A 70,085-nucleotide genomic window follows, 5' to 3' on the forward strand; every position below is an offset into this window, starting at 1 on the left:
TTATCTTTAATTCATTGAACGCAAACTTCTGTTCCGATCCCACCCAATTAAACTGTAGTACAATGTCATGCAGATTAACATTATTGAAGAGTCTTCTGCAACAATCTGTTAGTTTTCTTCCACCGTAAGAGGAAAAATTTCTGATCTGTAAAAGATGAGAACTTTAAAAAAAAAGCAAATATAATAACCATGAAGTTGAGACATACAGCTTGTTTTTTAATATCATCATTTTCTAGAAGCTTTTCCACTATTTTGAGATCCTTTAGAGAGCCAATTGGCAATTTTTAAAAATCATAAATTTCCATTGTTTCTATTAAATTTCCGCCATGATATTCGGTGTTTTTCATTAGAAAGTCCATTTTAGTGTTAAGATCACTTAACATAATCAACACTTAATTTTTACATTTAGCATCACACTGATCTACAAAAAAACAACAATACGTTTTACACAAGAATGCATTTATATTTAGGAAACCATATGCTCACCTACCCCCCTTTAATATGTAATAGCATAGGCAATTTCAAACAGTCAGAGCTAAAAACTATACTATAATAATTAGTCAAACCAAATGCAATCTAGTTTTTAAGCAACCCCCCCCCCTAACTACCACACAAGAAATACAAAAAACCTCCCTCAAAACTAATTCTTAAAAATTGTTTCCTTCAAAATATAACCTACTTTTCTTACATCTAGAAAACTAGCAAGTTTAAATATTTTAAATTTAAGGTTACGTTATATTACAACATTATTTAATAAAAACACTTTCGGGCGTTGGAACATGCTCCAACCATGGCTACGCCACAGCCACTAAAGCTGGGTTTCCACCAGCACGCGTCAAAAAGCGACAATCAACTTGGAAACGTGCAAACGTTTTTACGCGCGACAAAAAATTAACATTATGACGCGCTCTTACGCGGGTTGGTGGAAACCAAGCTTTACATGTCGAAACGGCCCCCAGTAAGCATTTCTAAAAATATTACACAACCCTTAAAGGGCCCTCTAAACCCAACCCCCCCCCCCTCCTCAGAGTAGTATTAAATTAACATTAGCCGAAGTTTCAAATCCCAGACAATCGGTGTACTCTAGCTCCCACAATGATGTTCCAACAACGAGTGAACAAAGTTACGGTCTAGGTTATGGCTTTTATTTTTCAAATAGAAAGTGGTAATAACAGAGAAGGCCTTAGAACGTTGGATTGGACATTTTATATTCCACCATTACTAGCCATCTAACGACCGTTTCCCTATTATATTTAGATGGCTCTAAAAATAAGGCTTTAGAAGTTGTAATGTGACTTGGGCTACCTTTCCTCCCCCTCATTATGTAAATTGAGAAACGTCCCTGACGACTCAGCATCCTCACGCTCATCTCCATGTCATATATTTATTAATATTAAATGAAAATAAGGTGTTCTAATAATCTCTATATCACACTAAATATTTAAATATACATGTAAGGCATATTTCAAGAGTAAATAAGAGATATAGTACCATTTAGATAATCGGATTTCCTATGTAAAGTCCTTGAAATGTTTCTTATGGGACTTTCTGAAAATAAATTTAAGTTAAGTTTGATAAGTATGAATATAAAAATAAGATAGAAATTACCTAAATCTAAATTTCTGGCTGGTTTATCCTTGGTGGCGGAAATATTTCTTTGGTCCCTTAAAGTATCACAGTCTGTTTGTGAAGAAAATCCATCGTCATTTTCGAGCTCCTTAGAAAAGTTCGTTGGAATAACCTTCCGTAAACCTTTTTCTTTTGATGGAATAATATCGTTCAGATTTCGGTTTCTCTGTTTTGCTTGTGAGCATTCTTCCAAATATGTTTTACCACTTGCACAGCCTTTTTCTGTAATTTACAGTTTTTTTCTTTAAGTTCGAAAAATCCGAACGAGCCGCTGTGGTCTTGTTTGAAGAGTTTTTATTTAAGAAATAAAAGGTAGTATCTTCAGATTCACTTGAAGATAAGCAGTCTTCAGATTCTGAAAATATGTTTTCTTTTCCATAATTATCCATCAGAGTTGCATTTTCGCTAATGAACATCTTTAAGGGACCATCTCCGTTAACCTGCTTCGAGGGAGAAACATCTACATTCTTCTCCGTGTTTTGCAATGAATTTGCGACTTGCACTATAAAATATTAAGAAAATTGCATTATAAATCAAGATAAGATGAGCTGAACTTTTCGTAACTTACTAATTATATAAAATCATTTAATTACCTGGATTTAAAGGCATAGGAGGGGCCTATGTAATTGAATAGGCTTCCTGCCTTTCGTGGTTTTTGGTTTATTGGCCAAAATTGGATCATCAGCTGTATATTGGGAAAAGTAGGTGGATAGATATTTCTAGTACTTCAAGATTTTTTGTGAAATTGCACACATACCTTCAGAACTATCTGTGGGTTCAACTGATTGAAAACTCTGAACAGGACGCTACCGCCTTTTGCCTTTAACTGTTTCCCCTTCGCTGGCCAAATCAGAGGTGATCTCTGATTTCTTTAATTTATCTCGGGCTCGACTATAATCAGCTATAAATGGTTAGACATAAGAAAATTAGCCATTTTATTTATCTCTACTTTTTCTGGAGGTAACACATACGGGTTCTATATAAAATTTTCCCGTCATACAAGTTCCAGTTCAAATCGGGTTTCGCAGATTCCTTTACTAGTTTTGTTATTTCATTGTTCAAACGAGCTGGCGGCCCATAACAGGACTTTTCCGACTTGCACCATTCTAGAGGAATTGCTTCTACTGTCCCTTCAGAGAAACTAAATATCAGGAACATCTAAAACAAAAAAAAAGAAAAGCAAAACGCTAACTGGACTAGCTGGGTTTTAATTGTTTCCCTGTATTTGGCCGTGTCAAATGTTTATGTTTTTTATAAAGCTGAATGCAGTTTTATAAATAATTAGTTTTCCCCAGATTAAAATAATATTATTGTATGTTAATGGATATAAATGTTTTTTTAGATATAGCCAATGCTTCATTAAGTGTTTCTACTGAATTTAAAAATACGCAAATTTATTTTCCAAGAATTTAACCCACCATAATTAAAAAATAAGTATTAAAATTATCCAATGTATCTACCGATGTTACTAAGAAATCCGTAGGAAATGTCATTACTTATGTGCCATTGGAAAAAAACTTATAGAAAGCTAAACCCTTCTTATCCCACTACGTAATTTCTGAATTAAAAAAAAACTAAGAGTTGTGAAGAAGCGGAATAACTGTGGCTAGAGAATCTTTCTGGTTTAAGTAAAAGGAACATTTACGCTCAAACGCAGTTACAGGGTACGATTTAACTTTGCTGGAAATTCGGGCAACAAACATACCTAAAACAGATGACTTTAAAGGATACGTAAAAATGTTGTCATAATATTTGCATACATTTCCCACTAACATTATTTCATTTTCTTTTGTCTGGTAGATGTGTTTTACTAAAATTACTTCACCGTTAGTTAATTTCACACAATTATTGGCTAAACGAGTGGTTATAGAATAATGGGAAGTCTCAACTTTTTTTAACGACTGAACACCATTTGTTACTTCCTCACTTTTGCCTGTAAATGGCTTTTTAAGAACTACTCCAAAATTTTTATGTTGTTTAGGGTAAAATCTTTGACCTTCATTAAGGTGTTTACACAGTTGCTGAAGAGGCTTATTTGGAGAACGAAGTTTTTTTTTAAAAGTTGTAAATGATTTTCGAAAGGAAAAGCACTGAATGCATCTAAAGGCCCAAACATACGTACGTCTGCTACTAAATGTGTAAGAGAGTGAACGTTAAGACTGACAAATTTTTCCTCATAAAAATCTGGGAAAGATGAAACGTATAATTCTAAAAGTTGTTCAGCGTAGTCAGCTTGAATGTCGCTAATGGTAGGGGAAGCTAAAATGTATATCGCACATTGTAACAAACTGAAGTGGTATTTTTCGCATAAGATTTGGCTGGGGTGTCCAAAATAAAGGGTCCATCTAAACTACATTTTACAGTTCTTTCCCCATAAGAAAATCCATTTTCACTGAGATCAGAGAACTCTTTAATAAATGGACCAAGAAACTCAGCAGTAGACCCTGACTTACCATCGCCACAAAATACGCCGACGGGGAAAACATAACCAATAATTCCTTTTTTAAATCTGTACACTCCTACTAAAATGGGCCAAAAGTTTTTATTTGAGCTTTCAAATAATGGGATACCATCAATATTTGTCGCAAAGGATATATCGTCTGGATAATCGGAATGTAAATCAAAAAAATTAATTAGTCGACTTTTAAGGCCGATATGCCAGTACTCTCCATTTGAAACTGGGGAAATTGCAGTAGTATGCCTCATAGTTTTCAAGAGTTCGTGAATCTCTTGGTAACTCATCTCTATGACCATGATTTCTAAATATTGTAAGTAAGCTGTTGACTTTAATTGTATCGACATTGTGGTTAGTGATCCAATCTCTTAAATCTTGAGCTAAATCTGTAGATTCATCGTCGGAACTTATATTTTTTAAGTGTGATTTAAAAAACTAACTGAGCTATCAGATTCAGAAAACTCTTGAGTTATCAAAAGGACAACTTATGTCATTATAGCAAGTTACATCACTATTAATGATGCGTTGTTCTACGCAACCATCACCCTCACTAATAATATAATCAGTTTGAGCTGGAACTTCGCCAACAACTTCAATATTATCAAATTCGTGGCAGGCCTCAGAATTTTGTGTTATCCTATCTAATACACTTTTCATATAGTTAGCTCGTTGTCTTCTCATATGTCGTTTACTGAGATTAACTAGATTGTCCATAATGCAACTCTTATTGCTTTACTATATTATTGCATTATTCAGGCGCCCGCTGACTGATACAATGTTGACTATTTAATTATAATTAGTACTTTGATATATAGTTAAATCTTAAGTCACATTACTAATGCACGTATATTATTTTTATGCAAACCTCTACAAAAATAACCTTTAAGACTAAAAAAAATTACTTCACAGCCCCTCCCACCACCCTAATGAGTACCATATATCAGTTTAAACTTAGCACAATTGTTAAAAAAGATTGGTATTTAATTTGTTACCTTTTTCAATTCTTAATTTTTGGATTTATACCAATATAGATTGAGTTCAGCTACCAGTTTTAATCCATAATCCCAGATCGTAATTTGATTAAACGGTTGAGATCGGGAATTTTGTTTTCGCATATTTTCTATTAGGGTACAAATAGTTAAATTAATTTGGTTTAAAATGGAATGTTACATTTAAATTGTTAATAATATATAGCAAAAGTAATAATATTTACCTTTTACACTATGCAGAAAGACTCCAAACTCCAAAAATATCTTGAATAAAAACTTCCAAACAAAATGGCGTCCAGCGACCGTCCGACCGCGTTGGGAAGTGACAAGCTTTTGTCTGCTGAAACCGTCCTGACCACGCGGTCAGAGCTATCTTGCTCCTCTTAAAAAATACAAAGCCTATACGCCTATCTTCCAATTACATGCTGTGCGGCTACCGCGCAGGGGTAAAATACGAAGACTGTCTTTTTAATTATCACTTTACTACATAGATGACAGCAGTGGTTGAAATTCAAATGAATATTTTAAAATTCGTCTGCTACAATTTTTCTAAACAGTAAACTTTGCTTTCTGTCGGTTGTTTTAGGTTGTAGTTTCTAAGATAATTATTGCTATTAATCTTAAGACATTGGTATATAAATTACTGATACGTTTTTATTAAAGTAAGTTTCTGTTGCCATTTTCATATAAAGTTATTAGGGTTCCAATTTACATTTTTTATTTGTCTAGAATTATTTATATCGATAAGCCTTTGTGATGGGGAGTCGATACTGTTGTGTTTTCAAATGTTCCCAGAAAGGTCCAACAGATTTATTAGGAAATAAAGTAAGAGTTATTTACTCATTACCGTTAATTGTAGTATACAACTTAATTAAAACAAATTAATATATAGGTTACTTATCATCGAGTTCCATCCCAAGAACCATTGCGTAAAATATGGATCCAGAAAATCAGAAGACGGGATTACTTGTATAACCCTGTGGCTAATATTTATGTTTGCTCTCTGCATTTTAAAGATGAAGACTTCAAAGTAAGCGTTAGAAAGAAAAGGACCAAACTAATCGATGGCGTAATTCCTTCAAATTTTAATTGGGAACCATATGAAAGTACTGTTGTAAGAAAAACATCTGAAGACAATGCTAGTGTATCTAAAACGGTTGGTGGCACAGTTGCTGTTGGAAGATCGGATGAAGGCATAAGTGCGGGTGGAAAAATGGATGAAGCCACAACTGCGGGTGGAAATTCTAGTTCAGCTTTACAAGATGAGCGTCCTCTACCAAATGTTAATGCTACCTTTTCAACGGAAGTTCCAAACACAAAGGTGCAAGAGTGTGAAGATGTACAAAATAAAAATAAGATATGCAAGAGCATTATAATGAAATTGACCAAAAACCTTAAAGATAATAGAAATATTTTCAATGAAGAAAAAGTGAAGAACCAAAATTTAATTCAAGAGCTTCAAAATAAACTGGCAATTCTGGAAGAAAAGAATAACGTTTTGGCTTTTCATTTGGATAATACGAAAACTTCACTTGAGGAGGAAACGGCCAAAACTAAGCGCTTGGAGGAAGAACTGAAACGAAGAGTACTAAGCATTGATACCATAAAGGATAAAGATGAAGACATTTGTTTTTACACTGGACTTCCCAATTATCAAAAACTTATGGGACTATTTGATTATTTAAATCCGGGATCTAATGGTGAAAATATTGTCTGGTGGAGGGGAAAGGACACTAAAATAGATTCTACGTCCCCTGCTGGCAGACCTAGAAAGCTTTCCGTTATAGATCAATTTTTGGTTGTGATGATGCGACTTAGACTTGGTCTTTTTGTAAAGGACCTTGCTTTCCGCTTCGCAGTATCTGAAAGTGTCATAAGTGTTACATGTATTTCATGGATTAATTTCATGTATTTACAATTAGGACAGATGGATATTTGGTCAACCAGGGAACAAATTGACGAAACCATGCCAGAGATATTTAAACAGAAATATCCAAGTACCCGCTGTATTATAGATGCGTCCAAGTCACTTGTACCGCAATCAGCAACGTATTCTAATTATAAATCCACGAACACTTGGAAAGGTTTAATTGGAATTAACCCCAGAGGTTACGTAACGTTTGTCTCGGCATTATTCTCCGTAAATATTTCGGACAAATGTCTGACAGCGAAGAGCGGCTTTTACGGTATGCAGTTTGATCCACAGGATAGCGTCATGGCGGACAAAGGGTTTTTAATCGAAGAAGCACTAAAAAAATAAACGTGACTCTCAACATTCCACCGTTTCTTAGAGATAAAGACCAGTACACCAAAGAAGAAATCAAGGAAACACAAAAAATAGCTACACTTCGTATACACGTGGAAAGACGTATTAATAGGGTGAAAAGGTATCACATTTTAGATCGACCTGTCCCGATTTCATTAGCACCAGTGATTAACCAGTTATGGACTGTTGTGGTTCTTCTAACCAACTTTCAAAATCCGATAGTTAACTTTGGCACTACTGTTCAGGATGATGAGCTTGACGACATCGAGCCACCTTTAGAAAATTTCAAAGAAATTATCGAATATCAAGAAAGCGACAATGAAAGTGATCTTGAGGATTTTTGCGTTTAAAATAGGAACAATTTATTTTGTACTAAATTTAAAAAAAACGTTAAGATCAATTTCATTAAATCTAGTTTATCACAAATTAATTTTTGATCTCGTTAAAAGCTAAAAAATATCTTAAATAATACATCTTGAGTTAGGATAAGTTGACAATCATTAAATTTACCCTGTATCACTAAAGAGTATCACATGGTTCATGTTTGGCCAATATTGGGAGCATATAATTAAAATAAAATGCATCTAATTTAGAGACCATACTTTCCCATTTATCATAATCAAACCGAATACGTTGAATAATTAACCCCTTTTCAAAATATACCACAAAATCACACCACACGTACCCTGAAAGACCTAATTGACCCATTACTTGCTTCGAGATGAGATTCATTTAATTTTGGATTACCAGCTAATAGTTTTACTTGAAATTTTGGTTGGGTTACCGCAAATGAAGGCATTTAATCTTTTATATCATACGCGCATTTTATTTCCACCAAGCCTATGGCTGGGTCTTCCATTGGATCGTAGACCACACCATCAGGTGAGGTACCGAGCCAGGGTTTTCTTGGATTTACGATAAGTCCTGATTGACATACTTCTACTTTGTGGCCCAATTCATGCATATGAGAGACGTAAGCCTTTAGGGCTGATGACTCCATTTTTTTACCATATTGCACTGCTCTTAAAAAACCAATGTCCGATGGGAAAACTATGTTCTCAATACCTTTTTTGGTCCAAGGACCACGTTTGTTGCAACAAACGAGACCAAAGGTAGAAGAGCATATTCTTTTCTTCCTCATTTTTTTCCACAAATCATCCTCGGATTGCATTATTAATCTCCTTTCAGCTTTAACGCAATCTTCAAGCGACAATTCAACTTTCTAGGGACAAAAAATAGTAGTATTACAAAAATGAACGCTAGCGATATATATATATATATATATATATATATATATATATATATATAACCTTGAAATACCTTAAATACTGAATATTCTTTCAAAGGTAATGGGAAGAAACAACCACTTGCTTCAAAAGTACCCGCAAATGCTGGAAACGTTATTTGAACGAGGGTTGTATTTGTCGGACTAACGAATTGAGGAACGAAAACTGGTAAATTGTGAATGACTTCCAAGCTTGAACCTATATTGGCCAATTGATAAGTATTAGGCAAGCCTCTTGAAGCATTTCCAAGTTTCGTTGGTTCCCAAGTTGGCATTTTTTCAGGGACATTTTCCATAAATTGAAATTGAGGTTTTAGCTTAATTACGATATCTTCCAATTCTTCTTTACTCCTTATATGTTTACGTGCTTCATATAACTTGCAAGTCATTCCTTTAGAGCTGTCATTTTCTTTAGGGGCCTGGAAATTTATATCTATTGTTTTGAGAGGTGTGATTTTTTCTCCGCGTCTCCTGTTCCATTTTTGAGGCATCTCTGTGCACGATACTGGAGAGTTTTCATTGTTAATTGAAAAATTGTTTAATCTCTGTTCCCTCTTTTTCAAGTGCAAAAGCAAACGCAGCATGGCCATTAGATGATTGCAAGTTCCTTGCACACCGTATGCACATTAGCAGTATGAATCAATGACAACTCCTTCGATCAGATGCATTGCTGCTAAAACCGTATATGCGTGCTGTCGGGTTTTTTGACTCCTATAACATTTTCCCTTTATATAGATAACTCGGTCTTTTCTAAAATGTAAATATTGAAATTAGTATAATTTCAAGTAGGTACATGCTGTAGACTTAGTAAAGCAAGTAGACAATTCTTACCTATCAGTAACCGTTAAGAGATGCTTCTTATCTATGTACTCCTCCACAAACAACTTATAACTTTTTTAAAATGATCGTTGGTATCATTCTTCGAGCGATAGTACCATACAATATCGTTTTCGGTAAAATCAGGAACGTTTATAATCGAAGGAACATAACCCGTTATAGGAAAAATAATACCAGCGACTCCGACGACAGCCATCTTTAAAACACTTTTTTATCTGCGATTTCATTGGTTGTCTAAAACTTGGATATGTAGCACCATCTATTGACCAAATTCTGCATTATAATTTCAGTCTAAGGAAAATTGCTCCTTCCATTCCGTCTTTCCCCAATAATATTTGAAGATAGGTGTATTCTAGGCACGCTTATCACAAACCACGTGGGCATGTGGGTGGGAGACCAAAGGGCAAGAAATCGCCTACGCATCGCCAGCTCAGCAAAAGGTTATAAGCAGCTCTTTTTTTGAGGAATTCACTAATTATATAAAAATTCTTAAAATTAATTATTTCTAATAATTCTAAATAATAAACCTGTGTAAAAAAATATTAAAGTTAAATAAGAGGGTTAAATCAAATTTTAATATTAATAAAATTTAATATGTTAATGTAAATTATTTTAATAAGTATTGTTATGAAGTAAATTAATACTTTCGTATACATTAAATTTTGTGACCTTGGTCTCGATGTATAAACTAAAATTAAAATCAACGAAGGATACTTCATGGTTAAAACATTTTTATTTTTAAAAATTTTGCTAGCTTTCGGGTATGACACCCCTTGTCAAGCGTGAGTCTTCAACTAAATTTACAATGCAACATTTTTACCTCTCCTAGGAGGGGTCATACAATCACCGTGTCTGTCTGTGGGTCTGTCTGTTAGGCCTGCGAACGTGTTCGCATTTTTGGTGCAAAGCGAAATCACTGCGTACGCAGTTTCTCGAATGGTTGGCAAAACCACCGTGTGACGGTGAGCGTTAACGGATGGATTTGCGGTTGAGTTTGGTTGGTCTATTTTCGTTAACGCTCACCGGATATTTCGTTATTGTTTTGTTGTAGGTCGTGAATGTTGAGCTCGTGTTGTGATTGTTGTCGGTGTTGAGTTTGTGTTATGATTGTTGTGGATGTTGTGTTTGTGTTACGACGGTTGTGACTGTTGAGTTTGTGTTATCATGGTTGTGGATGTTGAGTCTGTTGTGTTTGTATGGGCGATTTCTCTCCAACTTCTTCTTAAAGACTTTGGGACGGAACGAGTGCTGAGTGTAATGCTACCTCTCAACGTCCAATGGCAGGGTTTCCACCAGTTGTACACGGTATTCGTCTTAGTATCATTTTGCGATTTTTTGGCGCCGGGAATCGAACCCGGGTCTGCCTCGTGCAAGAGATGTACTCTAACCACTCAGCCACCAATGCTTGTTAATATACCGTGTTTTTCTAAAAAACAGCTTCGGCGAATGTCCTTTACAAAGTTATAACGTTAGGTACTATAATTTATTCTACATCATTTTAAATATTTATAAATTAAATCAATCTTATATTTAATTAAATATTTATCAATTATATTAATCTTATATTTAATTAAATATTTAAAGATTATATTAATCTTATATTTAATTAAATATTTTAGTATTTTAATGTAAAATTTGATCGCGATCAGGAATCTAACTCGGGTCGCATTGTTACAATGCGAATAGTTTTATTAATATAAGGCGGGTTTTTTTACTAAACGGATTAATACAATCACTGTATATATTGTTTATTGAATGATAATTATTCAAAACTCCCGCGGAAACTATATCAAAGTAATAATATAGCGCCACCGTGTGGAGAACTATCAATCAAACCGGGTAAAAAATATAATCCGAGATATAATCTCTTCAATTTTTCGAACTTTAGTCAAATCTTGACGGGTCTAAAAAACGACAAATAAACGTATATAAAGCCGTTGCCGTCAAAATGGAAGATTTAGTCTTTCATAGTTCTTGGCTGTCAGACGAACTACTACAGGACGGGGTCCTGGTGTCGGTCAAAAGTTATGAGTTAACTTTGCGGTTTTAATTAGTATTTTCGGTTTTCGGTCAAGGAAAGAGTTAACTTGTGTTTCGCGTTTGGAACGTGAGCGAATGGACTTAAGTGTATGAACAGTGCGTGTTTAAGACTGAAAGTGTTAAAGTAATTGTGAACTAACTCAAGTCAGCTGTAAGATAAAATTGATTGTTTTTATTCTTTGAATTGGAATAACCTAATTATACCCTTGAAATTATCAACTCAACCTGTGAGGCTAATTAAGTAGATTGGAAGTAATTAGTAGCGAACAGCACTCAGCTGTGAATTAAGACAAGATTTTATAGTAAGGTAGTTCGAATTTAGTTAAAATTACTCAGTATAATTTATGATATTTACTTAAGTGTAAGTATGTTTTGGTTTATTTTTCAGTCACGATTAACTAAGACAAATCTAGTCTTAGACACTTGATCACCAGTTCTTTACAATAACGTATGAGGGATATATATTGTTGGGTTATTGATTAAAGTTAAATCTAGAACGTTCCATAGACTGTTCTGAATAAAAATAAACATTTATAATTTTGCATAATTCTTGTTGCCATTTGATTTTCTAATCGCTCGCCCACAACATTAAAGTTCTGGCAATCCCGAATCAACTAAATTGTCGATATAACGGCGACGGGAAATAATTCTCGTAAATTTATCGCGCGGCCTTAGGGAATATTCTTTCAACAAAATTTCGATAAACTATCGTTTAATTAAAATCAGCCCGATTCCGTTAAAATTATAAACCAAAAAGCGAACGGTCGTTATAATACCCTCCTGTAGATATATATTTCATTAATATTTGCTTTGTATTATATTCAACTGACAAACTTGTACCGTAAATAGGGTTAAATTCAATTGTGCATTGTTATAGTATGTCTAACTCACTGTTGTAACTACTTAACTTATGATATTCTGAATAAATTAAAATTGGTCGTTTCGTCATAATTATTTTAATTATAATTAAAATTTTATACCGGGCGGGATAGAACTGGGATAACATTTTTAACAAGTAACTTTAAATTGCGGAGATATATCTTTAAGGGTTATCTCAAGAAATTAATAGCACTAGGGACAATTCTTCCGAGGAGAGGTATATTTTGGCTTGCCAACTTGTTAATTTTTAACATTTTTGAATTTTAAATTACCCCAGTTTTTTATACATATTTTACCCTTATCTAAGTTTAATTGACCTTCGGTTTTTATTGCAACCGCTTCTTTAAAGTCTCTTTTAATTTTTAAAAATAAAAATGTTTTAACCATGAAGTATCCGTCGTTGATTTTAATTTTAGTCTAAATTAATATTTAATTCAATATATCTATCGATAGAGTAAGCACATGTATTTCTGATAATGTAAAATGTATGTATTTAATTATTTCTTCAATTTATATGATGGGGAAGTGTTGGCGCAACTGACAATGTACCAGCACGTATCTGACTGCATACGATATTTACTTGTAATTAATAAAAAAAGCATTTAAATCTTCAAAATATTATTAATATTAATTATAGTATGCCTAGCAGTGGAAAAACCACTCCATTGTTTGAAAAACTGCCAAAAATATATTTGCTGTTCAGATTCTGTCATTGCTCCTGTAGGCAAGATTTTCCTAAGTGATGGGTAGAAGCTGGTTACCACCACTAATACAGCACCATCAGTCTACCAACACCACCGGGGCGTTGCCAACACCAAATCGGAAGCTCTGTGCTACTATGGTAAAAACAAAATAATATAAAAATAAAACAAATGTATTAAAGTATTCAATTAAGGTAGGCTAAAAGAAGGTTTAAATTAACTAAAGTGTGTTTTCATAATTTTTTTTAAAATTACGGTGGTGTTTAAAAGCAAGCCTTGACTCTTTTTTAACTAGCGAGAAATCTATTTTAATAGATGCTTTGACACCATTTCTCGGTGGCAATGGAAAATAACATACAACATATTGAAAGTTTAAAGCATTTTTAAAATTATTTTTGTTGCATTATATTAAGGTATGTACTTGAGCCGATTAGGGTATTTCATATAATTTCATTGATGAAAAAAAAAGCATTTCTTAACACACAGTTAGCAGAATACTCAGTGGTGGAACATATGGGGGCACGTTGTGCACCCCCCTGGACGATGAAGCTTTAAATGTGACTTGATGATTTGTTACTACACCCATAGCTCAAGATGTCTTTTAGCGCCCCCCCCCTTGAGTGTTTTCTGTATCCGCCACTGAGAATAATTGATGTAAAATATATATTAATAAACTATAAATACCATTAGGTTCTTATAAAAATTTCAGACACCCTTAAGGCATGTAAATACAGAGCTTTAATGATTACAGAAAAGCTTTTTCTGTAGTTAGGTAATCAAAAAACCAAAAATACAAAAACCACATTTAACACTGGCTTAATATTTCTAGCTAAAACCCTATGATTAAATGTATTAAACCAGTAGAAGTTGCAGAAAATAAACTGGATCAGTACATAAATCTGAAATTTCTAGCTTAGTTAAGAAGCATCGATTTTAGTGGGACTATTAATATGTAATAATAAAAACATTTTTCTTAAAAATATTAAGAAAATATTTGATCATAAACCACAACTTTGATTGACGAAAAAATATAACGATGATTAAAATACCTTAAATAAAAATCAATTTAGTTAACAACTATGTAAAAGAAAATAAAAATATAAAAAATTTAATTAAATAAAAACTATTAAAATCATCGTCCCGCTATGTAAGCTGATTGAGACCAATAATATTTATAACGAAATGGCAACGTCAGCCCATATTTATGATTATCAGACTATCCTAAAGACCATATACTGTTTAGTGAAACAAACTAAAAATAACTGCGATTTATAAAAGGTGAATTGTTTGGTAAATTTGGCCTCTCTTTCGTTGGTCTAAAACCAAAGACGTGTTCGTTATAGAGTGAGGATGGAGACAGGAATACTGCCAAGGGTGCTGACACACATTTTAACAAGATAAATAAAAGACACAACTCCTATCGGAAATGTGTATTTACGCAACGTATAACCTTAGCGAACACAAAATAAAATAGCAGCACGAAATCATAATCTATATGCTGCAAATGCTACTCAAATCACGTTTGGTATTCTCATAGATGGAATTGAAACACTAGCATTTGGAAATAACCGTATTACATCAACAACGATAATAAAATAAATCTATAGAGTTTTGGTTTAGATTATCAAAGCCAAGGATGGCGCCTTATAAATCTGCTTCTACTGTTTTGTATATCAACAGTCTCCAGACCAGTTTGGAAGTAAAATTGACACGAGTTGTCACAAAAGATCAAATTTCACAAAGATAAAAACTATCAGAATATTTACATTTTTTAAGTTATATTATTATTACTCATCTAATTTTCGCAACTCTTGTAAAGAATTAGAACGGTGTTCATTCTATCTTTCGTTCAATTAAAAGCACAATTTTTGGCACTCCAATGTGTTGCTTAATCTGTTAAAATGTTTTCACAACATGTCTTCGAAGAGTTTTGCAACAGTACACTATGGGTAAGGAATAATAATTCTTTATACTTATAAAATTACAAGTCCTATTATAGTCATGGTTAATTAATAGCGATTTCTAAACCATTTTATTTTAATTTAGATTTATTTTATAAATGTTCTGCTTTACGAATAAATTACCTGATTTTACAAAATATTTTATCGACCGAGGAGGCCGTTTGGAATTATTTTTCACAACGCGGTACAGGCTGGGCGCGGATTTACGACCGTAAATTTATGGTAGTAGTAAAAACTGCGGGCTGTTCGTAGCAATATCGTATTAGCGACTAGTCACGGAATATGTTCTCTTAGTTTAAGAACTATTTGGTCTTGTTTCAAACAGTTATTAAAATGACAAACGTTCTGCAACACATCTGTAATTCGAGTTTTTGGGTAAGATTGCGTATTTAAACTTTTTATTTCAATGTCTTAGAAACAACTTAGAATTATTTCAAATCTTTTTGAAAATTTATTCAGACAACTTTATTTAAACGAAGTCTCTCGTGTAAATAAGGATTTTTTTTTTAAAAATGAATGTTGATATAAACATGTTAGCTTACTTAGATAAAAACTTTAATCTATAGTTGACATTTTACTCCGATATTTTAAATTGAACTCTTAGAAAATATTAAATCATTTCACGACATGACTTAAGCATTCTTAAAGACTGGTATCCGTGTCGTTTAAACATCCCTCAAACTAGACTAACATGTTGTTTCTAAAAACATACATTCATTAAAATGTAAAGAAAATTTGTTCAGATAAAATGTTATTTTTGTTGCCGAGCGCTTCTTAATATTATGTTTGAAATTGGCTCTCATATATAACTTGAACGGGCTCTTCCTCTAAACCATACGATAAAGTTAAAAACAGAAGATTTTAAAAAGTGCATAACTAAACTGCTTATTTTGTTAAACGTGAATCATCGCTTTGTCTGATTTTTCAAAATACGTTTTGTAAGAAATATTTGTGCTAGGTAAAATATATCATAAAATTGTGTGTTATTTTTACCGTGTGGTAATATGGTTTAAATCGTTGCAAACATAACTACGCCGTTTTTCCTCTACAATTTACCCGTACTTCAAAGTAGTAACGGCATTATGACATGTGCACATCCAAGGCTAGGCGGCGTATTCGCTCCCATTGAAACGGGCCCTGTTGATGTCTCAACGGAAACCTAAGCACTAAGATATGTATTTAAAGGAAAAGTCCGGGTTGGGTTAAACTTAGGTCTATTTGAAAGATCATGTTTAAATAAACTCAAAAATATCAGTCGTAAAATTTTATCTTTTTTTATTGACGATAAACTAATTTTTAAACCAGCCAAATTTACCCCCGCCAAGCGATCTGTCATTTTGTTTCGCGGTGACGTTTTAGGACTTTAATCACGCGCTGTTCGCGCTATAACAGCGCTTTGTTCCGCGGTCTGCGGACGGAAGGAGAAAGAAAATGGCAGCTACCTTGGCGGGTAGATTTCAGTCGTTTAAAAATTAATTTCTCGTCATTAAAAAAAGATACAATTTTACGACTGATATTTTTCAGTTTATTTAAACATGATCTTTCAAATAGACCCAAGTTTTACCCAACCTGGACTTTTCCTTTAAATAGAAATAAAAATGAGATGTACCCGTCAATATTATTATTATTAATATACACAGGTTACTTCTATCTATCCGATCGTTATATAATAAAGGTATTTAAATTTTAAAAACAAGATAGGTACTACCGGCATGATTTAATTTAAATTGTTTTGTGTAATTATCATTTCTTGAAACAAAATTTCTAAATTCACCTTCATTATTTTTCTGCCTAAAATCAATAATAATAATAATTCTAATTATCAGCCCGTCTAATACCCAAGGCACCCCCATAGGCCTCAGTCATCAAGCGACTTTGAAACCCCTTATTCAGGTGGCCGGGTTACAATGCCTAGGAGGGTGGTGGCAAGCCTTTCATGATACGCAAGCCAAAAGCTCTTTACACTAACTATTACCTCTTACCTTAACAAGTTTTTATGGAAAGGGAAACCAAAGACCTCGGGGGAAATCCCTTTAAATCAATGGGGAGATAACTTGCAAACTCAACGCAGAAGGAGTTGTTTCAAGTTGCTGGGAGACGAAAGTGCTAACCAACTGACGATAAATTTAAATTTCAGGATTCCAATTTAACATGGTACACCAACAATCCAGATTTCACGCCGTGTTTTCAAAGCACCGTGTTGGCTTGGCCTCCTTGTTTTTTTCTGTGGCTGTTTCTCTTTTTCGAAGTTGTGTCATTCAAGAAGTCATATAGAATGGACATACCTTGGTCCTACCTTAATGTATCCAAAATGGTAAACAAAAACGTATAAATCATTTTAAAATATATATTTAAGAATTTTTAGTATTCCCTCGTGTAAAGTTTCATCATTTTTACCTCTCCCTAGGAGGGGTTATACAATCACCGTGCGTGTGCGTGCGTGCGTGCGTGTGCGTGCGTGCGTGTGCGTGCGTGCGTGTGCGTGCGTGTGCGCGTGCGTGTGTGTACGCGTTCGCAATTTTGGTTCAAAGCGTAATCACTGCGTACGCAGTTTCTTTGATTCTAAAGTGTGGCAAAACTGCCGTGACGGTGAGCGTTAACGGATGTTAGTTGCGTTTTGGGTTTTTTGGTATTTTGTTCGTCAACGTTCACTGCCGCGACAGATGAGACTTAGTAGTCATTTTCGTTATGTTGCTATTGTAATGTTAATGTATATTGTGCATTTGTGATGTTTGTGGTGCGATTATAATGTTCATGTATATAGTGCTTTTGTGATGCTTGTGTTGCGATTGTAATGTTCATGTATATAGTGCATTTGTTAAATGTCGTGTAGTGATGTTGATGTACATTGTGCATTTGTGACGTGTTGTGTTTTTGTGATGTTTGTGTTTCGTATGTATTCTACTTTCCAACGTCTATGTATTGACTTTTCGAACGGACCGAATGCTGAGGGTTACGATAAACGTCTCAACGTCCATAAGGCAGGGTTTCCACCAAATGTTCACGGTATACGTCCTATTATCAATTTGCGATTTATTGTCGCCGGCCGGGATCGAACCCGGGTTTGCTGCGCGAAGAGATTTACTCTAACACCTCAGCCAGCGACGCTTGTTGAGCTTCGGTGTTTTTCAAAAACAGCTTTGGCGAATGTTTTTATGCTGTTATAAAGTTATTACAACATTTTATACATTGTTAAAATATATTAAACTTACAATTAATTAATTATTTTATCTTAATTTTAATCTAAATTATGAACGCGTCAAGGAATCGAAACCGGGTCCTTCGGGTAGGAAACGGACATCCTACCGTTGAGCCATTGACTCTCAAGTGACTATAATTAAAATACAACATGTCACAGGCAAACTTTTGAAGGAAAAATAGCGATTAAAAAAAGGCCGGTAAAAGTTCAAATCTAAATTTGCTTTTTATATTTGGATGTGGATCTAATAAAATGTTAGGCCTGGGAAAGGACTTATTTTACCTCTGTTGACCTTTGTTTAATGATCCAGATAACGATTTGTTTTATTTTCCATTTTTTGATATGATTGGTTTTTTTTCAGCTATTCTATTAAATTGTAAAGCGAATTTATTATTTATTATTTTTTAAACGTATTTAATTTTTCCGCGAAATAACTGATTTTTGCAGAAACATTCTATTTGGCTACTTCGTTATTTTTCCAGTTATCTGATCAACTTAAAATTTGTGATATAATTTTATTTTAGCGGCGAAGCGAATTATTAATGGTAAGATGTTTTTATTGAAGTTGGCTTGATTTTCAAGTATTTGAATTAATGTGCTGCTTGATTGCGGTGAAGAGTCACGCTGCGGCGATGATGGAGGAACTGAGCTATAATATTCTGAATAAATTAAACTCGGTTGTTTCGTCTCAATAATTAAAATTAAAATTAAAACTTTATACCGGACAGGGATTGAACCGAGAATACGTTTGTCGTAAATAACTCTGAATTGCGGAGACATCTTTGGGGGTCGTGTCGAGATATTATTACCACTAGGGACCATTCTTCCGAGGAGAGGTATATTTTGGCTTGCCAACTTGTTTTAAATACTTTTTAAGTTACGTTAGATATGATTTTTGTTTTATATGTAGTGTAGATATTAGAATTGGCAGAAATATTGGTGAACCCTGTAGCTTCGAAAAATTGCCATTTTTAGCGTCTGCGGCAGATCTTAAACCGATCCTACCTTGACCGCTATTAGTCAAATGCTGTCGCCGTATCAAGCGGCTGATCCTTTTACGCAGTAAGTTAACGTGAAGCATTCAGATTACGCCCGAGAAGCGTGTTCGCCGATTGCTCAGTGATCAGCTCTCGTAACCATGTAATATAAAATAAAAGTAACTTAGGTATTAATGGACTTAACTATAAAATTTTACAGTTATTTTCAATAAAATGTTTAAAATTAGCTGAAATTGCATTTTCTGGCCAAACTGACTGTTAATTGGTTTATAATAAAATATCCTTAAGCTACGGGATTTACGATTTAAGTGGCAGAGCTTTAGAGATGATCTTTGTATCGCATTTTTAAAACTTTGAGATTGTTCCGGTGATATATTGGCTTAGGTTCAACAAAAATTCGGATTGAGATGACTGTACTAATATCGTTCGGAAACTTGTTGCATCACATTTATTCTCAATTGCTCTCATTGTACTCCGTGAGAGTAGAGTGAAAATTGTTCTTTAAAACTTCCATTCCTTTTTTTTTGTTATTTTGGGCTCCGTCTTTATAAAAGTTGATGGAACTTTTTGCTACTCTCACATTTTGTAATTATCGTTTTTTCTGTTTTAGGGAATAACAACTGTCCTAATAGCAATAGCTTTAAGTGTTGTAAAAATAGCCTTCAAGACACACCTTGAAAAGATATCAGCGGAAGTTTTGGCGGAATTAGTTAAATGCCCTACATATGTAAGTACAAATTTCAATTTTACATCATTGTAATACTTCCATCTAAAATCTTTAATTTTGCGTCTCGTTTGCCGGAAAAACTCTAAAATAAAATAATGAAATTCATAAACGTTGGCCATGCTTAAACTAACAAGATATTTTAAAAATCCCAAAGATATAGGATAAAATCATTTTGAAAAAGCATTCGAAAAAACTTTTGTGAAAGCAAAATAAACATTTTGCCAAGCATTCGAAAATTTTTTGTGCAACCAAAATAAACATGTTTTAAAATTTCCACTTCGAAAAATGTTCGTTGCATCAGAGATAATTTGTGTTAAATTTTATAAATCTCAGAAAATTGGTGTAATTTTGGTTAAACACAAATACCTATTGACATTTCAATGAAGAGACAAATGAAGCCTGGCCTGGAAAATAAATTGAGAAAATTATAGGAAAACACCAGTCTGTGCACAATTTAGGTTAAGGGACTATCAAGAAAGGTCAACTATTACTTTTATCTTCAACTAGCTGGGAAGCCCGGTCTTTGGCCTGGCCCCAGCTAAAACTAAAATCCCGTGAAGACTGAGTCATAAACAAAACCCTATTTCTCCCCCCCCCCCCCCAGTCTCCATTCTGCAAGTAACGATGACGCCGCCGCGAAATTGACTGAGGCAGAAAAATATTGGTTGTGTAGGTGTATGTAGGTTGCAGGATTCACGGCACCTTTCCAGGGGCCAAAATACATAGATTTCGACTCGCTTTTTAACATTATTTAATTAATTAACTTAAAAAAATGTTGAAATATCTCTACTTTATTTCCCCGGTTTTTTTAAGCACTTTAGCTCTACCAATCAGCGAGCCATAAGCCGGGTTTTCATGGACGCTTGTAGCTTGAAAAAGAAAAGATTGAGATTTTTCCATTTTGTGGGAAGCGTATACTTTATTTTATATTTCGCGCTCAAGCTGCAAGGAAAGCACTTCGCGTTTTCATGATGCAAGATATTTCTAGCGTACCGTTTGAGGTGGGGGCTGCCTGCCGCGTTTATTTTTTTGCCGAAATAAATATGGCGGCTCCGAATCGCAGACGTCTTTTGATTAAGAAAAAAGTTATTACTTAAACTTTTAGTTATTATTAAAGCCAAAAACAATAAAAGAAGGTATAAAACAAAACGATGGTGGGTGCACCCTATTTACATAATTTTGCACAACTCTATAAATGCAACATTCACTGCATCTCTGTCTCGGTGTTCTTTTAATTTTCGGTTCCAAATTATTGGGTTATTTTTTACATGGCTTATAAAATGGTTTTTCACTTCTATTTCCCTTTGTTGTTTTCTCTTCTTTTTCTATTTATTATTGTTGCTTTTTGGTTAATTTGGTTGTGGTTGAACTCTTGGTTATTTGTTTCGAACAGCGTATAATAGTGTGATAGACCTCGGTACCAACACTAGCAAGCACATACTACATAACCATTGGCTGGCTGAAGTCACATGGACCGACGTCACGAGCGAAATTTTCACTTGGGCGTAAAATACCTCGTTGGATTTGATCGGCGCTAAAAGCGTGTTCCAATCTATTTTCACAAGCGCACGCTCCAAGCGCAAAATACAAGCGTTCTTGAAAACAGAAGCGATTGCAGCGTGAGCGCGAACTTAAAACTATTTCTAGCTCAAACCAAATTTTTTCAAGCTAAAAGCGTTCAGTGATTTAAAGAGTGATTTTGTAAGTCTTTAAAAGAAGGCTTACGAAATTTTGCGTCCGTCACGTGACGGCATAACGCTCGCTGATTGGTTGAGCACAACGCCCCTCAAAAAAGGTCCTCCGATTTGTCGTTTACCGGCTGCGCTCGCGGCTGTAAAACCAGGCAAATTATAAATATATAAATATATAAATATTATAAATTATTATATATAAATACAGTCGTTTTCCCTGTGCGCCAGAACGGAGGTAAAACGAGAGAATAGAGAAAACCAAGAAAACAGTGTCCGTGTGAACCAGCCTTTAAGGTAAACAACCGTACCCTCTGTTAGTACCGATTACAAGTCGGTAAACGGATATTTGTAGGGCCACTTAATTAGCTCATTAAATAGTAATTGTGTATGGTTAAAGGTAGCAATATATGATAGGAAACTGTTTAAGATAGTTTACCAATTCTACATGAAAGTGCATGTGGCATTAAGGTATAATACAAATGAATATTGTTTGTAGTCCTAAATAAGGCTTTTGAAACAGCAAGGTAGAGTTGGAATAATATAAAGAAATCTCCATGTTAAAAAAAGCCCTCTCGAAAAGTTCTAAATATAAACGAATGAAAAATCCTTGCAGAAGAAAAATAAAAAAAATATTTTATTTCTAAATAAATTAAAATTAAATTGATGATTTAGAATGAATTTTGAAAAGTTAAAATATATTGGTGCACCTTCAAGTTTTTTAATGAAATAAATAAATTTGGTATTTTAATATTTAAAACTTAATTAATTAATTAATTAATTAATATATTTCATATATAGTTAATTTTTATTTAAAATATAATTAATATATAATAAATACATATTTAATACACATTTAATATATATAATATATTTTTAAATATATAATTAATATTTTGTGTCTTATCATCGCTTAACTGATATTTCACTTTTATCGCGCTTGTTGAAGCTCGACCGAGATATAGTAGGGCTTCATATAACGATCAAATATTAAAAAGGGAAATGTTTGTGCTTTCTTTGGCCATGGCGCTTGAAATTGATTTTTCAACCCTAAATTTAAATGTTCTTATAATTCCTTATGGGATTTTTACCAGGAACTTTAAAGTTTTAATCGAACATACTGGCTAATAAGCTGAGAATTGGCAATGAGGTAGATTTTAGTTTAACACAAATATGATAAAACTCCCCAACTGTCAGATTTTATGTAGAAAATACAAGGAATTGAAAACTTAAAACACGAAATTGAACCAAAATATTTTACACTAGGGTTGCTATTTTGGAAGATGTAATTGAAAAAACTTCAAATATAATTAACAAAATATGCTATAAATTAAACTTATATGAATAGCTTTTGCAAATGAAACATGTCACTTTGTTTACATCGGAATCACGATAATTTATGATTTTATGGAAATATTTTATTTCTAATATTGCTTTATATGGAAACCTTCGCTTTGTACTAGTAATCAATTCGTTGAAAACATGTTTTTTTTTTTAGGTTTTGGTGATGATATTGCATTTTTTGGGAAAGAAATATGGCATTCGACGTTCAGGAATTCAAATTACATTTTGGTGTTTTTCATTAATATCAGTACTCATAACGTTTAGATCTTTCATGATGTCACACGACTACGTGGTAAGTACCGGTACATGTTCATGTAAATAGTTATAAACACATTCAGTATTTGTTATAAATTTTAAAATTGCGTTCCATGGCTATTTTGTAATAATTAAAAGTTTTATAAAAGACAGATACTTCATGGAATTAAAAACATTTTATTTACAATTAGAAGCTTTCGGACCGCGGTCCTTCCTCAGCTAGTCAATAATACATTTTAATTCCATGAAGTATATGTGTTTTATAAAACTTTTAATTATTACATTTAGTATTAGATTAATATTTATTGCAATTCGTTTTATTAAGCCTTGCGCAGCCTTTATTAAAATCTATTAGGCCTTGAACCGTTGTTTAGATTGAAATTGACCACGCTCTTTGCTTACCTGATATCTGTGTGTACGTTCTATTAAGGATTCAGAGGACGATGAAAACCAATACGTTTATAGTCTTCAACAGAATGACCCAATTAAAAAATTTAAATGACAGTTCGGTTCAAAACACATTTAGGCGAGAAGCAGATCACTAGCATGATTATTAGGTCTCCCTCAAATGATTAAATCGGATTTAATCATGATTGAAATGATTAAATCGGATTAAATCGTGATTGAAAGGATTAAATCTCGATTAAAGTGATTAAAATGATTAAATTGTGATTAAAATGATTAAATTGTGATTAAAATGATTAAATTGTGATTAAAATGATTAAATTGTGATTAAAATGATTAAATTGTGATTAAAATGATTAAATTGTGATTAAAATTATTAAAGGGACTTTCAAGTGAGCTCTTAAGTCAATTCATTATTAGCGCTGGCTTCGAGTGAAAAGACACGAGTTTGGTTTTTTTTTCCGCTATACACAATGTGGTGTCAGCCCAAAGCCTTAGTCACCAACACAAACTAAAACAAAGCATTTATGAAGAAAGAGAAGTAAAACACCGTAATATTTTTTTAAAACGCTGAAGTGTATACGCAAAAGCCCAGACGGCCATTTCATATACGCCACACGAGAACAACATTCGGGAAGAACTGAAAATCAAGACACGAGTGTCGAAAACGAAACTAAAACAAAACGGCGACGTAGCCGTACGGGAGAGACGGCAAGACGATCGCCCACTCAGGCGCGCTCTCGTCAGCGGTAGAGAAAAGCTGAAGCACGTGTTTTGATTTTGCCCGCTCCTCTTCGCCAGAAATAACATGTACTTTTATTAATATTTTATTAACAATTTAGTTTTTCTTCGAAATAGTCTTTGGTGATACAATTTTGCTTCTTGAAAGGTACGTACGCTGCTTAACTTTATTGTAATAATACAGAGTTACTCCCGGTTCTTCCTACTAATGAGCCTTAACCAAGTGTAACGTTTTTCGACGTTGGAATATATCTAACCACTCTGCATTGTTTTTTTTCCGTTCGTTGAAAGTTAACTGTTATTTATTTTTATAGCGAATGAAAGTAATAAAATGGGAAATAAATTCTCGGATAAATTTGGTGTCCAAGAAAATGAAATTTGGAATACAGTCGAAACCGCATTAAAGGTTACAATACCTCCATTCATCAAATATGCTATGAAAACCATGGGATTCGACAATAGAATTTCTTTAATGGATCTTAAAGAACGCGACTTTAATGAAATGGAAGAATTTGCAAGGAAGGACGTGTATGAACTATTGGAGGACGATGAAAAACGAAAACTATTTTTCGGAATTTTTTTGAAAAATTCCTCAAAATTAAAATTTTTTTCGGGCCATAGAAATCTTTTATTCAAAGTAAGAGACTTTTTGAGAAAACCGAACGCATTTAATAAAATAACCGAGAAATCTGCCACTACACATCGCCTACGATCCGACGAGACACCTAGTATCATGCCTAACAATACAAATACAATTGCAGACGAACAAAATCGGCAAAGTCCCACTTTCGCGCTTTACCGTGAAATAAAGAGCATAACAGAAAGACGCCCAAATTTAAAAGAACTAATTGTCAAAATATCATTTGATGACGTGTCTTATCGTTTGGAAGCAGACTCAAAGCCAGCTGGTTCAGTTTACTGTCCAGGGTGCAAAAAACAAAAAAGCAATATTTTGATGGAAAGCGATGGGTTGTAACAAATTTTAAAGCGCATTTAGAAACATTACATCTAAACAATCCTCAAAAAGAAGAAGGACAACTCTCTGTGTCATCGTTTTTAAAGAGGTCCGCCAGTTCTAAAGAAGATTCCACCTCTGATCTACCTCGGAAAAAAATCAGTTCCGTAAGCTCGGTGAGTAATAATTTTAGATTTAGGTGGATTTAAGTTAATCACCCTCGCTTGTTTCGTTTAGATTAGTTTTCTATGGACTTTACATGTATGGTTATTTAATTTGCTAACGCTTGGCCGTTTCACTTTAAAGTGAAACAAAAGTGCCATTGGGAAAAGTAGATAACGTAACGCGATTTAGTTAACATGCAGCCTACTAAGGGCGCAGGTCTCTCGGCAGGTCTAAAATGCTAGAAATAGGGGCTACTGTGCCCGAAGTTATAGTATGACGCATAGGCTGGCCAGACTTTCGGTCTCCAGTCTCCAGTATCCGCTGGAAGGGCTGGTTTCCGGTGTCCAGTTCTCCGGCCTCCATTGGAAGATTTGGTCTCCGGTCTCCAGTCCTCCAGCCTCCGCTGACGTCTTCTCCTCGGTCTTCTCCCATTGCCAAACGCCACTTTCGTTGCCCTTTAAGAGTCACCAATCTAAGCTAAGATTATTTTCCTTTTTAGTTCGGTTCCTATCGAACAGTATCTAAGGACGTTATGCCCTCGGTTATTTCTATTGATGATGAAGATCCTTCTGAAAACAATATAACAAATCAAACCCCAACACTAACTGAGACGAAACCTACAGAAAATATGGATAAAGATTTGGGGGAAGTACAAGGGAGAATACTAGAGGGCCAATCCTCTCCCAAAATGTAAACCGGGCCCTTGTTAATGGAAAAGCTCCGGGAAGAGCATTTGAAGTTTTCATAGAAACCGTACTCGATTAGAAAAGAGACAAAGACTTTTATATAGATCGGTCGATCGAAAGCAAGCTCGATTAACCGACTACTACCTAATATTAAACGGTATTGAAATGTTGTGTAATAAAAATAAATATCCCGAGTCCATTTTACATGATACAACTCGAAAGTTCACGAAACATGGAGGCTATCGAACACTCGATAGAACAAATAGTCAATTTTTACAGAAACTTTTAGAAAGTGCAGATAAAAATATTCATTGTAAATCAGGAAATCGATACGACGAAAGCCAGAGATTGTTTGCTGGATATCTATACGCTTTTATTATCTTATAGGGCCTTTGGGCTATGAAACTCTTAGTGGAAATTTACCACTCCCTTCACTTTCTACAGCCAAGCGGGTTGTAAAATCTCAAGGATCTGGCTTAATCGAAGGGTTTTTTCGTTTTAAAGAACTAGCCGCTTATTTAAAAGAAAGAGGCTTAGACCCAGTTGTATGGATAAGCGATGACGCCACGAGAATCACTGGTAAAAATTAATATGCCCTAACACTAACCAGCTCGTTGGCTTCACCATGCCTTTGGACGAAACTCGAGGGACACCAGTGCGTTGCTGTTTTCCAGCTTGTACCGCTAAAGAAATTGAAAATCATTTTCTAAAGAGTAATCCAGCGGGACCAGCCTACGCAATTTTAGCCCAACCACTAAGTGTAGCAACTGCTCCATATTGCGTTGCAATTTACGGAACTGACAACAGGTTTACGGCTCTAGACGTTTTAAACCGGTGGCAGTATATGTTAATTGAAGCGAAGAATTATGGAATCACTATTCTCCGTGCGTCGTCCGTTGGTGATTCTAAACTACTGAAAGCTATGATTACCTCAAGCCGTCTTGGATTACCGTGCACTGAAAAATCAACTATTATTCCAAAAGAATGGAGAACATGGTTCTCGGCTGATTTTGAATCAGGGTTTGGTTTAATATTCGTTCAGGACACAACACATGTCGGAACAAAATTCAGAACCCGTTTACTCAACCCCAACATTGATTTAGTTATGGGTCCAAAAATTGCGAGTAAAAGCCACCTAAAAATGCTGATTGAGAATTCTAACAAGACAAATCATTTATTGTGCGCGGGAGATATTGACGTAGCTGACAAAATGAACTTCGGCGCTGTTAGTAAAATAACTGATATACGCGTATTAGATGAGCTGAAGTAAATTCCTGATTCCGAGGCAACAGTAAATTATCTGTCAATCGCGGGTAAAGCAATTAATTCTTTTCTAGACCCAAGTTTAAGTCCAATTGAACGCTTAAGTAACCTGTGGTATTCTAATTTCTCTCTTCGCATATGGCGAACGTGGCTTTTAGAAAATGGTTACACCTTGGGAAAAACTTTTATATCAACCAATCTTAACACTTGCGTAGAGATTAATTATCACGCTCTTTTGTTTACCATTGTGAGCTTGCGAAAAACTGACAGGTGTAAATTGTTCTTGCCGTGGCTTTACAGCAGCCAACCTTGTGAACAGCTTTTTCACGCTCTTCGATCTATGACCACAACGTTTTCTACGGTGGTAAATTTCTCTATGAAAATGATTATTGAACGAATAAAAAATTGCAAGTTCTACTCGACGTTTCCCATAGCCTAGGCGACAAATACGAATTCCCACGTGAAAAATCAAAAAAGATAACGAGTCCTTGGAATGTTTCCAACGGAGCTTCCTAACAACGACGAAATTCTTAAAGCTATACTTCATTCTAACGATAATGCTCTTGAAACGGCTGCTAGACTTGGTATGACGTTAAAAACAAGTGGACTCCTTAATTGTGCCCGTTTCAACTGCACGAAAAATCTGGCACTCGAAGTAGAAATTGACGACGATGATGACCTACACTCCGTTCAAAATGCGACCGAATTGTTTAAATATCCAGACGCCTCGTCTGGGGTAGTAGATGAATCGACCGAAAAAAGGGCTACGAAAATAAATTCTAATTTATCGCAGGATTTATCATTAGTAGCGTCACTGCAAGGTCAAATAAATATAACCGACTACACCGAAAAAATAAGAACATTTTCAGACGATCTTAAACCAAGTCCATACGTACCAATAACAGATTCTGAAGGTCGAACTATTATTATGAAGAAAACGACATTATGTTGGCTTTTGTCTAACTCAGATTGCTCCCTTAGCAGTGACCGATTGAAAAGGTAGCTGCAAAAGAACTGAAAACCACTTAATCTAAACCAACCAACCTTCCCCTCGATAAACCTAAAAGTAGAAAGGAAATGTCAACCGGAGAGTGGTGTTTGTTTAAGGAAATAAATAATCTAGGACATTTGGTAGGAGCGAGGGTAGGAGTAGTGCTGAAATTTACCTACATGACTGGTAAAAGTAAAGAGAAAAACTATACCAGAGAATACGCTCCAACAACGGCTCCAAAAAAGGGCAAGAAAGGGATTGGTGTTCTTTGCACGTGGTACTCGTGGGATGCAAATGGAATTATTTCTATCGTGTCTTCAGAGTCGCATGAGTATACTGATATAGATAATTACCTTTATACCATTTCCAAACCTACGATAAGCGAAGCAATCGAAGAAAAATTTGTGTTGAAACTCGATATTGATGGTTTAAATTTTATTAAATCGCAGATCGGTCGTGTGAATACCCGATCGGGAAATTCCGAGCGAAGTACATGTCGAAGATCTAGTTTCTTGAACACTAAAACGTCGGCCCCAGTTAAAGAAACTCGAGAAATACGGAATACGGTCAAAAGAGAAGGAAATAATTCCCGAGATAATTCTTCAAGAAAGACAGACGGAACGTCCACCAAAGCAATAAGAAAATATTCCAAACTTCAATCAAAAGAGCTACTTGGAAAGACACCAAGTCAAACGGCAACCAACGGATCAGAGAAGAGACAAAAACGTCCAATAAAAAACGAAAGGAGACGACCGTTTTCGCGACCTCCGGAAGTACCCCAAAGACTTCAAAAAAGACTGCTATTACAAAGACGAGAATGACAACTCGAGCTTCAACTCGGGCTTCGACTCGGGCAAATAAAATATCGATTTTGCAATAAACGTTACAAACATTTTAAGTTACAAAATTTGTCATAAAGCTGTGATAAAATGGTATATTTACCGATATTTACCCGAAAAATTATTATTAAACAGTTAGAAAAACACTACTTGTCTTTGTATTTTACCAAATAGTTTAAGTTCATTAATATGAAAATTAGACTATATACCAATTAAAATATGAAATCGTGATTTAAATGATTAAATCGTGATTTAAATGATTAAATCGTGATTTAAATGATTAAATCGTGATTTAAATGATTAAATCGCGATTTAAATGATTAAATCGTGATTTAAATGATTAAATCGCGATTTAAATGATTAAATCGTGATTTAAATGATTAAATCGCGATTTAAATGATTAAATCGCGATTTAAATGATTAAATCGCGATTTAAATGATTAAATCGCGATTTAAATGATTAAATCGCGATTTAAATGATTAAATCGTGATTTAAATGATTAAATCGTGATTTAAATTATTAAATCGTGATTAAATTATTAAATCGTGATTAAATTATTAAATCGTGATTAAATTATTAAATCGTGATTAAATTATTAAATCGTGATTAAATGGATTAAATCGTGATTAAATGGATTAAATCGTGATTAAATGGATTAAATCGTGATTAAATGGATTAAATCGTGATTAAATGGATTAAATCGTGATTAAATGGATTAAATCGTGATTAAATGGATTAAATCGTGATAAAATGGATTAAATCGTGATTAAAATGATTTCATCATGATTAAATTTTTAATCATTTAATCATGATTATTAGGCCACTCTAAAGCTTAGTGATCTGCCCCTCACATTTAGGTACCCAAAAGCACGGGTCCTGAAAGATGCTATTGCGCTTTTATGGCAAGACCTTGGATTTAAGATGAATAAATTAAATTTTCCACATTCCCTGATGGCAGAAGCGCAAACAACCTTTTCACATTGATGTCGGAAAAAATGTTTTAAGAAGAACTAAAAAGATACTATTTCAATGTAAAATAAAGTTTTTGTGCTCATTAGTACTGTGAAGGAATCCAAGCTGTCTTAAGACATAAGGACTAATATGCTATCAACCAATATGGCGACACAGATGCGTATTAAACAGGCCAATCGAATTATTTTATTGACAAATGGAATGTTCTACTTCCTTGAAATGATGTAGTCCACTTTTTTATTTATGATTTGGGTTTCATAGAATAAGACTAACCATATTTCATAAGTTTCTGTACCCTTTAAAAATGTTCGATTAGGTTGTATTTTGTGATACAGAAAACTGTGGAATGTGTTAATATATTAGCTTTGAGCTAATAAATGATAAAACATATACAGGGTATTACGGATAAGTATTTCGCAAATTTGAGGGGTGTTCTTACGATCTGAGTGAGTCAAAAATGTCCGAACAACTAGGGTCTCAAAACAATTGGTTTCCGAGTTTAAGGCCCACAAAAACCAGCCCAAATCAAAGAAATAGCCAGTAATGAGAAGTTCGGTGTTCTGCCTTGAACCCAATAGTTTCCATTTATTATTCATTTGAGTTTTAACGGTGAAGTGATAAACACCAAAGCAAATGCCAAAATTGCATTTTTGAACTAGCAGAAGTGTGCCTAATCCTACAATGATTTAATTAATGCCAAGATCCCTTTTTTAAAAGAATCAAGTTAAATCGACACTGTTACACACGGTCAGAAATTTTTCAAACAAGCCACTTGCATGAGGTGAATAAGAATTCGTAGTATTTTCCCAGATTTTAATCCTGTTTCTTATTTTGGAAAGCGCACAAAAACGAAAAACTAATGTTTGGGAAGTGGAATGGTACTTGCAAATGCTTTCAATTTCTGGATTTTAGTAATCATTTGATTTAAATGGTGAAACAATATGTCATTAGTAGACTTGAGTATTAATTGTCGCTAGTCCTTCATTTTACAAATGCGAATTTATTTTATTTCAAACATTACAAAAATTGTTTAAAATGGCCACCTCCGGCTCTAATACAAGAATGATCTTGTCGTACAAAAGATTCTCGAACTATTTGAAAGATACCAACTGTGTGGCGAACAGTTTCTAATCCATCAATTATCCATTGTAGCCGGTCGTCTTTGTCCCGAACTTCAGTCTTGTATTCTAAGTAATATTCAGCTAGGTACCACCTTAGGCTGGGTTCAATGCGTATGAGGGTGGTGGCAAGCCCTTTACAACAAGCGAGCCAACGGCTCCCTACTCTTACTTGTATCGTTACATCTCAAAGTTTTTATGAAAACCTAGAAACCGAAGAGCTCTGGGGAAAACTCCGAAACTCAACGCAGAAGGAGCGGTTCTGAGTTTGCATCCAGTGCCACATGCTGAGATTGAACCGGGCTCCTCTTGCTGCGAGGCAAAGGGGTAGAAACTCCACCACCCTACAATTTTAAATGGCCCAAGAGGAAAACGTCACGTGGGTTTTAATCGGTACACACAGAAAAATATTATTGCAAATTTTACAGTAAGCTGCGGTCAGCATAGATGCCAGCAGAATGCTGTTAATTTCACAACCAACTCTGACTGTTTTTTTTATTGTCATGCTTCCTGTTAAATTTACTGGACACTCTGCTGTTTAAAAATACAGCAAGATAAAGTTATATTTACAGAGTATTTCTGTTTCTTTAACCTTCATTCCAGACGTATTTAATACCCCAGCAAACACAAACACGTCCTATGACCATCCGATAGACGTCACACTCGGATCTTGCCTTCGTCCGTAGGACATCCCAAAATCCGGGGTTGACGTCGGTTGGACGTTAAAGGACGTCCAAATGTCTATAGCCGTAGTACGTCCCGGGGACGAGTTTTCGGACGTCCAACGGCTATTACGGCGGTCGTCCCCTGGATGTCTTTCTATAAAACCTAGAGATGTCTTTAGACCTTTAATTTGGTTCAATCATGGCTCAATAGGGATGAAACTAGAACGTTCATTGGATATCGTATTCTGAACAAATAATTTAAAAAGCCAAACTTGATATTAAAATTTTATTCAAAACATTAAAATACAAGATAATGGAAAAATCCAGCAACAAGTGTACAATTTGATAGTAATAACAAGAACTCTGAAAGTATTAGCAGTTAACATATAAATTACAAAACTTATATAGTTATTTAATTTTTATATAACAAAATAAATTTCGCACTAAACTATTAAAAAATTAAATAACCTTCCTTATACAAATGTAAAAAAACAATAAAATTTATTTTTAAATCAGAAGCAAAATAAAACTAAGCCATTTAATACTATTCCTTATAAAAATTAAGACTATCGAATGAAAAATGTACTCTAGAAATTACTGCTTCTCGAAGCTTAATTTTAATATCTATCCAAATCTTACTTTTGGAATAACAATTTAACTATATAAATTATCACAGTATAAAATAAAGCTTTAGGCGAACCGTTCAGTGAGAGTAATGAATAATAAACTTAAAAAGTTAAATTGAAACATGTACAGGTCCAAAATGAACTTTAAAAACAGCGAACCTTCCTTAACTTTTGGAGAATTCAACGCAAATCTTACTTTTGGAATTACAATTTAACTATATAAATTATGACAGTATAAAATAAAGCTTTAGGCGAACCACTCAGTGAGAGTAATGAATAATAAACTTAAAAAGGTAAATTGAAACGTGTACAGGTCCAAAATGTACTTTAAAAACAGCGAACGTTCCCTAACATTCGGAGAATTCAATGCAAATCTTACTTTTGGAATTCCAAATCCTATATATAGAATATAACAAAATGAAATAAAGCTTTAGGCGAACCACTCAGTGAGAGTAATGAATAATAAACTTAAAAAGTTAAATTGAAACATGTACAGGTCCAAAATGAACTTTAAAAACAGCGAACCTTCCCTAACATTCGGAGAATTCAACGCAAATCTTACTTTTGGAATAGGGACTTGGCAGCTGGGGAAAGGTACGGGGGTCGCACAGGTGTGACGTCAGGTTATACGTATCATTTTTAAAGCGTACTCTAGCGGAAATTTTATCAACTAACACGGCGGCCATGATGGTCATCTTTTTTTCCTTTTAAACGTGGAATCGTGAATAAAATAAAAATGAAGCCTTCTGGAAAAGTGTCTAGTAAAAACTATTTAGATTCATTAACGCCCGTTATGCAAAAACGATATTTAGAGAAGATTTCTTATATAAATGGCTTAGACCCTTATAAATTAAAAAAGAGTGAATGTATTTCTACTGTGGAGAACGTAGAGCAAGGCACAAACACGAATTTCGAGCATCTCCCACCGATTCTTTACCCAGATATATATAATTATTTAATTTATGGAATTTCGCCGTTCACTTACGAACAACTAAAAAATTATAAAGGTTTGGACGCCTATAATCAATTCGTTTGCGGTTTCGTACAACAAGTTGCAGTTAAAGTAATTGAAAAGTCCAAGAATGTTGTAGTTAAATGCAGGGTAAGTGTTGACTTATTTTTTCATAGGTACGTATAGATTTACCTATAATAATTACTATCTTCTGTAGGTGTTACATTCTCGAAGGTTGAGAGAATCTCCGCTTTCAAATGAGTTTGGGGTAATAAAATCAGGGCATTGCACGTGCATGGCTGGCTTGGATGAGCGCTGCACTCATATCGCAGCTCTATTATTTTATGGGGAATATGCTGTTAGATACAGAGAGATTGTGACAGTGACGGCTAAAAAAGCGTACTGGAAAGTTCCAACGATGAAAGACATAACATATGGAATTAGTTTCTGCCAGAGCTAAGCAAAAGCTTCTTGATGAGTCAATAGACTCTGCCCAAGCTGGTACAAGTTTAAAGTCCTCAAGTATAAAATCAAATATTAAGAAACATAAACCAATTCCTGTCATGAGCCTAGAGGAATTCAACGTGAGAAATCGTTGACTTTTTGAAAAGGATCCCAGAGCTGCGATATTGCGTACCCTGCCTGAGGTTTACGAAAGTTTCAAACCCAAATGTGTTGATAAAAATATCCAACCTATTTACCAGACCTGTACTCTGAAAAAAAGTGGCTTTGCCATTTAATGAACTTTTGATTGCCTGTGAAAATATAAACATTTCTCTCACAGATCAGCAAATTAGTAGAGCCGAAAGGGAAACAAAACTACAATCGAAAAGCAAACTTTGGCAGCGACTACGCGCAGGAAGGATTACCGCATCCAATTTTAAAAGGGCATGTAATTCCAATCCGTCCATGCCTTCCTTGTCATTGTTAAAAGTTATTTGCTACCCAGCCAATCACACTTTTTCAACGGAAGCTACTAAATGGGGCCTGGAGAACGAAGACAGAGCTAGAAAAGTATATTCTCAATTAACAAAAGATAACCATGTAAATTTTGTGGTAGAAGCCTCGGGCCTTGTTCTTACACAAGAGTTCCCTTATTTAGGAGCGTCTCCTGATGGGAGCATTTCATGCGATTGTTGCGGTAAGGGAGTCCTTGAAATCAAGGCTCCCTTCAGCATGAAAAATATGTCATTTAAAGACAAGCCTTCTAATTCATGCCTAGAAAAATTAAATGAGGGATATAAACTGAAAAAGGACCATCCGTACTATTATCAGGTACAAACACAAATATTTACTACAGCTGCGCTCTACGCTGATTTTTGCGTGTGGACAACAGTGGACTGCCACATTGAGAGGATTAAGCCAGATGTAGAATTTTGGGAATTTAACATTCCAAAGGCTGAAAATTTTTTCAAATGTGCTAGGAAATTTTTTCTCAAGAGAGAACTGTCCTGTGGAAAGCATTCAGGACACATCAAGCAACACTGAATGTCAAGGTCAAGTAAAAGTGCCTGACCAGATAATCCCAGTCATCGGACAAACAAAAATAACAAGTCCTTCCAAAACATGTTTAACCACTTGCCAAGGAAATATTGCTAGTCCAGCAAATAGGCACCTAATAAATAGTCAAGGGAACCTTACAAGCACCTCTTAGTCATGCTCAACAATTCAAGTTAATCCCAGTTCCACCCCAACTTGCCTTGTAACTTCCCAAAAGAATAGCCAAGGACATATTCCTAGTCAAGCAACTAGTCTCATTTTCAGTCCAACAAATAATACTTCAAAAGAATCTAGTCATCATGCTATTAAGTTGAGCATGTTCAGCCCTTCAAAAAATGGCAAAAAGCCTTCAAATAAACTAAATTATCAAAGTACAAGTTATTGTGATAAATCTCTCGTTAATGATAAAAAGTTAAACATTCTAAGTCCACGCAAACTTTGTTTCGGTCAAAACCAAGACAGTGATAGTGATGAAAAATGGTGCTACTGCAACAAAAAAGATGATGGTTCTGAAATGATAGCCTGTGATGGGGAGAACTGTAAACTACAATGGTTTCACACCATGTGCTTGAAAATAAAAGTTCCACCGAAGAAAAAGAAATGGTATTGTCCAGATTGTGTTAAAACTCGCCAATCCCAAAGAAAGGAAACTGAAATAAACTAGTTAAAAAGTACCAGATTTTAATCTGCTAAGTACCTGATTTTATAAAAAAAAATAGCCAAATTGGTTTAAAATTAAATTATACAACTTAGTCATTTCAATTTTTTTATTCTTAAACAATCACAAGACTGATAACGTTCAATTACTTCAAAATTAAATTATTCCAATGGAACAACTGACGGTCAAAGGTTTATAAGGGCACATGCTACTAAAGCTATTTTGTCGATACTAGCTTGATCCTCCTCTGGGGCACCATGTAATAGTTCAACTGGGATTTTGTTATGCAGAATAGAAAATTTTTGACGTAAATGACCAATAACTCTTTCTACGTGTATAATTACATTCGCAATTTTTCGTGTTTCTTCTATAGCTTTTGGGTCTAATTGTTTCTTATTTTTGGTGAAGGCTGCGAGTTTTACTGTAGCAAAATAAAGCCCAACAGAATCCGGAATGTTAAACCCTCTATCGGCTAAAACTACATCCCCAGGTATTAGTTTCTCTAAAAATCCACAATTTTCAGTCAAGTGTTTATCACTGACTCTGCCACCCCATCCTTTGGATAAGAAACTGATAGTGCCTTGAGGTGTGATGCCAATAAGAAACTTCACAGTATTGTGATGCTTATAATTTGACCACGTTTCGGCTTGTCCGATTACACTAGATGGTTTTTCCGTATATATTTCGAAACAATCAATTACTACCGCAACTTTCGTGTCCAAATGTTCTCTAAAAGACATTGGCATTGTGCCTTTCTGGCCAGTGAATATATCTCGCTAGTCTTGTTGCCAAAGCATCCAAGGTATTATAGAACACCCTTCCCACCGTTCTCTCAGATACGTCAAAACGATAAGCCAAGTCTCTATTCGTGAGAGCAAGCCTTAACTTTAATAAGGTTAAAACACATTGTTGAAAACACGATAGTTTTGAGTTATGAAATAGATATGGTTTTGCTTCGTCAACAACTCTCATTAAAAATTCATCAGTCTCGAGACCTGTAAAAAATTTTACTTTCTCGTTATTTCCAACAAAGTAATTCTCGGAAAAGGTTTTCATTTCCAACTGGTGACGTAACCGCTCTAGTTCAGAAATTTTGTCTTGAATCTCATTGGTGTAACTCAAAAGAAGTGTTTGTCTCTCTTCTAACGTTGCCCTTAATTCATTCATTTGGGCTTCAGCTTTTCCTAAAGCTATCATAGCTTCTTCTAAATGAAATGAATCGCACAACTTGGCAAATGTTTGTGTACTCCCATCTTCAACTAGTTTATCAGTTTGTGTCGTTACATTAATAGAAAAAATATATTCCGTTTGAACGTAAACACTTTGTTTCCGGATATTTTTTTCTTATTTGACTAGCATCGCATCGAGAATCTTCTTGTTCAAATCCGTTTGAATGGAGACACTCTTAGATTCTAGGGATTTGTGTAGTTGACTATCGTCACTGACTTCGTTCAAACCAAGACTGACATCAATTGATTTGTTAAAAACAAATTCAGTATCTTCAATGGTGGTATTGTTTAGGATGGCAGATATGTCAGCCGAGACGTTATTTGATGATTCCCCAGCAATCGTATTAAACATTTCCACATCTGTAGCAAAAGACTCCTTGTTAATTAAATCCGATGATTCCTCATTAACTGAGGACATGGTTGATGAAAGGATAGTTGAATGCTGTTTCCCATCAAACGAAGGTACTTTGCTATCTAAAATAAAGTTCATAAGTTACGTAAATATTTCTACAGAATATTAACAGAACCTCAATCCCAATTTTAATATAATTTCAAACTTACTGGTTTTGGATTTTGATCTGTTATTTTTCCTTTTGTAACGGTTAACCCTAGACAAAAGCTTTGCCTCCTCTTTTGAATTTATACTTTCATCCAAACTCATGTGTTTACTTGGAATCCAGTCTGGATTAGAATCATCAAAGAGAGCAGCTGGAGCTCCTGGAAATAAGCTTTTATAACGTTCCAAACTCACTTATTTCAGAAAAAAAACTAAAGAAAAACAAATACCTGAGTAAAAATGAGTGGAGCATACCCGGTGATGATTTCGGGCTAGTTCAGGGCTAAGCCTTAGTTGTTTAAACCACTGTTTATTTCTAGCTTGCGATAAAGTTCTAGTTTTTTCGCCATGATTAACTATTGGTCTTGGTATTCTATGGAATTTTATTTTCTCCCTACTTTCATTTAAATTACCGGTTAAGCTTCTGCATCCCTTCACACAACATCTTTGAGCCATTTTAATTACAGGAATTAGGAAAATATGACCATCATGGCGGTCGTTTTTTTAATACTTCACGTAGATGCCGTGGATGGCGCTAAATTAGTATTGCAGAATTTGCTGACGTAGCGCTGCCAAGTCCCTATTCAATTTAACTATATAAATTATCACAGTATAAAATAAAGCTTTCGGCGAACCACTTAGTGAGAGTAATGAATAATAAACTTAAAAAGTTAAATTGAAACATGTACAGGTCCAAAATGAACTTTAAAAACAGTGAACCTTCCCTAACATTCGGAGAATTCAACCCAAATCTTACTTTTGGAATTCCAAATCCAATATATAAAATATAACAAAATGAAATAAAGCTTAAGGCGAACCACTCAGTGAGAGTAATGAATAATAAATTTAGAAAGTTAAATTTAAACATGTACAGGTCCAAAATGAACTTTAAAAACAGCGAACCTTCCCTAACATTCGGAGAATTCAACGCAAATCTTACTTTTGGAATTACAATTTAACTATATAAATTATCACAGTATAAAATAAAGCTTTAGGCGAACCACTCAGTGAGAGTAATGAATAATAAACTTAAAAAGTTAAATTGAAACATGTACAGGTCCAAAATGAACTTTAAAAACAGCGAACCTTCCCTAACATTCGGAGAATTCAACGCAAATCTTACTTTTGGAATTCCAAATCCAATATATAAAATATAACAAAATGAAATAAAGCTTAAGGCGAACCACTCAGTGAGAGTAATGAATAATAAACTTAGAAAGTTAAATTGAAACATGTACAGGTCCAAAATGAACTTTAAAAACAGCGAACCTTCCCTAACATTCGGAGAATTCAACGCAAATCTTACTTTTGGAATTCCAAATCCAATATATAAAATATAACAAAATTAAATAAAGCTTTAGGCGAACCGTTCAGTGAGAGTAATGAATAATAAACTTAAAAAGTTAAATTGAAACATGTACAGGACCAAAATGAATAGACTTTGATCAAACATATTTTCTTCCTACCTCTGTAAAAGACACATTAAAAAAATCGAGTTAAAATCATTAAAAAAAATCAAACAGTTTTTTAATAAAATACTTACTCTTATGATATATTATCAGCAATACTAGAGATTACTATCTTATAATCTTTAACGTTTGTGTAGAACGCATTATGGACTTTATGGTGACCGATTCCAATCTATCGACTAATGGCGTTGTTTACGCTTTAAATCATTAAATCAACAAGAACCTTTTTTATGTCACACTTAATTTAAAGAACTATGTTTGGTAGTTCATTTTTTATGCCGATAATTTAATGTATATAAGGCACTCTCATTTTACTTTTAATGTAGTTGTGCTGTCTCTTTCATCTTGTAACCACATCGACTAAGTTGGAATAAACTGGTTTCTTAACTTCTTAAATCTGAGTCTTTGATAAATGGAACATTTCTTGGTGCCGAAACCCGGGAGTAAAATGAGTTGAAATTAATTGCGTTTATTAAATAGTAAGACGAACTATCGAGAAATGGAGAAATTAAGGAAAGCACGAGGAGCCGTCCGAACCAGAACAACCAAGATAATTCAACAGCTTTACGAACTTCTTTCAAGCAACGAGCCTATCGTCCAAGAAGTAGAGCAGTCGCTGGCCGTATTGGAGCACAAAGCAAAGAGTCTGGCAGATTTCAACGAACGCATAATGCAGTTGTTGCCAGAACCAGAGGAGGAGGATGAGAGCGACGAAATTGAGAAAGAGACTGAGGCTGTGGAGACTTACTCTGAAGACATCATCGAAGTCAGAGTCAAAGCGTTTCTCAATACCAGAGCGAATTCAACGACGTCAACCAAAGATGACGGCGAGAGGTCGGACAGAAACGAGAGCAGAATCGAAGTGAAGCTACCACGGCTGACGATCCAGACGTTCTCAGGAGAACCTACATAGTGGCAGAGTTTCTGGGGTCAATTTAAGACGACTATCCACGAAAATATGAAGCTACCAAATATCGACAAGTTCAATTACTTACGGCCGTACATGCAAGGAGCAGCAGCCAGCGCTATTGGAGGGCTAACTCTCAGTAACGAAAATTATGAGAAGGCGATCGAGGTCCTGAGAAACCGGTTTGGAAAGAAAACCGTAGCAATGCAGAGCCATATGCAGAAACTTCTCAACCTGGTTCAAGTCAAGAAGTCTTCAGACGTCGCTGGTCTCAGAGAGCTGTATGACAACTGCGATACGCAAATCAAAAGCCTGGATTCATTGGGAGTACCATTGGATACATATTACACCATGCTCTACTCGATCCTGATGAAGATGCTACCGTTGGACATATATTTGGAGTTCAGCAAAAAGTTGGAGGACGAAGACCAATGGAATGTCATCGGTCTACTTGAGCATTTAAGAAAAGAGGTTGAGAGTCGAGAGCGAACCGTATTATGCAAATTCGATGACGAAAAACAATCCGAGGGTCAGTCATTTCGAAGTAAAACTCATAGCTTTAACAATGGGTTCAGGTGTACTAGAAGACCACAAACTACAGCTGCTCTTAGCACAGCGGTCTCCAGCACATGTCCATATTGTAAGGGAGTCGGACATCTCGCCGAGAATTGTCAAAAACTAACGTTGGAAGAAAAACTTGAAGTCATCAAAGATCGAGAGCTGTGCTTTATTTGTCTCAAGAATGGTCATCAAGCGCGTCGATGCAGATCCTCCTTGAGATGCAAAATCTGCAACCGAAAGCACCAAACGTCGATCTGCCGGGGTAAGTCACCAGAAAATTGCGCTGAAAAGGAAAAAACCTTCGAGCCGACGACACCGAAAGTATTGGAGTTTTAAATCCAATGTTAATCAGCAAAGCTACCCTACACTAACTAACTAATGAAACTAGTAAGAAAATCATAACGTAGTGATTTAAAAAAAAACAAACGTTTATTAAGAATGAGTACTTTACAAGATGAACGACATATTAGGAGTGACGGCAATAATAAACGCTGTAAGCGAATATATATACACTTAAGGTTAAAAAATAGTAAGATAAGATTAGTGATTAAAAATATATCTTATTTACAATAAACATTTTTAACCTATTAAAAAAACTAAACGAGAAAAGCCGATAACGCTTTTTATCTTCAACACTCGCCCTCGTTGACGACTTTCTCGTACTGCCGTAAACTGAGATTCTGACGGTGGCGGGTGAAGACTTCTTTAGGTAGTGGCTTAGTGAAAATGTCGGCCAGCTGTTCTTCACTCGGGACATACATAACGTCGATGACGCCCTCTTCGACCAGTTCACGAACGTAGTACTGACGAATACTGATATGTTTCGTTCGGCGATGAAACTCAGGATTTCTGATGAGTTTAATGGTCCCTGCATTGTCGACTCTGAGTACGGGTACATCATCGTCTATGTTGAGACCCAGGAAAGACTTGATTCGTTCAATCCAGACGACATCTTTCGCCGCTTCAGTGGCAGCTACCAGTTCAGCCTCTGTGGTTGATAGGGCAACGGATTGTTGCTTTCTGCTCGCCCAAATGACTGGAGTTGTACCAATTAGGCATAGTACTCCAGACGTTGAACGTCTCGTCTTTTCACAGCCAGCGTAGTCAGCGTCGCTGTAAGGGTTGGTCGTCATGGAGTCGCCGGTCTTGACACCCTCTCGTTGCGTAAAGCCTTTAGCTACGAGTCTAGCTTTGTACTTGATAACTGTGCCATTTTCATCATGCTTCGTACGAAAAATCCAACGGTTTCCAATGATTTTTTGACCAAGTGGAGGATCGACCATTTCGTAGACGTCGTGTTTATTCATCGCTGTAAGCTCGTCTGCCATTGCCTCCTGCCATTCTGTGGACTCGTTACTGGAACGTGCTTCGCTGGCAGTCTGTGGTAATGTGTCGCAGATCAGGAAGGCTTTATTTGTTGGATAACAGGTATGACACGACTGAACTTTCTTGAGAGTTGAGCGATCTCTGAGTACCGGACCACTCTTCTCAGAGCGGTTGTCTGACATTTCGTCAGAGACTGTTGCCTCATTGTGTTCGGTAGCCACGTCTTCCGACGCTTCGACGGATTTGGTTGTCTCGTCGTTTGAGTAGTCGGCAGCTCTGGTTGGCATGCCCGATGGTGCATTAGTGGCTCTGGTTGGTCCGTCTTTTGATGAGTTGGTGGCTCTGGTTGGCCGGTTTTCGCAAACGAAATCGTCGGTCAGTTGCTCGCCCTGGCTGGAGGACTCCCCAGAGACAGGAATCCAGGAATCAGGAACGCACGTCTCGGGATTGAATTTGACATCTCGTGATCTTAGTACGTCGTCCAGCTCTGGAACATAAACTCGATATCCGTCTGCATTGTCTTCATAGCCAACCAGGAAACCTTTATACGCCTTCCGAGACAGCTTCTTTCGCTTCTCTTTTGGTATGTGGACAAAGCACTCAGTGCCAAAGACACGCAGATGCTGGATCGATGGGTTTGTCTTCCCTGTCCACAATTCAAACGGCGTCTTCCCAGCAATGCATGTAGGTGCTGTTCGGTTCAGGACATAGACGGCTGTGTTCACCGCTTCAGCCCAGAGTTTCGGTGGTAAGTCCGATCTGGAATGCAACATGGCCCTTACAGACTCCATAATCGTACGATTTTATCGTTCAGCGACCCCGTCCTGTTCGGGCGTGTATGGCATGGACTTGCGGTGATGTAACCCTTCTTGAGACGTCCATTGACGGAACTCTTCATTGACATATTCAGTCCCCTTGTCCGTGACCAGCTCTTGTACTTTGAGATTGCGGGTTCGGCAAAAAGCAAGGAAATCTTTGAAACAATTGACGACTTCGGATTTCTTCGTTAGGAAATATACGGCTCAAACACTGGAATACTCGTCTTTGAATAGGAGGTAGTATTTCTTCCCTTTCATGGACGGTGTTGGTGATGGTCCCCAGAGATCTGAATGGATCCTTACACCTGGTTTCGTAGCCTTCTCCAAACGAGTGCCGAAACTGTGCCTAGTCATCTTGCCGTAGACGCACCCTTCACAGAGCTTGTCAGACGTCTGGTTTAGAACTTCGTATCCGAGTCTCCGTAACGTCGCTGCTACATGCCGTTTATCCTGATGACCCATGCGTTCATGCCAGACTTGGAGATCTGCTTTCCGGTCATTTCTCGGATCTGCTGCGATGTGAGCGGAGCATGATGGCTGCATGACTTTAATATCCAGACGATACAGACTCTCGACCTTGCCAGGTACACAAAGGTTCCTTTTGCCTCCGACAACTTCATAGAGACCGCAAGAATTTGCTGTGACCTTGAACTCCAGATTCTTGTTTCTTTTCATTGCGCTTTTCAGCGAGAAAACATTGCAGGCAAAGTCATGGATGTGCCAGACATTGTGGACTACCTCTTGATAGTTTCTTTCCGATCCGGAACTGAATCCTTATGTCTCCTTCACCATCCGCTGTCATCTGCGTCTTGTTTCCAATCTGAAGAGTTGCTGGAGTAGCGAACTTGCGGAAGTTTAGGAACTTTGTGGCGTCGTTCGTGATATGCTGTGTAGCACCCGAGTCAAAGTACCATGCTGCTTCAGACGATGAGCAAGCAACGAGACCATTTGCTGCGATCAGACCCCCGATGCTGGTGCGATTACTTTCGTCAACGCTCGTCCTTCTAGGAGTTTTCCTTTGTCCTCGGCAGTCTTCTGCTATGTGACCAAACTTTCGGCAATTGGTGCATTTTGGCTTACGTCCCATGCCTTTCGTCTCGTTTGATGAGTGACTGCGATGACCTCCGGCATTGCGTTTCGCCATCAGACCAGATGAATCTCTGAACGAGTCACCTTCTCGAGTTGCACGGCCAATCAATAAACGTTCCAACTCTGCGACCGTCTGTTTTTCGGTTGGCAGCGTGTCCCAGGGCATACCGAATTCTCGATACTCATCCTGAGGTAGAGACTCGAAGATGCAGGCAATCAGGATGCAGTCGTCGAATGTAACGTTCTTCTCTGTCTGTGCCGTTGACAAGATATCTGTCCAGAGAGAACACATCTGGGCAATGTGGGTGGCCATGTCGACGTCCGGTGACTTCGTAGTTCGCATGAGCTGCGCCAGAAGCTTTCGGAGACGATTTGAAGACTTCTGCTCGAAGATTTCGAGCAGCTTGTCCCACATGTACTTTGGTGTCTCGCAATTTGTGATCATGTTTTGGACCTTTTTGGATAAGGTTGACCAGAGGATACCACGGACCGTGCTGAACGCCACTCGGTACTTCTTTTTGTTTGAAGTGTATTCAGACTTCTCTGCTGCTGTTGCTCCAGGTACCGGTTCCGTTGGTTCAAGCCATTCGCCAGTAAGAATCTCGTATACGTCTCGTACGGTGAGGATGTCGACTATTTGTCGTTTCCAACTCCTCCAGTTCTCCGGACCAGACAGCTTTTCAACGTCTTGGCGAAGTAGGCTATCCATGGTGGCTTCCGGGAACTGTTGACCAAGATACGGATTACTGAGATGGTAACTGGGACCAGGATACCGGATACTAAATCATCAGCATAGCAGAGTGGCGCAGTGGGAGCGTGCTGGGCCCATAACCTATTGGAGTTTTAAATCCAATGTTAATCAGCAAAGCTACCCTACACTAACTAACTAATGAAACTAGTAAGAAAATCATAACGTAGTGATTTTAAAAAAACAAACGTTTATTAAGAATGAGTACTTTACAAGATGAACGACATATTAGGAGTGACGGCAATAATAAACGCTGTAAGCGAATATATATACACTTAAGGTTAAAAAATAGTAAGATAAGATTAGTGATTAAAAATATATCTTATTTACAATAAACATTTTTAACCTATTAAAAAAACTAAACGAGAAAAGCCGATAACGCTTTTTATCTTCAACAGAAAGCCATAGCCAGCATGGTCACAGTCCTTCCACCGAGTCCTGTACCGTATGAACAGGTTCTACTACAGACAGTACTACTGTACGTCGAAAGTCAAGTTACCCAAGTCCTAGCAAGATGTCTCTTTGACAACGCAGCTCAACAGTCTTTTATACGAGAAGATATATCACGAGCCCTCAACTTACCAGTCGTTGCCAAAGAAACTGTCTTGGTGAATCCATTTGGGACCAAAGAAGGAGTCCTCCGAGAGCAAAAACGAGTCAGTCACGCTACGAAGCACCATTGACTATGAAAAATGTGTTGAGCTTGAAGTCCTCGAAGTCCCTATCATTCGTGGAGCGCGTGTCAGCATACCAGGAGATCAAATACGTCGTCAGATGGAAGAGAAAGGAATAGCTTTAACAGATCGAACATCAGTCAAAGGCGTAGCAGCACCATCGGAGCTTGGACTCCTGATTGGCGTAGATCATTACTATTCCATAGTTCCTGGTAACACCGTCCGCTTGGGAGGTCCCTTAGTAGCCATTGAGAGTCTTTTTGGATGGTCGGTCCTGGGTCCTGTTCCTGTATCAGCCAATCTAGCAGTACGATCCTCAACAGTCATGCTGACGATTACTGAAGACCGGAATATAGCCTCCTGTCTACTAAAATTTTGGGAGCTCGAATCACTCGGCGTACAAGAAGCAAGGGTGCTGGCAATATCAGATCAAGAAGTCGTCGACAAGCACGAAGCCAGTATACAGTTCAAAGATGGCCGTTACGAAGTCCAACTACCCTGGAAGAGTGATCGACCCGAACTCCAAGACAATCTAACAAACGTTACCAGAAGGATGAACAGTTTGATTCAGCGATTTCAGACTGATCCATTCCTGTATAAAGAATATAAGAGTATCATTGAAGGCTACTTAGAGCAAGGAATAGTGGAACGAGTACCGACGTCCGAAATCACTCAGAAGTTTGGAGAAGCTTATTACATCCCTCACTTCGCCGTGGTCAGAGAAGACAAGCAGACAACGAAGACTCGTATTGTTCACGACGCCTCTTCACACGCAAAAGGCGTACCATCCCTAAATGCATGTCTGTCGTCAGGGCCGAACCTCAATCCGGATCTTCTGGTCGTATTGATACAATTCCGAAGACACAGAATAGCCTTAATGGCAGATATAGAACAGGCTTTCCTGCAAATCTCATTGAAACCCGAAGACAGAAACTATGTTCGCTTCCTGTGGATGAAAGGGTTACCATCGTCGACAGAATCACCCGAATTCGTTCATCTCCGTATGGCTCGAGTATTATTCGGCGTTACCGCAAGCCCGTTCCTTTTGGCCGCCACCTTGAGATATCACTTCAAGAAGTATGAAGACATCCATCCGAATCTATGCGCGACTTTGAACAGAAATCTCTACGTGGACGATCTACTTACTGGCGCAGAAACAATTGGAGGAGCTATGAAGATATGGCAAGGAGCGAGACATATCATGGGAACGGCTGGAATGAATCTGCGAAAATGGGTCACTAATTCCAAAGAACTATCAGCAGTTTGGGCGTCAGAGGAAACCAGCGAGACGAAAGCCAACGTTCCACCAGTGCTGAAGGTCTTAGGTATAACCTGGAAACCGGCCACAGACACTTTCACCTTCGACGTTTCGACACTGCTTGAATTTTTATTGGAAAAGAAAAACACCAAGAGGGGAGTTCTTCAAGCTGCAGCCAGAGTCTTTGATCCGATTGGGTTTCTCTCTCCGTTTCTTATCAACGTCAAGTGCCTCTTTCAGAAACTATGGCTCTTTGGGGTGGACTGGGACGAACACTTACCACCAGATCTTCAAGATGAATGGGACCAGTGGTGTCAAGAATTGGCCATGGTCCAGAAGATCTCCATACCAAGGTTCTATTACGACAAGTCCGAAGGGAAGCCTATCCGGCAAGAAATCCACATGTTCTGCGACGCCAGCTCAAGAGCCTATGGAGCCGTCGTATATTTGCGTTACGAAATGTCGTCAAGGGAGATCCGAGTATCGCTGATTTCCTCCAAAACAAGGGTGGCACCGCTAAAGAAACTGACGATGCCTAGACTGGAGCTAATGGCAGCTGCGATCGGTTCGAGACTCCTGAAGTTTGTCCTAGACGCATTGGAAGGCGAAATCAAGAGCTATCGATGCTGGTCTGACTCAGAGATTGTACTTCACTGGATTCGAGGAGTGGAAAAACAATGGAAACCTTTCGTCGGAAATCGGATCGCAGAAATCCAAAGCCTGACTGAGCCGCTACGATGGTCCTACTGCCCGACTCAAGAAAACCCAGCGGATCTACCATCAAGAGGCTGTACCGTACCAGAGCTAATATAGAGTGAGCTCTGGTGGCAAGGTCCACCCTGGTTGTCTGTGAAAGACGAAGCCTGGAAAGAAAACAAGTTCCCTACATCCGAAATTCCTGCGGAAGCTTTAGAAGAGAAACGCAAAGTCATTCAACTCAGTTGTGTAATAGAGACTAAAATACCTCTTATCAATAACGAGAAGTATCAATCCGCCGGCCATGTATTTCGTGTCACGGTATGGGTTCTGCGTTTTACTAACAATGCCCAGAAGACAGGCCTCAGACAAACCGAAAATCAGTTACAAGCAGAAGAAATACATCGAGCGAAGCTGCTTTAGATAAAGTGGGCACAAGAGGAGGCCTTTTCGAAGGAAGTCGACTACCAGAATCGTCTAAGCTAGCGGCTTTCAATCCCTTTCTCGACAAAGAGCTCATTCGCTTCGGAGGACGCTTACAATTTTCCAATATGAAGTACGATAACAAGCACCCATGTATATTACCAGCAACGAGTCGTGTATCTGAACTCTTGGTCATGGAATGTCATTGGAAAGTCATGCATGGCGGACTGAATAGTACCATAACTCAAATCCGAGACGAATTTTGGATTCTCCGTGGACGGCAGCTGGTGAAAAAGCTCTTGTCGCGATGTCGCACCTGCAAGCGCTTCCAAGTTCAGCCGGGGACACAAATAATGGCGCCCCTTCCGGCCAATCGAGTCCAGGAGGCAGATCCTTTCAGCATTACGGGAGTTGACTTTGCCGGGCCACTGTATATCCGAGAGACCAGCCAGCCAAAAGTCTATATCGCATTATTTACCTGTGGAGTTACTCGAGCTGTACACCTGGAAATTGTGACAGATTTGAGCGCCGAGAAGTTCCTATTGTCCTTTCGACGTTTCCTGTCACGACGAGGACTTTGCCGCACCATCTACTCGGACAATGCAAAAGCCTTTAAACGATCAGAAAAGGACATCAAACAACTTTTTCGAGCTGTCAGCGACCCAAAGGTCCAGAAGTACGTCGGAGACCGTGGCATCAAGTGAATGTATATCATCGAGCGTGCAGCATGGTGGGGAGGCTTCTGGGAGCGAATGGTCAGATCTGTCAAAACCTGCCTTAATCGAACTCTCGGGAGAACCTCCTTAACTTATGAAGAGCTGACTACCACCATTACTGAAATTGAGGCCGTAATTAATTCCCGCCCGTTAACCCACAACTTCACCGAAGCTGGAGAGCCCGAAGCTCTTACGCCAGCGCATTTTCTAGTCGGACGGCGTCTCATTTCGTTGCCGAACCGAGATTTCAGGGACGATCCCTTGAAGGTCACTGGAGATCAGCTGACGAAGAAGCTGAAATACCGACAGTCACTATTAAACCAATTCTGGAGCATATGGCGGACCAATTACCTCATGGAGTTACGCTCAGCCCATACTAGCCGGCCAGTTAAAGGCAAAGTAGAGTTCAAAGAGAACGACGTCGTATTGATCGGGGATCAACACCTTCCACGACAATCATGGCGCCTTGCCCGTATCCTTGAAGCCCAACCCGGAAGAGATGGTTTAGTCCGGTCATGCACCCTTCGCCTTTCAGACGGCACCATTCTAAGAAGAGCCATTCAAATGCTATATAATCTGGAGGTCAACCAATAATGACTACGTCATTGCTGGGGAGAATGTTTACGCTTTAAATCATTAAATCAACAAGAACCTTTTTTACGTCACACTTAATTTAAAGAACTATGTTTGGTAGTTCATTTTTTATGCCGATAATTTAATGTATATAAGGCACTCTCATTTTACTTTTAATGTAGTTGTGCTGTCTCTTTCATCTTGTAACCACATCGACTAAGTTGGAATAAACTGGTTTCTTAACTTCTTAAATCTGAGTCTTTGATAAATGCAACAGGCGTCGTAAAAATGAAACTACAAACTGGGCTACCAGATATTTTAAAAGGACTTTATCTCGGCCAACTTAGATCAGCTTTTTCGCAGTAATTGGCTGTGATTGTAGAAATAATTAATCAAATGAAAATAATGAAAATAATAATATAAGCCAATATAAAAATTAAGAACAGATAAAATTAATTAAATAATTAAGTAGTTTTGATTTAACACGTAATTTCGTTAATTCACGTTAATAAACTCGTAAATTTAAATAATAATATGCTTAATAAAATTAATATTTTGTGGTTCATTAATCATTATCAGCTCAAATACAAATACAGGTGAAAAAAATTAAAATTAATTGCTGATAAACGCACCTCTAGATAGCATTGATGGACTGAACATTTCGGACGAATAGTGGAGATCCATGCGACGTCGATTGGGCTGAATATCGGATGTCGCGAAATTGGTTCTACGAGGACTAAAATGGGACGTCCGTTATTCGTCCCGTAGGACGAATTTTTGACGGGACCAAGCTGGGCTCTATGGACCATGCTGCGACGTCCCAGGGCCGATTTGTGTTTGCTGGGACGGTAAATGCAGGCAGTTTTTACAGTAAATTCAAATGTTTGTAAAATTCCAGTGTTTGCCGTAGTTTTAGTTATCAAATGTATTTAGTACAGAACCTATTAACAACCTTCAAATTCCATCCAAAATTTTACGTATCAAACAATTATCACATTGGTTTAATTAAATTTTTTAAATATTTTATTAATCAATTTATGATAGATATATATAAAGGTTTTAATCAATTATTAAAATTATTATAATAGATGTTTTGTCTTAATATTTCTGTAATCGAACAGAATAATATAATCTAAAATACCAAAAATGACTACAACTCGAGTTGATCATGTTTAGGTAGAGCCTTTGTACTTTAGAGTTATAGGGACAACCAAAGAAAAGTAAACTATTAACTTGGTTTCAAATTATTAAGCACACGATGAACAAGGGTTGTAATTAATAGAGCATTTTTCGTAGGGTACTACTTATACAAAAGAGTATATAAAAATATTTTTATCGGATATTATTATATTTAAAACTAAAATGAAACTTGTGCGATTTCAAAAAATGTTTTGACAACTAAATAATAATTTAGTTGTTTTATATACAAGAGCTTGCCGTTTATAACAGAAAAAACAGCAACGCGTGGTAAATTTTACTCATTTTTGAAATAAAACGTCAACCACGGTTTCATATTGTTAATTTTAATATAACTCTCATTTTAAAAACAGTACGAAAATGAATTTTTACAGTCGCTACTGTTTTCTTCAAAATACAGCAGAAAGCTGTAAATTTTACGACAAACTACTGTTATCCCACTTCAACTGCACCTTGCTGTAAATTATAAACCATACTTGCTGTTTTTTCAACAGTAAGGTTTGAGTCTGTAGATCGGGCTGACCTCACAACTGGTCCACCACGCCCTATCCACCTTAAAGAAAACTGAGCTCTTACGTATCTCCCTACAATGAAGAGAAGCCACATTCGCCTTCTCGTTTCTATTGGCACGTTTTCAATTAGTTCTAGTTAATTATCTCAAGTTAATTGTAAGTATGCCTAACCATTTAACCTAGAAAGAAGGAAAAAAGAACCAAATAAATGGTTAACAACAATATCACACAAAACAATTAGGCTTAAATGCACTTGATGTGATCTAACACTAGCCCCTTGGGGTGTTTTCTTGAATGCACTTGTGAGTGTTATGCAAATTGAGTAAGCCATTATGAAAAATTGGCTTGATGAACTGTTAACAGAAAACTCGACCTTCTTTGTCAACAAACAACAGAGAAAATGGTACGGGTGAGATTGATGACCATTTAGACTTCAGACCACCATAACGTGATTTACATCCAATTGTCTCCCAACTCGTCAGATATTTGTTCCAGGATCGTTGTTGGCAATGGTAAGAACCTAACGTAATTACTATTTCAATTCACGTTGCTAAAGTGATTTACTTAACGTAAAGGCAAGAAGAGTCATAACTAGCTAAAACTAGTTGAAAGAAATTCTTGTAGGTACCTGTTCCTCAATGTCTTCTGATACGTTGTGCACTCTCTCACGAATTTGGCCTGGTTTAACTTGTCCGTGTTCTCTCAAGCGTCAGTCAACACTGAGAGAAAAATGCACTGTGAAATTTACAGAAAATTACTGGAAGTACAATATGCCAGTAAGTTTCAGTATATTTTACCGAAAGTACAGTTTTTTTATACAACAGAAATAGTTCTGTAAAAAATACAGTTGAAATTTTCTGTAAAAAATACAGAAAGTAAAAGGTAATTTTTACAACAAAATATGTTTAATTTACAATCATATAAATGTACAAATTACCAAAAGAAATCAGTAATTTCTACAATTCGATAACTGTAAAATCTGTAAACCTAAGTTGTTAAAAATACGACATTTGCTGTTATTTTTACAAATAAAAAACTGTAAAATAAACAGAAAACGGTCAGTAGTTTCCTCAACATTTTGTTAATGTTACAACTACAAAACTGTGTAAATTATTTGTTATTTCAACAACTTTACCCCTTTGACCTATATCTGAATAAATTGTCAAAAATATAGTTCTTTGTTTTATAAAATTTGCAATAAACTCTTTATTCATTAGTTAGAAGCTGTAGACATTACAAAGAATATTTGCAGCATTATCCGTTAGGTAAAAATTACTGAAAGAGTGAAATATACTGAATTAAACCGCTAAAAATTCAAAAAAAATTGTTACAACACTATTTAAAACTTAAGTTTAAATTACAATAGTTTTGGTTAATTCAGTAATAGATTTTTTTTAAAACAATCCTAAGAATATAAGATTTTAAATTTAGCAAAATCAGAAAAACCATATATTTCTAAAAACTATTAACAAAATCAATTAAGAACATTTTTTACACTAAAATAAAAGAAATTGAAAAAAAGATATATTTAAAGAAATTGCAATTCATTTTAAGTTTAAGTTCGTTTATATTAAATTTTAAACTTAAAACAATGTTAAAGAGAAAAAGAAAAACAAAATGGAATGAAAATGTTTCTATATGCTAATAATATAGGAATTATTATTCTCAATTTAATTAAAAAATTAGCCTTGAGATGAATAATTATAACGATATTATTTTTCTGGCACTCACTGCATCCAATCAAAATTAGAGAGCTTGTTTATTAAATTGAGAACTTTGGAATTGGCAACATCCTTTCCATTTTTTGGGTTTATTTTAACTATATATCTGTAAAATTAGTAAATAAAATTATAAACCGAGAAAAGAATGTGAAATATTATAAATTGATCTAATTACCTTTGAAAAAATTCAAGTGTAGATTGGCATTTTTCAGGGTATTGAATGTTGAATAAATAAAACATTCCAAAAAAAATGATAATGCTTTTATGATGTCTTTCCCTTGAAAATGATCATTGACAATTTTGCCGTCAGTGGTTACTATGAAATGGTGAGCATTTTTCATTCCATCACCTATGAATTTATTATGAGTCAAATCTGAGAAATTATTAATATTCAGTATGATTGCGGTGATTTTATTAAGTAACATACCAACAACTACTAAGCAAGGATTTAGAGGCAATTTTGGCTCAATCGCACTTTGGGGAGTTCCAGGCTTTAAGAAAAATTTAGTTAACACGCTGATTGATCTTATGGTAAAGTAGAACTTTAATACTATAAGTATAATATATGCCAGTGAATTTTCCCGAGGGGCTCATCACTAAATCAGTGTACTGTACTAATGAGATTACGCGTACTCTTTCCAAGTCCCTACCCTTTACAGTGCTAATCTAATAGTAATCGGCTTACAGACTTTCTAAGTGTGGTTATATCCCCTCTGATTCTTAAACTGGTAGGTGTCAAGTATGTAAAATCCATATACTAACCTCTACAATTGGAAAAATTTGTCTATATTCCTCCTTAAAGTGGTTGACTATTAATTTAACTACACCTGCGACTATAGACTGTTTGACAGGACTGTCTGTAGTTTCGGATTTATCCGCGTTTCTAATTTCAAGTAGTATGTTCTTTGTCGATTCTTTTTCAGTTTTTGAGAAAAAATTGCACAACATGTTACTTTTAAGCAAGAAGAACTTTTTAAATTGATCTTTAAAGTTCTTTGACGTCAGTCTTTCTAGATATGAATTCGCACCACTTATTTCAAAAATTAAAGGCCATTTAAGTTTAAATTCTAAAGTTTCCATTTCTTCGCTCAAATGTTTCCTCTGAAGCGGAAAACACTGTTTAATTTTTTCTTTTTTGTTGAAAACACTTAAAGAAATTTCGTATTTCTCTATCTATCCATCTAGTACTTTGATCCATAGTGACCTGCCATGTTTTAAAAAATATTTAAATAAAATACCTAATTTACATAATTTTTATATATATTATTTATATATTAATAAAATAAATAAAGTTTGAAATTATTTTTCTAAATTCTTACCGAATGAGCTTGGGAATCTATATTGCTATTGTCTTTATTAGTGTTAGACGTGTTTGACGATGAGCTGGTAGGTTTAGCCATAGAAGAATTCGTAGTACTAGAGCATAGATGTTCATTTGTACCTAAAAATAGTATATTAATTTTATTTATATTGATGTATAATAGTGGTTATATTTACCTCTATTAGACGTAGTTTCCAGTTGTGTTTTCGCATAAAGAACCAGCTTACGAGCTTGAATTGGCTTTAGAAATTCACTTTTAAGCATTGCTTCATCAACTAAAGCCATATCTGCCAAATTCTCAACCCCAAGGTCTTGCAATTGAGCTGTTATTTGTTCAATTTGTTTTTGTGGTGCCGAGGGGAAAACACCTTTGACCAATTTTGCAAGAGCTGATATCCCATCGCTATTTACAATACCTCCTGTGCATGCCATCTATAAAAGACAAAATAACATTGGTAAAGTTTTAACTAATGATTTTGTTCATTAAAATTACCTATTAATGAATAACACCATGCTTTAAATTGATAACATGTTTTGTAGAAATATTATATGAGTGTTAAGGATAATAATCGGGCAATAATGATATACTGATTATCTTTGGGTCCATACGATTAAACAGTTCATAAACATGAATATTTCTATTGTACACTGATGAGTAGATTTGAACAAAACAAAACAAATTTGTTTGGTTTTCCAAGAGCATTGTTCCTATACGACCAAAGATAATTTCGTTTTCTGAAACATAAATACATACAAACAAGTCATTTTCGTATGTAGTTCCTCTATAATCTATTTTATCTAATAGTAATGTTTTAGAAAAGTTTATTTTCAGTCTTTCAATTTCGATTTTAAAGTTCTCGTCAAAGGTTTCCAATTTTTTAAATTTGGAATTAATAAATTGCAATTCCGGAGGAAATGGTGAACCCGAAGCTATATATGCTTGTTGAAATTGGTGCTTTTCACTTAGAGTTTTTGTAATATTGATGAAATTTTTAGTATTTCTAGCGTACTTTTTATATACTTCGTGCTTGCTTTCAAAACGTAAGGTCCAAAGACGAATTAGCGGTCCGAAATGCAATATAAGTTCAGGATAGTGTTCAAATAAAAAATGGTGCTTAGGCTTGAGTTGATATTGTGGGAATAATTTTAACAACTCGGCTTTGTAATCCTGAAGTTTGCTCGATAGAACTACGACATCAGTTTTGGAAATTACTGGGGCAGAAACAATTTCGACAATTTTTTTTAGTTGTATATAAAGGTTCCATACAGTGTCACCATAGTTGTTAATTCGTTTGTGTATAATTAGGGCCAGAAGTCTCAACAAGCACCATATTTGGGAAGCATCCCCACTAAGTCTTTTACAATTAGGTTTAGTGTGACATGGTCTGTTTCCCGCATCCTTTCCTTATATCGATAAGCCAATTAAAATAATTCCATGAAAACCACTTTTCTTTTACAAAATGAGATAAGAATAAATGAAGGTCATACGCAACTACTCCTTCAAATAAGTCATGTGCTAGACAAGGAGCTAGGCCGGGATCACAAACATGAAAATTTCTTAATTCGTTAAAGGGATAATTAAATTTTAAACCACGGCTTATTTTCAATTCAGTATTCATCCTAAGCGCTTCAAGATCATTTTCGTAAGATTCCACAGTTCTTTTAGGAAAATATTTAGAATTGGCTATTTGGTCAGTCGTAACAAGACAAAAGCGACAAAAAATGTCCACGAGAAAATGATTTTTGAAGACCTGCAATTTCCGAATGTCCTAGATTATCCCCAGAAGGCATACCACAAAAACTTTATATTTTTCACCATTTCTCAAAGTAATGCCTTCAGTTTCAAGATATTTTAGATCAAAAATCAATTTTTCGAAGAACTTTTTAATGCCAAATTTTTGAACGTTTTGATCTTTACATAGACATATTAGTTGTATGTGATCCACTGTAGACCTTAATTCAGGCGGGATATTAACAAGTGTGTAATATACTCCTAATATTTTGTGTTGACTTTTGGCTGATCCTAAGGGGTTAACGGTTTCAAACGCGTCTTGGAATATTAGTAGCTGTAATGAATTTTCCTCATATTTTTTTCGAAATATTTTTCCATCACTAATGTCTCTGAGATACTGTTTTTTCCCAAATTCGTAGGTGGGCTTAGAAAATTGAAGTATTTTATGCACTTCATTATTTGACAAAAAAAATTATTTCGAGCGACTCTTTTATCGGTACATAATGATAAAACCTTTTTTCTCCTTCGAAATAACCCAACAGCACTGGAATGGGCTCAACGAAATTCAAATGATCTCTATAGTACGCATGCCGACGATGAATTGAAGAAAAATTTTCCTTATCTTTTTGAGCAATATTAATGTTAGGTAATTTTCCTTTAACAATTTTTATAACCTCTTCATCAATCCCTGACGATTTTAGTACTAAACCCAAATTTTCAGAAAATAATGAGTATTCCACTTCTCTTAAGTATTTTAATTCCTCCGATATAAATTGAATCGTAGAACTTGGAACGAATTTTTTTGCTTGAAGTTTGAGATAAAAAAGACCCAAATTTTTTTCATACAAGTTATTATTTAATGTAGTGATGGAATTTTCAATATTTTTGTTTCCTTCTGTTGAATGGTTTTCATCTAATGATACCAGTTCATTTATATTTATTTTTTCAATTTCATTATTTCCGATTCTTTCGGTTTCAGATATTTGAAAATTTTCATTTGTAATATCAACGTTTATTTGACTTTTTGATAATTCGATTTTATGGTAACGACTTAAATGGCACGTAAAAGAATTCAATTTTGCATATGTTCGTCTTGGACATTTTTCAAAAGGGCAAGAAACTACTTTTCTTTCCCTTATATGATTTTTCAAATGTGAAATTAAATCTTTAAATGCTTTGAACACGAACTGACAAGATTGAACTCTACATGAATATTGTTCAGTTAAACTTGTGTCAAAGGCTTCATTCGAAGATTTCAGAGCTGCATAAAAATAATCTTTATGCCAACGTTGCGCGTGACTAAGAAATGATTTGAAATTTCTATATACTTTTCCACAATTATCAACATTGCAAGGATATTTAATATTTGGTAAATGTTTGTGAAGAGAGTAATGATTAACGTATTGCCTATAATTAACTGTTGAATAACCCAAGCAACTGTTTAATGCACATTTAAAAATCATTTATCTCTGAAAGAAATAACTAAGAATTATAAAATTTCATAATAAACTCAAATTTCTGGAAAATTAAATAACGAGATAAACTATAGACTTTTTGATATATTTTTGAGGTTTTTAACTAAATTGCAAAGTAAGTTAATTTAATTTTTAAAATTACAACTCAAGCTCTAAGACATTAAAATCGTGCAAAAATCATGAGACTTTTAAATAATAAATTTGAGTTCATTTAGTTTTTCATATAATAATAATATTAAAAAAATAATTATTAGTAATTTTACAGCTTCAAATTGATTTTTAAAATACACTTTATTCAAATATTAATATGATTAATTGTTTAAAAACCAAGTGTTTAAGTTTTTCAAAATTGAAAATGAATAAATGATTAAATTTAAATCTAAAAATATTTTAAATTTCATTTTATATTAAATATTGGGTATGTTCAGCAGCGCTCATCGGACTCGCCGACTAGTAATCGCTGACATCGGTTTCCTACTGTTCGCTTTTTCGCGTTTCCTGTTTTGACGTCACGATGGTTATCGGTGACTCACCGCAGTCATCGGCTGGAAGAGCAGGTTTTTCCGATGACTGACGTCATTACTGACGTTAAACTACTATAAATTCAACGACATTTAAAAAAACACCGATGATTGAATAAAAGCGTTAAACTTAAACAACTTACGACGTCATTATGACGAAAAAGCTCATCAGTGGAAAATATCAAATCCATCGGTTTTTTTCGTTGACTGAACATTACTGATCGTACCCAATAAAGTTAAAGAATTTAAAATTCATATATTTAAAAACGATTTTTATTTAAACTACATTTTTAGATTATGTTAATATTAAATAATATCGATTTCATCAAGTTTTAAATTTACTGTAAAGGTAAATCCTTTATACTGATAATTAAATAGACCTACTGCTCAAATATATAAAAAAATCGTAAATTTGTTTTAGCTTGATATATTCCAGTTCAGAAATATCCATATACTGAAATACTAGATGTAGTCGTTTTCCTTTGAATCCTCCTTCGCTGAAAATACTGATATAAATATATGTGTGACTGGAATATAATAACAAAATTACTTACCAAATTGCTTCGAATTATTTCAATAAACTTTTAGTCTAGATAACAATTTATTCCGAACTAAAAGTGCTCTAAAATATCCAAGAAACTAAGCCTATCTTTCCTTGAATACTGAAACACGTGTTGACCGAGCGGCCAGCCCAATAATTTCCACGCACGACAAGACCGAATATCTGAAATTATCGTATCAAGGTAAAAAAATTATCGATTTTCCTTGAAAATTATCGCGCATTTATTTAAGGCGTTAAATTTCATTATTGGTACGATATCTCACGCCATGAAAATTTTAGTACGGCCTAAAAATTTCAATGACATTATCGCACGTCTGGCAACGCTGAAAGCTAGCCTCTCTCATGAAGGACCCTAGGAAAAAACCCATCAAGGACGTTTTGACTCGACCCTTTTCTTAGAATTCACGTTCGCTCTCTTTGACACACTCAATCTCTTCGGACAAAAGATATGAGAAAAAGAGGAATGTTGCCAACTCTAGCTTTGGTTCGAAAGTAGAATTAGAGGGAAAAAATATTTAAGATACCAGGTCAGTTAAGAATTAGAAAGTTGTAGTTTCCGTTGAGAAAAAGGCAATTCACGGTAATATCTCATGTATACCAATACACGTAACTAGCACATTGTATAATATTTTTTTGGATTTTGGTTTTTTAAGATTCATAAAAATTTAGTTCTATACCTGGAGAGGAGCGAAGTTGCATTCGTTTTGTAAATAAAACAGTTTCTCGTAGTAGAGAAATACAGTTAAAATTGTGTATAACAATTTACATAACAATTTCGTAAAAATTACAGTTGTTTGTAATAGCTACACTCATTTGGTGAAAAACACAGCTTTTTTCGGTATATTAAAAAACACAACTTAGCTGTTTTTCCAATTGACAGTAAAACTTGTTAAAGCTTATGCACAATCGAAAACTGTAAAATATTACTGTTAAAATTACAGACATTTTTCTCGGTGAACAGCGGCAATGGGCGTCGATCTGGTACCGGTCTTTGATGGGACTGTACTCGGAATAATCTTTGGGCTTCTGCACTTTTCCCTAGAGCACACCCGCACATAAGGTACTGGGAAATAGTAAAATACACCGTACTTTTCTTAATATTTGATAGAAAATAATGGATTTTCACTACAGCGCTTTATTTTGTTCTTTCAAAAGCACCCTACCTTTAATAGTAAAGAACAAAGTCTAAAGAACCTAAATGACTTTCTTAAAAGCAAATACGGAAATTAAATTTTATCCCCCGCAACTAATGCGTTCAGATGAGATAAAGCTAGATACCACCTACACAACTTGTGTTTAATCTAATTAATTACGGATTAGGCAAAAACGTTCGGTGTGGTATTGTCAGTGTAATTTTTTTCTTTCGCTAAGTAATATATATGTCCCAATAGAGCCGTTTTAACTAGCCATTCTACTCGTACAAGTTGCTTATTTAACAGTGTCGATTAAACTCGATTCTTTAAAATACTGTAACTTGGCATTTATGAAATCATTGTATGATTTAGCACACTTCTAAAATGATCTTTTGGCATTTTGTATTGCTTCACTGATAAAATCAATTTAAAATTAAATTGAAACAATTATGTTCAAGGCACCCAACTCTACATTACTGGCAATTTCTTTGTTTTGGGCACGGTGTTTGTGGTCCCAAAAATCTGAAACAAAGGATATTTTTGAATCATTAGCACCCAAAAAACACGTCCTTCAATTTATGAATAGCTTTTACTCATCCGTAACACCCTGTATAGTTTAAATGTATGCTGTGATCTTTAGTTCTAAATAAAATATTTAATAGATTATTTTACAGTAGATAATTTAAATCGATACAAATGTTTAAAAATCTTAATACATAAATGTATTTATTTATACTTACGAGAATCGGTTTGTTGAAACGATCCATCATGGCTCATTTTCCCACTGGCCTGCCAGGGGGAAGGAAACAATCCATATAAGTGTGCTTCCGTCGGAAACTTAAGCTTTAGGGAACCAAAGAAAAAATGGTCGAATTTTTTTTGGGATAATGAAGCTTACTCTTCCAGCATGAATGGGTTTCAATCAACGATTAAATTTGACTTCACATTTTCCCGGAGTATAAAATACACATTTGTTAAAGAGAAAATAGCTTTAGTTTAAGTAGATTATTTCACTAAAGTTCATTTAAATAGTTTAATACGTTTTACCCGTTTTTGATGAAATTAATTAATTTCAGACGATTTAAATAGCAAATCATAAGATAATTAATATAAAGTTTACGTAACTAGTATTTTTAATTTATCTTAAGTGAATAATATTAACTTTTATTCAAAAGAGCTTCCCTATACTTTCTTGCAATTCGTTTGAGAAGAGGATCTTTGGGAGAAGGTCACTTCTTTTGAATATTTATCAGAAATACACATTTAGACAGTTCAACACTATCAAATTATAACTGTCGTCTCAGGAAGATGAACGAACACCGCTACAAAGTATGTTGATTAGGTCCTCTCGATATCAGAGTACGATTGTGGACAGACACACCGATATCCATCTTGTTCAAAAGGAAATTCTTCGCGTTGTTGAGAATGACCGGTGATCTATGAAGTGCACATATAGATAAATTATATACGATCAAGAAGGGGCAATCTTCAGAGGTTTGGTTTTTAAAAGTTAATAAGGAATAAATAAAGAACTTGATCGGTTTTTAAAGGATAAGTAGATTTTCCGAAATATATTCTAAAGGAAAAATTCGGATTATATTTTGAAATAACATAATGTTTTAAGCAATGGAAACTGGTAGCGAATTAGCGATAGTCTTGTGATTTTAAATGAGATTCTATTACTTTCTAGGATTTTACAGATGAGCCATTTGATTTAATATTTCACATTGTTCAACTTTCATCTATAGTTCTTCTCTTCTTTTTATCATTACTAAACGATAAAGAAGCCAAGTATTTAAAGCCCATCGAGCTGGGTGGAACCTTTCTTCAACCAAAGGTATTATTTTTCATCAGTCTTAAATATGAATACAAATGTTAAAGCAGCAGAAATATAAAATTTGGCGGTGCATTATTTGCCTTAAATAAAACGTCATACATGATACTAAAGATTATCTCACATTTCAAGTGAAGTTCAGGCTATAGTTCCGGTTGAGCTGAGGTTCGGTTAGGTTAGGGGGCTGAAGCAAGCTTAGGCTAGGTAAGGTAAGATGGCTGCCGCAGGCCTAAATTAGGCATATTTAATTTTTTTCATCTTAATTGAACGGCCAAGAAGCTACGATTCGCTGTTTGACTACGATAATAATTAGACGAACGATATTTCACCTGAGGAAAACATGAAAGTCATGGGTATTTTCAGTGCGACAGGACCTTAATCGTACACTAGCAGTTCAGGTGGATGCTTGATAAGGTTATTTAAAAAAAACCCACAAACAACCCTTTTTCAAGGAAAAATGGTTTAATACGCCATATTTACCTCATGGCTTGATATAGGCTTACAATATTTACGTCATGAGTAGCCGCGCAAACAGGCACGTAGCCAACGAGGGGACCTGAGGGGGCCTGGCCCACTCAAAAATAATTTGTGCCCCCTCAAACAAATCTGAGAGTGCCCCGTGGTGCCCCCTCAAAATGTCTCGGTGCCCCCTTAAAAATATTTTTGTGCCCCTAGAAAAATTTCAAAGTAAGTAAACAAAATCAATAAAATATGTCCTATTTACATATAATATTTAGTTCAGAACAACTGTATAAAATATATTATTACCTTTCGTGTACCTCGCTTTACTATATTAGTTCCCTTCCACGTGCGCCAAGTTGAAAATTTAAGCTGTAGCAGAAACAATAATATGAGACGTAATCTGGTACAAATGTTGATCTGACTATACTAACTTAGGTTAATTTCCCGTAGCACTGTAGTCTTACTACAAATGGTCGTCGTCGTCGTGTTATCAGTTGTACCCAAGTTATCCAACTATTAATGGCGGCTAATTTCTCAGTTTACAACGGCTTTATTAAAACACTGTCGAAGAACGCAAGGTTGCTAGAGACGCTAATATAGGTTTGGACTGTAGTTTATATATCTCTCTTAAATCCTGATTGCAAAGCCTCCTCGTGGCGAGAGCCGGGCAACGTATGGCTAATAACCTGCGGCTGATTTGCACAGGTATCACTGTCCCTATCCGGATTGTCCTTAATGGGGTCACTGGTGTCGTTCGCGGCTGCCGGGCCTGATTTCTGGGCTTGCGCGCCAGTTCGCATCGCCCCCTTCGCCGCCAGCCGGAGGGGTGACGGGTGTGTTCGTGGTTGCTGGGCTCGGACTTTGGGTTCGCGCGATGGTTCGCTCCATACCTGTCATTTGATAACCTTATCGGGGATGGTTTTTGCAGTGGAAGAGAAAGTCTCTGTAGCCCTCAGCTGTGCGAGGATGGGTTCTCGGGCAGGCCCATGGTGTCGCCTTTTGTTGGGCCGTGATGAGGGCGTTTGTTTGCCATATGTGAGCCTGTTCTTATATCTCTCTCACTGGCCGAACGTTTGTTTCGCAAAGCGCATTTTTGTCCGGACCTGGTTGAGTGTTGTGGGCCGCCGTAGGGCCTAGCGGAACGGCGGGGTACAAATACATAACTTTATGTAGTTTATATCTGCCCCAATACTAGTTTTGGGTGACGTAGGGTACGCAACGATTGTATTAATAGTTGTAGACTAAACTAAGATTTTAGTTCCTTATTATCTTATAAAATGTTTTCCATTTGTCATTTTTGTTTTTTCTCCAGTTTTTTTTCTATTCTACCATTAGGTTAGGTTAGGTTAGGTTTAGGTTAAGTTAGGTTACCAATTTCTGGCTCTTTTGTAGCTGATTCGTAATTAATTACCTTGTTTTCCATAGAAACCAGCCCTCTTTGTCTCTTTGTAGCTTCTCCGAATGCACATTCCCTGTTTTTTATTGAAAAATAAATTTCTGCTTCTTCTGTAGTTATTCCGTATTTAATTACTCTGTTTTCTATTGTAACAAGCCATTTCTCGCTCTTTTGTAGCTGCTCCGTATTTAAATATCCTGCAACTATTAATACAATCGTCGCGTACCCTACGTCACCCAAAACAAGTATTGGGGCAGATGTAAACTACTTCCTAGGTTTGCTCGCGCGGACGTTTTTGAAGCCTTAAAATACGAGACTAAAAGAAAGTGGTAGGGTCTGACCACTACGTCATTAAAGCAAACGATTAGAGTTTCAGACGTGGGGTGGCGGAGTGGTTAGCACTTTCGCCTCGCAGCAAGAGGAGCCGGGTTCGATCCCAGCTTGTGGCACTGGATGAAAACTCGGAACAACTCCTTCTGCGTTGAGTTTGCAAGTTCTCTCCCCACTGGTTTAAGGGGTTTTCCCCCGAGTTCTTCAGTTTCCCCTTCCATAAAAACTTGTCGAGGTTAACGGTAATAGTTAGTGTAGGGAGCTGTTGGCTCGATCACGTGGCATGCAGGGCTTGCCACCACCCTCCTACGCATTGTAACCGGCCACCTGAATTAATGGCTTCAAAAGTCGCTTGATGACTTAGGCCTAAGGTGGTGCCTTGGGTATTAGCCTAGCTGATTATTATTATTATTATTATTATAAAGTACGCTAAAAAATATAAAAAAAAATACTTTGGTTAGGTAGTCAAAAGTCAGAGCAAATATAATCCGAGGACATAATACAACTTATTTAAATCGTGACGTTGGTGTCAGACCCTTGACACATAAAAGAAAAAAAAATTGACCATTTTAAATCAAGCGTGAGCACCCCTTGCGAAGAACGGACTTATCTTTATTCGATCTCGTTGGCAATTTAACCAGTATATAATATTAAATTATCGGTAGAACAGAACCCACGATGTACGAAGTAAGCAATAAAAGCAACTTGTTTGTTGTGAAATTAGTCCAAATCGTTAATTTAGAATGTAGTCTATATCGAAAGGCCATTATGGAGATTTCTAGTTGTTTAACAGACTTTAACCGAAGGAGTCTCATATTTTTATAAAGAATTTTATCAAGATTTCAGCAGATAATTATAGGTACTAATCTATTAGGTGTCAGTTTCAGTTACTTAGTAATTTTAAAGTTCGTAACAAATAATCAAAAATTTAAAAATAAGTTTATATTTGTGCTATTGTTACATGATTATCGTTTATTATAAAGGTTAGGATAGCAGAACTATTCAATGTGCCTAACATATTAGTAATTAAAAAAAACTAAGCCTTTCACGTTAGTTTTGGTTAAATACAACAAACGGTAAAAGTTAGGAACAGCGTCAGTAATAGTCCTATTTATAAATAAAAAGTTACAATTTTTAAAAACAGTACTATTATTGACACAGTTCCTAACTTTAAATAAAAGTGTTTTAGTAGAAAATGTCTTAACGTTAAGCCATATGTAACATAATCACTCATAAGTATGCCATAAAAACATTTTCGTTAATGAAACCTTGTTCACGGGATATGACGTAAATTACGTCACTTACAACTCCGTGACGAAGTACGCGTCATCAACTTTACTGATGGGAAACGGAAGTTAGTGAGAATTCCTCGCGCGTTTCTGGCTTTGCCCAAGTCTAGTTTAGCTCGTGCCTCGCGATCACATGATATCATTTACATGGTAACCTTTTCAATATCACAAGGATTTTAAGCATTTTTGAATTTTTGGGTCCGCTTAATGTATGTTCCGCGTGAAACAAGGTCTCATTGAATTTTTTTCAATGTAAATGTTATACAGAGGCATACTTATGAGTAATTATATTACATATGGTAAAGTGAATGGCGATTATTATCGGAAAAGGAAAAGAGGTGCCGATGTAGAGGCTTCTAAATCCAGCAAATTCATCGTGTTTAAATCATTTATATTTCAATATAATTAAAGTAGTGTGTAAAGAATACTTGTTCCTAATTTACTTTAATTGGGGGCGCCATATACACGAAGATATTCATTATATATTTAATATTTAGTTCCAAATCCTAATATTTTTCAACCGAATGATAGTTGTTGAAGTTATAATATTAAGAGTAGTTAGGTTTTTATTATAATCATTTAAATAAAAAAAACATGTTTTTTGCGATAGTGCCTGAGTGAAAGTTTGGTTGTTAATTTTGGTAAGGAAACGTACACTGTTAAATAAGTCTTCGGGCGTTGGGATTTTGGCACTTATTTGCGATTATCTCAAAAACTATGAATGATAGCAAGTTGAAACCAATTTTATTTTTTAATATTTTATTAATATCTTTCATACATATGTCTTGATTCACGTGTAGCATTTCCATATCTGCCGGAAACGCCAAATATCGTTTTTGACAACTTTTTTAATAATGATGTTACGCCCTTGAAACCTGCATTTATGGATTCACAAGGGTCGATTCATATTTAGAAAGTGTCATTGTTATCCGGCTACGTCAAACGGCTGCTAAGATATGGCCTATCGAACATTCGGGTCTGATTCGGAAAATTCTAAAATGCCTAATTAATCAATATTATTAATCCGGCATATAACCACAGCATTCCAACAACTCGTTAAATCAATATATATATGCTTTTTGTGTTACCCGCAATTAAACGACGAAAGTTGTTTTTTTCCTCAACAATAATATATTATTTCTCGGTCGCCTCGAGCATTTTAGAATTTTCCGAATGAGACCCGAATGTTCGATAGGCCATATCTTAGCAGCCGTTCGACGTAGCTGGATAACAATAACACTTTCTAAATATTAATCGACCCTTGTGAATCCAAAAATGCAGGTTTCAAGGGCGTAACATCATTATTAAAAAAGTTGCCAAAAACGATATTTGGCGTTTCCGGTCACAAATTCAATTTGACAAATAGGGACCGATATAATTGACCATTGAATACACACACGTCGATGCGTAACTTATAAAACGGCTTTTTTCACTTGTTATTTCGTAGTTGAACAATTTTCTCGTTAGAGCTTAATTCTATATTTCGGATTTAAAATATTTAAAACCCGCACACTGATCTGCAAATAGAACCAGTGCTTCGTACGCCCAGGGAGTGCAGAACGGGAGTCGTTTTGCTAGATCTTTAAGGGTTCTCAACCAAGAAGCTAGAGAATCGAGGTGGGGTGGGTTGAAAGTGGGTGGAAAGGTTGGCAAAATACGGGACAAGATACGGCTTTTTGCGCCATCTACCTCATTTTTGTGGCTTTGTTGTTTATGGAGGAAGTGGCTTCTGCTGTTTTTCATTAGATTATGTAGATCCTAATTGTAAATATTTAAAATATCTTACGACTGGCAATATTCCAAGTTTCTAGAGTAAAGCGTATCATTTTTAGGATACAATACAACTTAAATCATACTTACTAAATCAATGTAAATATAATTTTGTATCATATTTCAAACCTTAAGCCTTCAAACATGGCCTTATTAAACGCATTCCCTAAAATAGAAAAATAAATTGTATAAAATGATATAAAATAATTTTAAGATCTGTTAAAATAATTACAATTTTTTTTCTTTTGGCTTTTGAAAGTCGATTTATGTATCAATGATCCATGCTTATTTTCACCACGTGAGTGTGAAATTTGAATTTCTCAACAAAAACCACATGGCTGCGGATAATAGATGGCGTTAAATAGTCGAAGTGTCCCGTATTTTGCAGAGGCACCTGCTAAAGTGTTGCTCATTGCAGCAGAACAAACCCCCCCTCTTTTCATCCCCCGTTCTGTACTCCCTGGTACGCCTGTAACGCAAAAATAGAAAATTACTTTTAGAAAAGCTTTTCTTAGATAAGGTTTTAATCTTAACATTCAGATTTATCCATTCCATATAAAACAAATTTATCAGTCATAAATTTAGTTTTCAAAGGAATAACATAAAAATATAAATGTTTATATACTCCCAATAGTTTAATGAAGAAGGGATTTAGAAATCAACTTAGCATTTCTGATTTGACAATTTTGAAAGCGGATTTAAGGGCTGAACGAAACAGCTCGCTTCTCGAGAAATATCTCTATCCAACTTCCCTCTCTATAGAGGAAAATAAGTAAGTATATTTGAAAATATTTTCTCTAATAATGTTTTCTGAATTTACATTTTCGTTTTAATACGTGGCAATAACTCGCTAAAGACTTAAATTTGAGATTATCAAAAGCCATTAAACTTAAGGCAAGCACAACAATTTTTTAGACTGTGTAACGTGGAATTCTGATGTTTTAAAACTTTTATTGACTATTTTAATTTTATTATTAATTCTACTATCCAGAATTCCACGGTCGTTAAAAACCTATATTTCTGGGCGCTGGTCACTTAAAGATTCTGTTTTGGGTATTCGAGACTTGTCTGGCCAAGGAGTTGCGATCCCCGCGCTCGACCGTGGAATGTTTCCATCCGTTTCTGGCGTTCACGTTCCCCGTTACTATTTTTTTTAACTCCCATTCATTTACAATTATTCTAAATAAAAGGTTGCCAACATTATAAAAGTTTGGAATAATTTCTATACGGCACGTGCCAACAAAATTCGTTAGATTAATGTGGATATAAATTGACTCTGTATACTTAAACCCGCGCGGAGGATTTGAAGTTTGGGCTCGTGTCCAAATTAGAGTTTAAAAAGGAGAAAAAGTCGTTGATGAGATTTTGATATTAGGAAAAAAGGAGTTCGTTAATCTTTCTCTCGGGTCGAAGAACTGCCATTAATAGCAGTCCCAATTTTCTACCTCTATTTGTACCGCTAAACTCTTGGTGAAGAAGTCAAATATTTAATACGGTCAATACCAGGAACGCGGCAAATTTTTTTGAGGATTTGACGGAACATAATCGTAGATCTACAGTCAACCCGCCAGTGTATTCGAGGATGTCAAGTTGATACTCGACCGCTGAGGGCGGCACCTCTAAATCGCCGTCGTTCAGTCAACCGCAGGCCAGGTGTGTGACTGCTCTGTTCCTGAGAGTGAGCAGACCAAAGCTCCAACGTGTTACACCAGTAGCGTATGATCCACCTCTTCGACATCTTGAACACTTGAGTATCGTAATGCTAAAAACTATAAGCTATATCTCCTCTTCGCTTCATTGTTAGTTTAACATCCCAATTAGAATCAGTACATCTCGCCTAACGAGAGTGCGTTGTAACTTTTATATTCGCGTGGTACAGCCTGCCTAACAGGTTTGTTTATTGTTCTAGATTTAAGTATTATTTTATTAGTTAGTTAATTATCTAGGTGCACCATAGTTTTAGTTTTAGGTAGTGTTCAATTATATTTTCTAAGTGTTTTATTAATAAATGTTTTAGTTGGTAACCTTTAAATCCCTTTTAAGGTTTATTTCAAATCATACCCCTAGACAAAGCTTTATTTTAAGTTATATTTTATCGTTGGCACCAATAGTGGAAGCCAGACGTGTGCTCGGATTTGTTTTAGGTTGTAGCGTGGGATTGTTTCTTCACGTCCAGATAGGCCACACCCCCAATAAGTTTCATTATTCGGGGTGATCACAGTATAATCATCGAGGTCTACCCAAAATTTCGCTGGTAAAATTAAAAGCAGGCTTCTGTAAATAAATAAGTCATCCAGAATTCAAGAAAATCTAGCTCTAAGCAATTGAAATTCTAATTTTCCCTCTGTTAATTCACACATTTAAAGAGGGAAAATTTAGCTATTCAACGTGATCTTCCCGGAACAGAATAGGTTTATACATGAAGAATGTTTTCAATCATTTGTTTATAATGTAAATTTAAATCAGGGAATATTTTAAAATAATAAATTTTTTATTAGATATTTATGTATCTAATTGCATTACAGTTGGCCTTGAACGTGAAACATTTATTGATGATAAAATTTTCGCGGGTAGGTGCCTTTTTTCAAAGCGGAAGTGGTCTAGATTTATCAGTCTTTCTAGATCTATTTTTCATCGAAGCGTACACCTTTGATGTTCACTGACCTCACGTCATTCGCCATGAAGAGCAAATAACTCCGATTATTTGGTTCTGGACCTAAAATGTTTCTTAAGCACAATGGGATTCACAAATATAGTAGCATAGAGTTTAGTTCATAAATTTTCTGTCTATATTAATTGGTTTAATAAAATAAATTCGAATTATAATTTCGAATTAATAGTATTTAACTAACAGAATTGACATTCTCTTATTTAAAAGAAAACTTAAGAATAGGGCTAAAATCCCAAAATGTCATAAATACAAATTGCTTGGTCACTTTTTAAGAGTCCGTTAGTTGAGAGATCAATGAAACTATTCAAGTACTGTAATATAAAATTAAGACCTCGAAAATGGAAGACCTGATGAGTATTCTGACCCCTGAAGAATTCGTAGGTAATATAGGTTCATAGTTTATGAGGAAATGCATATTAGTTCCGTAGTTTATGAAGGACCTACCTTATTTTATAATTACTACAATTTTATTCAATTTGAAAAAAACGTTCAATAGATTTATTTTAATTATCACCATTTAATATATTTTTTAGAAAATTGAAACCAGAAGAGCGAATGAATTTTCTTAAAGAGCCGCCTCAAGGGAAAGTTGATGTACAATCTGCGCTCATAAAGGCTTTTGGGTTAGGGTTGATTTTGCGGCTTAAGTCTCAATCTATTGCGAACTTACTTACTTTCGTTTCTCCATTTATTATCAAGTACGTATTTTTTAATAAAAGTATTTGTATAAAAATAAAATTATCATACAAATTTGATTTAATTGGAATTTTTTTTAATCCAATAAAATGACCCACTTTACCCGAACTTAATATTGTAATATCCAGGGATGTGTAAAGCCCTGTATTTTGTCGTATCATTAACTATTTTAATCGCAACGGTGAATGAGTTATGTCCAATACGTCGCGGTAGTATTCCTGGATCATTAATAAATTCTACTGATTGATATACTTGCGTGAGTTTGGCAGAGACAAAAAATATAATTATTCTGGATAATTTTTTAAAACTTATATTTAAGGATTCTGATTGAGTTTTCATCGAACGATGAGCCACTTTGGAAAGGCGTGCTGTATGCTTTCGTTCTCTTTGCCAATATATATATATATGTGTGTATGTGTAAAGCTACTTCATCATGCATGTCCAAAACACTTTATTTAAAATATGATATCGCAAGGGAAACCAATAGTATCAGGTTAAAACGCTAACATATTCATTTAGTACCATTCTAGCTTATATTATGTTACTTATGATCCCACGTTACAGTTTCACAATCATACTTATGGACATTGTAGCATATGATAGTACGTTAAACACACCATTCACAACTTA

General features: G+C 35.5%; 7 protein-coding genes across 7 annotated transcripts in view; 6 read left to right on the forward strand and 1 right to left on the reverse strand.

The window, feature by feature from the left end:
* Positions 1–5,829: 5,829 nt before the first annotated feature.
* LOC149949744 (uncharacterized) lies at positions 5,830–7,689 on the forward strand. The gene is made up of 3 exons (XM_090169482.1): positions 5,830–5,898; positions 5,966–7,302; positions 7,365–7,689. Exons 1-3 carry the CDS (start codon positions 5,830–5,832, stop codon positions 7,687–7,689), a joined length of 1,731 nt encoding a protein of 576 aa, XP_090025608.1.
* A 15,565-nt stretch (positions 7,690–23,254) lies between these two features.
* Positions 23,255–45,560, forward strand: LOC149949745 (uncharacterized). The gene is made up of 2 exons (XM_090169287.1): positions 23,255–23,290; positions 44,892–45,560. The coding sequence occupies exons 1-2, from the start codon at positions 23,270–23,272 to the stop codon at positions 45,174–45,176; spliced, it is 306 nt and encodes a 101-aa protein (XP_090025413.1). The 5' UTR covers positions 23,255–23,269; the 3' UTR covers positions 45,177–45,560.
* Positions 37,135–38,065, reverse strand: LOC149949746 (uncharacterized). The gene is made up of 3 exons (XM_090169055.1): positions 37,806–38,065; positions 37,581–37,736; positions 37,135–37,493 (listed from the first exon to the last, which is right to left on the reverse strand). Exons 1-3 carry the CDS (start codon positions 38,029–38,031, stop codon positions 37,135–37,137), a joined length of 741 nt encoding a protein of 246 aa, XP_090025181.1. The 5' UTR covers positions 38,032–38,065.
* Positions 45,268–47,238, forward strand: LOC149949747 (uncharacterized). The gene has a single exon (XM_090169483.1). It carries the CDS (start codon positions 45,268–45,270, stop codon positions 47,236–47,238), a length of 1,971 nt encoding a protein of 656 aa, XP_090025609.1.
* A 434-nt stretch (positions 47,239–47,672) lies between these two features.
* LOC149949748 (uncharacterized) lies at positions 47,673–48,248 on the forward strand. The gene has a single exon (XM_090169484.1). It carries the CDS (start codon positions 47,673–47,675, stop codon positions 48,246–48,248), a length of 576 nt encoding a protein of 191 aa, XP_090025610.1.
* On the forward strand, positions 48,249–48,854 carry LOC149949749 (uncharacterized). Its single transcript, XM_090169485.1, has one exon. The coding sequence runs from the start codon at positions 48,249–48,251 to the stop codon at positions 48,852–48,854; it is 606 nt and encodes a 201-aa protein (XP_090025611.1).
* Positions 48,855–62,038: 13,184 nt separating this feature from the next.
* The window catches only part of LOC149949750 (uncharacterized), an 8,048-nt gene continuing 1 nt past the window's right edge, over positions 62,039–70,085 (forward strand). Inside the window, exons 1-5 of the mRNA XM_090169486.1 lie at positions 62,039–62,136; positions 66,723–66,860; positions 69,293–69,457; positions 69,775–69,948; positions 70,020–70,085. The exon at positions 70,020–70,085 is cut by the window's right edge and continues 1 nt beyond it. Coding sequence (XP_090025612.1) covers positions 62,039–62,136; positions 66,723–66,860; positions 69,293–69,457; positions 69,775–69,948; positions 70,020–70,085 — 641 coding nt within the window. The remainder of the gene's footprint in view (positions 62,137–66,722; positions 66,861–69,292; positions 69,458–69,774; positions 69,949–70,019) is intronic.

The sequence above is a fragment of the Leiobunum rupestre genome, chromosome 3, assembly GCF_980474605.1.
Source record: "Leiobunum rupestre chromosome 3, qqLeiRupe1.1.hap1, whole genome shotgun sequence".
Classification (NCBI taxonomy): domain Eukaryota; kingdom Metazoa; phylum Arthropoda; class Arachnida; order Opiliones; family Sclerosomatidae; genus Leiobunum; species Leiobunum rupestre.

Coding starts and splice junctions, on each gene's coding strand:
- LOC149949748 (XM_090169484.1), top strand. CDS start 47,673: ATGAAGTACGATAACAAGCACCCATGTATATTACCAGCAACGAGTCGT.
- LOC149949749 (XM_090169485.1), top strand. CDS start 48,249: ATGTATATCATCGAGCGTGCAGCATGGTGGGGAGGCTTCTGGGAGCGA.
- LOC149949747 (XM_090169483.1), top strand. CDS start 45,268: ATGGAAGAGAAAGGAATAGCTTTAACAGATCGAACATCAGTCAAAGGC.
- LOC149949746 (XM_090169055.1), bottom strand. CDS start 38,031: ATGGCTCAAAGATGTTGTGTGAAGGGATGCAGAAGCTTAACCGGTAAT. Junction 37,737..37,805: donor CTCCACTCATTTTTACTCAG/GTATTTGTTTTT, acceptor GCTTATTTCCAG/GAGCTCCAGCTGCTCTCTTT. Junction 37,494..37,580: donor CAGATCAAAATCCAAAACCA/GTAAGTTTGAAA, acceptor ACTTTATTTTAG/ATAGCAAAGTACCTTCGTTT.
- LOC149949744 (XM_090169482.1), top strand. CDS start 5,830: ATGGGGAGTCGATACTGTTGTGTTTTCAAATGTTCCCAGAAAGGTCCA. Junction 5,899..5,965: donor CAGATTTATTAGGAAATAAA/GTAAGAGTTATT, acceptor ATTAATATATAG/GTTACTTATCATCGAGTTCC. Junction 7,303..7,364: donor AGCGTCATGGCGGACAAAGG/GTTTTTAATCGA, acceptor ACCGTTTCTTAG/AGATAAAGACCAGTACACCA.
- LOC149949745 (XM_090169287.1), top strand. CDS start 23,270: ATGATGTCACACGACTACGTG. Junction 23,291..44,891: donor TGATGTCACACGACTACGTG/GTAAGTACCGGT, acceptor TATCTTCAACAG/AAAGCCATAGCCAGCATGGT.